At 48.9% G+C, this 71,883-nt stretch overlaps 4 protein-coding genes and 1 pseudogene across 5 annotated transcripts; all 5 read left to right on the plus strand.

Moving 5' to 3' along the window:
• The first annotated feature begins 21,793 nt into the window (after positions 1-21,793).
• On the plus strand, positions 21,794-22,456 carry LOC136356765 (prolamin PPROL 14E-like). Its single transcript, XM_066311078.1, has one exon. It carries the CDS (start codon positions 21,889-21,891, stop codon positions 22,339-22,341), a length of 453 nt encoding a protein of 150 aa, XP_066167175.1. The 5' UTR covers positions 21,794-21,888; the 3' UTR covers positions 22,342-22,456.
• Positions 22,457-24,354: 1,898 nt separating this feature from the next.
• On the plus strand, positions 24,355-25,009 carry LOC136356575 (prolamin PPROL 14E). Its single transcript, XM_066310721.1, has one exon. It carries the CDS (start codon positions 24,442-24,444, stop codon positions 24,892-24,894), a length of 453 nt encoding a protein of 150 aa, XP_066166818.1. The 5' UTR covers positions 24,355-24,441; the 3' UTR covers positions 24,895-25,009.
• Positions 25,010-26,934: 1,925 nt separating this feature from the next.
• LOC136356592 (prolamin PPROL 14E) lies at positions 26,935-27,570 on the plus strand. Its single transcript, XM_066310816.1, has one exon. It carries the CDS (start codon positions 27,003-27,005, stop codon positions 27,453-27,455), a length of 453 nt encoding a protein of 150 aa, XP_066166913.1. The 5' UTR covers positions 26,935-27,002; the 3' UTR covers positions 27,456-27,570.
• Positions 27,571-29,488: 1,918 nt separating this feature from the next.
• Positions 29,489-30,131, plus strand: LOC136356766 (prolamin PPROL 14E-like). Its single transcript, XM_066311082.1, has one exon. The coding sequence runs from the start codon at positions 29,564-29,566 to the stop codon at positions 30,014-30,016; it is 453 nt and encodes a 150-aa protein (XP_066167179.1). The 5' UTR covers positions 29,489-29,563; the 3' UTR covers positions 30,017-30,131.
• A 13,895-nt stretch (positions 30,132-44,026) lies between these two features.
• Positions 44,027-44,684, plus strand: LOC136356427 (prolamin PPROL 14E-like; annotated as a pseudogene). The gene has a single exon (XR_010741217.1). The product of XR_010741217.1 is annotated as a prolamin PPROL 14E-like (transcript).
• Positions 44,685-71,883: the final 27,199 nt, after the last annotated feature.

The following is a 71,883-nucleotide window of genomic DNA, read 5'->3' on the forward strand; positions in this document are numbered from 1 at the left end:
CCACGAATGGCACAGATATAAATGAGTGGGAAGCTCCAGAGTCGAACAAAATGGTAGCAGGGATGGAATGAATGAGGAACGTACCAACGATGACGTCTGGAGTTGTCAGCACGTCCTCGGCCGTCACGTGGTTCACACGACCCCGAATGACATCCTTACCACCGTTGTTGGAGCGGGGAGGCGCTTGGCCTTGCTGGCGCCTCGGCTTTGGGCATTTATCCGCAAAGTGCCCAGGCTCGAAGCAGTTGAAGCACAGACGTTGCGGACCTTGAACGTCCCTGCGGCCTTGACCAGGCTGCACGGCTGGCGTAGGAGGACGGGGCGCACGAGTCCCTTGCTGACTCTGCTGTTGCTGCGGCTGTGGGACGCGCACCACGAATTGAGGTCGGGGCGCGGAGCGAGGTTGCTGCTGCTGTTGCTGCTGCTGTGAGGAGGATCCCCCTGGATAGGGATTGGTGTAGCGGACCCTTTGGTTAGCCCCCTGTTGGTTGCGGAAACTCGCCAAGCGACGCTTGTGCGACTCCAGTTCCTTGTGCTTGGCTTCCAAGCGGATGCTCTTGTCCACCAGACGTTGGAAATCCGGATAGTCCCCGGAGACTAGACGGACGGACAGCTCAGGGTCCATTCCTGCCAAGAACTTCTCTTGCTTCTCCTCATCTTCACGAACATCCTCCGGGGCGTACCGGGCCAGGTTGTTAAACTCATGCAAATACTCCATCACGGAGCGGTTGCCTTGCTTCAACTCTCGGAATTCCCTTTTCTTAAGGGCCATGACTCCGGCGGGCACATGGGTTCTCCAGAAAGCGGCGGTGAAGCGGGCCCAAGTAATAGGTTGCCCCTCTGGCTGCGTAGCCTGGAAATGGTCCCACCATAGAGATGCGGGCCCCTGCAATTGGTGGGCGGCGAAGATGACTTTCTCCTCATCGCTGCACTGCACGGTGTCTAACTTTTTCCCCACGGCATGCAACCAATCCAACGCATCCACGGGGTTATTGGAGCTAGAGAAGGTAGGCGGACGGATGCGGAGGAACTCAGCGAGTTTAGAGTGTTGTGGGGGTGGTGGTGGAGCATTATGTGGTGGCGGATTTTGGATGTGGTGGAGGAAAGCAGCCATCATGTTGGCCTGCTGGGCGAGGATTTGGGTGAGAATGGCGTTGGTGTCTGGTGGTGGTGGTGGAGGCGGAGGGGGAGGTGGAGGTGGGCTGCCATGGTTGTGTGGTTGCTGCCCTCGGGGTGACTGCCTTCACCGGTAGCAGCACTTCTCCTGGTCGTCACCATCTGAAAACCCCACACAGAACCAGCAAACAGAGAGAGCTGACAATTAAAACTAACCACCCACGACTACCATAATTCTTGAATTTATTACTGCTATTAAATTGGTTCATTAAAGTTCAAGTTGCTTAAGCAAATAAAATAAAGACAGGCACCGACATAGTTATACCACACACCGACATAACCATGCCCCAAACGACTCTAGCAGAAAGCAAACGAGAAAAAACACACGCGCAAACCTACTAACTGCTCGCCTACAGCTGCGATGGGCCAGGACGGAAGGTGAGCATCAGCGCATCCTCCGTGCTGCCAACGCCGGAGGCTCCATCCTCCTGAGGAACCACAGGCGCGCGCTCGGCACGAGGGGTCTCGACGAAACAGGTCCTGGAGGTACTCTTGCGAGCGGTGATCTTCTGGCTGCGGCAGACGCGGCGACGCTTGGGGCGACAGACCTCTCCCTGGGCGATCTTGAGCTGACGCAGTTGCGCCTCCACTGCGTCTAGGTCCTTCTTCAGCTGCAGATTCTCCTGACGCAGCTCCAGGATCTTCATGTTGTTCTCGACCAACCCGCGATGCATGTCACGTCCTGATAAATTCATCCCGAAATTAAAAATCATTCTCTAAAAGGAATAATAGAATTAATTAAAATTCGAAAAGAAATTGGCAAACACTAAAATACGTACAAGAAAAATTCGAATGTGGCCCGGAGAATTTTTGTTATATTCTCCTTGGTCTAAAAGGAGCCCTCAAATTTTAGTGGAATTTTCAGAGCACAAATAATAATTAAGAAGAAATAAACAAAGTTAAAAAGGTTTTATAAAAAGAAAAGCCCTAAAAAGTCTTTTTCCCCCCCCTTCCCCTCTTGGGCCGGCTCGGCCCAGCTCCCTCCCTCTCTCTCCTCTCCCCCGCGGCCCATCCGGCCTTCCCCCGCGCGCGCGCCGCTAACGGGCGGGCCCGCCCGCCACCCTCGCTGACGGGTGGGGCCCACCTGTCATCCCTATCCTCCCGCCGCTCCCGCCGCCCCGCCCGCGCCCTAGCGCCGCCGCCGCCGCGAATCCCGCCGCCTCCCGCCGTCCCCGCGCGCAATAAGGTGGGGGGAATTATTCCCCGTGATTCCCTCTCCCTTTCCCCCCATTTTTCCCTCTCTCTCTCGCGTTCAAACGGGCGGATTTGCCCCCGCAAACCTCGCCGGCGCCATTGATGGAGCCCGAGATTGCCGCGCCGGTTTCCTTCCCCTCCGGCCGCCCTCTCTCACTCCCAACCCTATATAAACGCTCCCCGTGCCTCCCTCCACCGTTTCCGCCACTCGCCGCTCTCTCTCTCTGCCGGAATCGAGCTCGTGCCGTCGCCCTCTCTCCCCGCCGTCGCCGCCGAGCTCCGGTCCGCCGCCGTCGTCGCCCCGGACCTCCTCCCGCTTCGGCATCGCCTCCTTCGGCTTCGCCGCGACCTCGTCGACCTCGTCCACCCCTCCGTTTCGCCCGCCGACCGCCGGAACGCCGCCGTCCCCGTCGACCCGTGCCGCGCCGCCGCCTTCTTCCGCTCCGGTCGCCGTTCCCGTCGTCGTCGTCGACCCGGGGTGAGCCGTGGACCGCCCTTTTCGTTTCCCCCTTCCCTCCCCTCTCTCGGCCGCCGCTCCGCCGTGCCTATGACCGCCGCCGGCGACCATAGGGGCGCGGGCGCGTCGCCTCCCGTCGGCTGTGCCGGCGAGGCCGCCTTCGGGCGCGCCCCGCGGCTGCCATGTGGGGCCCGGCCGTCAGCCGCCCGCGCCCGCGGGTACGGCTGACGCGTGGGACCCACGGCGCCGGCCGGCGCAAGCCGCGTGCACCCGGTCCACCGTGGACCGTGAGGCTGCCGCGTGGGCCCCACTCCCGTGGACCCGGTCCGCGCGCCCCTCCCCTCGGCTGACGCAATAAATCCAATTTTAAATTAAAGTTTAAATGAAGAAATTCGTAAATATTCAATTAAAGAGCATATAAACTTCAAATGGCCATAACTTGGCCATTTGAACTCGGAATTGGACCGTTCAAGTCTCTAATTTTTCCTTAAGAAGTCAAGAACCCATTTTTGTGCTTTGTTTCTGCTTGTTATATGGAGTTTAGTAGAGTAAAAGCCTTTTCTTTTCCGTTGGTCGTGTAGACGCTGCAGCTTCGGAAGATCCGCTCTTCGTGGAAGTTGAAGCCGGCGTTTGGGAAAGCGAGCAAGGCAAGTCACATCATCCTTGAGCATATTGAATCCCAGTTTATAAAATTATTTTGATTTAAATTAATGCATTATCGCTTTATTTAAATTCCTGCGTTATCACTGTTTTATTTAGCCATGCCTATTTACCTTTGTTATGACCTTATTATCATTGTTATTGTTATTATTTCCTTGTTCACCCTAGAATAAACAAAACCCCAATTAGTGGACACTCTACTCATGGTATCACTAGTATGATTTTAGGTAGATGCTTCGCTGTTTAATTAGGTAACATTAGGTGGTTTTTATAACTCTAGACTTTGGGAATATTCATATCACTTGGACACTATGGAATGGTTGGCTTATGGTGGAATTGGACATACCCCTCTCTTCCTCTTTCAGAGCCCCTAAAACCTATTTTTCGGTGGGGTTTGGGTGCATGCCAGTTGTGGGAAGTAGCACCCCGGCCACTATAAGGATTAAGCTCGGGCCTCTGTTGCAAAGCACTACCGTACTTCCACATGTCTAGTGGGTAAGGCTTAGTTTGTGGCTCAGTCTGGTTATAAACAAAAGTACACGGATGGAGATGGATGAAGTCGGGGGTCGATGGACATCTCTAGGACAAATGAAGGCTACACGAGCTGCGGCCCGGTAGTCGAGATGTCATGGCACAGGGCTGGTGTCCTGCTGCTAGGGGCTCAATCCTGCCTACCTGTCCCGGAGGTTCCGGCCGTAGGTGGGGTTGGGTCGGTACTCTTGTCTATGGCTAGGATGGGTTGGAAACTATGTCACGTCTTCCGTCCGTATACCGTGGTGGTATGTGGCACGTGGTTACACGTGAGGAAGATGTGTCTTGTGGGTAAAGATGTACACCTCTGATCAGAGTATAATCTATTCGGATAGCCGCGCCCTCGGTTATGGGCAAGCCGAGCAATGTACCCAAGTCAGTGTTTTAAATTCTTAAAATTTGCTTAACAACTAAAATGTGGAATGGTTGGCCTGGGTTGGCTTGGGACGAGCTGGGACCCAGGGTCGGGTTGCCAGTTCGGTCTGAATCATCGTAGGCCTTGGGTTAAGGCAGGTTCGTGAGGGTTCACGGCCTTGATTAATAATTTTGTGTAGCTCTAGGGTCGTCTTTATAAAATGGCTTTGGGCAACTAAGTGACTTTTAAATGCTGTTTTCTGCAAAGCTTAACCCCTATATTATTATCCCCTTGTACTCCCTTGCATTAATTATGCATCTCCGGCGTGGCTTGCTGAGTACTGTGGTTGTACTCATTCTTGCTCAATCTTTCCCCTCTTCAGTAAGAGAAGCTTTGGAGAAGATGTCTTAGGTGGAGTCCTGGCTTATACCCCAGTTGAGCGCCTGTGGAGATGGAGCCGTAGGCCCGCTAGTCCGCTGCTGTTTATTTTTGATTGTCAGGCCTTAAGTGCCTTTGTAATAATGTAAATATTATCGATATAATAAAGATGTGTCTTTTATATCATGTTTGTATGGTGTACCCCGGCTTTTCCTGGGACGGGGATTAATACACTAGCGTTCGGGAAAATGCAATTTTCTCGGTCGCGACAATGCACCATCTGATGGAAGTCGATACGAGCCACGTCGTACGCCTCCACCATGCGCGCCTGGTGCATGATGGTAGCGTCATCCTCCGAGCTAGCATCCCGGAAGGTGGCGTAGTCGCGGGCTCCTCCGCGACGAGGGTGGTAGCGGTAGGGCGAGTGCTGCAACTCGTCCGGGTAGCGCTGGTGAAGAGTGCCGATGGCAAGGAGAGCGGCGTTCTGGCAAGCGGCGGAGAAAGAATCTCCACCCGCGGTGACCGCCAACGAAGTCCTCTCGGGTGAGCCAGTGAGGATCACTGCAGTGACCTCCCAAGCAGCGTGGGGCTCTGCATCGGCACCCTCCTGCTCCGGGAGCTGCTTGCCCTGTTAATCCACTCCATGCGGATACCCCAGGACAACGCACATGCCCCGCAGCTCCAAAACGAAGCCAGTCAGGTCCAGACCACGACGGTTGATGCTGCCGGCCATCTACAAACAAAAACAAAAAAGAAAAGCAACATTTTAAAGGTCAGATTTTGACGATAAATGAAGCAGCAGGACAGAGAGAGACTAGAGGATTTTCACAAATAAGAAAGGATTTTTATTTTGAAAATATTGCTAAGGCTTGGGATCTACGGCTCGTCCTAGGGTCAAGGGGGCTCTGATACCAACTTGTCACGACCGGAAATAACCCAACGGGCGTTCCTTATGTGCGTGCATTATTCCTTGTCCCAGGAGGCAAGGTACACCAAAAGTCGATACAGTTCAGAGTTTAACAAGCGGAAGAGTAAATAGATAATTTATTACATGGGCAGCGAAGGCCCAGTACACACAAAGACAAACGAGAAACAGCGGAAGGCTAGGGCGACGACCACAGGCGCTTGACGGCAGGCACGAGCTAGACACCGAAGCCTTCATCTTCCAGGGGCTCCTCTTCTGGATTTGGGAAAAAATTGAGCAAGACTGAGTACAACCACCGTACTCAACAAGACACACCCACAAGTGCAGAATAAATGCAAGGGAGTACAAGGGGGGGGGTTATAGTATAAAGGGTTAGGGTTTGCAGTAAACAGCATTAAAAGACACTTAGTTGCTCAAAGCTATTTTGTAAACACGATTCTAGAGCTATATAATATTATTAATCAAGGCTGTGAACCCACACGAACCTGCCTTAACCCAAGGCCTACGATGATTCAGACCGAACTGGCAACCCGACCCTGGGTCCCAGCTCGTCCCAAGCCAACCCAGGCCAACCATTCCACATTTTAGTTGTTAAACAGGTTTTAAGAATTAAAACACTAACTTGGGTACATTGCTCGGCTTGCCCATAACCGAGGGTGCGGCTATTCGAATAGATTATACTCTAATCAGAGGTGTACATCTTTACCCACAAGACACATCTTCCTCACGTGTAACCACGTGCCACATACCACCACGGTATACGGACGGAAGACGTGACATAGTTTCCAACCCATCCCAGCCATAGACAAGAGTACCGACCCAATCCCACCTACGGCCGGAACCCCCGGGACAGGTAGGCAGGACTGAGCCCCTAGCAGCAGGACACCGGCCCTGTGCCATGACATCTCGACTACCGGGCCGCAGCTCGTGTAGCCTTCATTTGCCCTAGAGATGTCCATCGACCCCCGACTTCGTCCATCTCCATCCGTGTACTTTTGTTTATAACCAGGCTGAGCCACAAACTAAGCCTTACCCACTAGACATGTGGAAGTACGGTAGTGCTTTGCAACATAGGCCCGAAGACCGGTCCTTATATGGCCGAGGTGCTACTATCAAAACCATGCACCCCGAGACCAGCCTAAAACCATTTTGGGGATTTTGAATGGGGGGAGCGGTGTGAATCCAATTCCACAATAATCAAACCATTCCATAGTGTCCAGGTGATAAGAGTATTCCCAAGGTCTAGAGTTGTAAAACCACCTAATGTTGCCTAACTAACCAGCGAAGCATCTACCTAAAATCATACTAGTGGTACCATGAGTAAAGTGTCCACTAGTTGGGGTTTTGTTTATTCTAGGGTGAACAAGGAAATAATAACAATAACAATAATAAGGTCATAACAAAGGTAAATAGGCATGGCTAGATAAAACAGTGATAACGCGGGAATTTAAATAAAGCGATAATGTAATAATTTAAATCAAAATAATTTTATAAACTGGGATTCAATATGTTCAAGGATGATGTGACTTGCCTTCCTCGCTTTCCCAAACGTCGGCTTCAACCTCCACGAAGAGCGGATCTTCCGAAGCTGCAGCGTCTACACGACCAACGGAAAAGAAAAGGCTTTTACTCTAATAAACTCCATATAACAAGCTGGAACAAAGCACAAAAATGGGTTCTTGACTTCTTAAGGAAAAATTCCGAGTTCAAATGGCCAAGTTATGGACATTTGAAGTTTATATGCTCTTTAAATGAATATTTGCGAATTTCTTCATTTAAATTTTAATTTTAAAAGGGTTTATTGCGTCAGCCGAGGGGAGGGGGCGCACGGACTGGGTCCACGGGAGTGGGGCCCAGGCGGCAGCCCCACGGTCCACGGTGGACCGGGCGCACCCGGGCTCACACCGGCCGGCGCCGTGGGTCCCACGCGTCAGCCGCACCCGAGGGCGCGGGCGGCTGACTTCCGGGCCCCACGCGGCAGCCGCTCGGTGCGCCCGGAGGCGGCCACGCCGGCGCAGCGGCGGGAGGCGGCGCGCCCGCGCCCCTATGGTCGCCGGCGGCGGCCATAGGCACGGCGGAGCGGCGGCCGAGAGAGGGGAGGGAAAGGGGGAAACGAAGCGGCGGTCCACGGCTCACCCCGGGTCGACGGCGACGACGGAAACGGCGACCGGAGCGGAGGAAGGCGGCGGCGCGGCTCGGGTGGACGGGGTCGACGGTGCTCCGGCGGTCGGCGACCGAAACGGGGAGGTGGACGAGGTCGGCGAGGATGCGGCGAAGCCGTAGGAGGCGGCGCCGAGGTGGGAGGTGGTCCGTGGCGACGACGGCGGCGGACCGGAGCTCGGCGGTGACGGCGGAGAGAGAGAGCGACGGCGTGAGCTCGATTCCGGCGGGGAGAGAGGGCGGTGAGTGGCGGAAACGGTGGTGGGAGCTCGGGGAGGGTTTATATAGGGTTGGGGGTGAGAGGGGGCAGCCGGAAGAGGGGGAACGGGCGCGGGAGACCCGGCCGCCATTAATGGCGCCGGCGAGGTTAGGGGAGGGGTTTCCAAACGAATCCGGGGGAGAGAGAGAGGGAAAAATGGGGGGAAAGAGGGAGGGGATCCCGGGGAATAATTCCCCCCACTTTATTGCGCGCGGTGACGGCGGGAGGCGGCGGGATTCGTGGCGGCGGCGGAGCTAGGGCGCGGGGGAGGCGGCGGGAGCGGCGGGAGGAAGGGGATGACGGGTGGGCATCACCCGTCAGCGAGGGTGGCGGGCGGGCCCGCCCGTCAGCGGCGCACGCGCGGGGAGGAGGCCGAATGGGCCGCGGGGAGAGGAGAGGGAGGGGGAAGGAGATGGGCCGAGCCGGCCCAAGGGGGAAGGGGGGGGAAAAGGACTTTTTAGGGTTTTTCTTTTTATAAAACCTTTTTAACTTTGTTTATTTCTTAATATTTATTATTTGTGCTCTGAAAATTCCACTAAAATTTATTTACGCATTTTAGAATTTTAGGAAATATACAAAAATCCTCCAAGCCTTATTTGACTTTTAACTTTGCACATTTTAATTGTTGGAGGTTTTCACACGGATTTTAATTATTCTAGGCACAATTTAGAGGATGTATTTTAGAGTCGTTTTGGGACGTGACACTAACCATCGTGTACACCATCCGATCCCAAAAATGACAACTTCTAGGGATGAACCTGGACAAGGTTTAGGGTTTAGGGATGAATCTGGACAAATGATTGTTCAGGTTCATCCCTAGATGTTGGTTTCTCCTTACGGGACGGAGGGAGTATATGTGATGGACACAAAAGTTACTTTCATGATGAAACCAAAGGGGATTTGTTGGGGCACCTAATAGAACATCTGTCCAAATGGCATGACTCACTTATATCCTAATTGGACATCCAAGAAAAACTAACACTCTAAAGCAACCGATGAGGAATTGAAAGAAAATACGTGCCACCGCATCTATAAATGGACAAGCGCAATGGAAACCCTCCTCATCGTTCACACAGTTCAAGCATTATACAGCAAAATAGAAAGATCTAGTGTCCCGCAGCAATGAAGATCATTTTCGTCTTTGCTCTCCTTGCTATTGCTGCATGCAGCGCCTCTGCGCAGTTTGATGTTTTATGTCAAAGTTATAGGCAATATCAGCTGCAGTCGCCTGTCCTGCTACAGCAACAGGTGCTTAGCCCATATAATGAGTTCGTAAGGCAGCAGTATGGCATAGCGGCAAGCCCCTTCTTGCAATCAGCTGCGTTTCAACTGAGAAACAACCAAGTCTGGCAACAGCTCGCGCTGGTGGCGCAACAATCTCACTATCAGGACATAAACATTGTTCAGGCCATAGCGCAGCAGCTACAACTCCAGCAGTTTGGTGATCTCTACTTTGATCGGAATCTGGCTCAAGCTCAAGCTCTGTTGGCTTTTAATGTGCCATCTAGATATGGTATCTACCCTAGGTACTTGTCGCGACCGGGAAAATTGCCTTTTCCCGAACGCTAGTGTATTAATCCCCGTCCCAGGAAAAGCCGGGGTACACCACACAAACATGATATAAAAGACACATCTTTATTATATCGATAATATTTACATTATTACAAAGGCGCTTCAGGCCTGACAATCAAAAATAAACAGCAGCGGACTAGCGGGCCTACGGCTCCATCTTCACAGGCGCTCAACTGGGGTATAAGCCAGGACTCCACCTAAGACTTCTTCTCCAAAGCTTCTCTTACTGAAGAGGGGAAAGATTGAGCAAGAATGAGTACAACCACAGTACTCAGCAAGCCACACCGGCGGATGCATGATTAATGCAAGGGAGTACAAGGAGATAATAATATAGGGGTTAAGTTTTGCAGTAAACAGCATTTAAAAGTCACTTAGTTGCCCAAAGCCATTTTAAAAAGACGATCCTAAAGCTACACAGTATTATTAATCAAGGTCGTGAACCCACACGAACCTGCCTTAACCCAAGGCCTACGATGATTCAGACCGAACTGGCAACCCGACCCTGGGTCCCAGCTCGTCCCAAGCCAACCCAGGCCAACCATTCCACATTTTATTTGTTGAGCAAATTTTAAGAATTAAAACACTGACTTGGGTACATTGCTCGGCTTGCCCATAACCGAGGGCGCGGCTATTCGAATAGATTATACTCTGATCAGAGGTGTACATCTTTACCCACAAGACACATCTTCCTCACGTGTAACCACGTGCCACATACCACCACGGTATACAGACGGAAGACGTGACATAGTTTCCAACCCATCCTAGCCATAGACAAGAGTACCGACCCAATCCCGCCTACGGCCGGAACCTCCGGGACAGGCAGGCAGGACTGAGCCCCAAGCAGCAGGGCACCAACCCTCTGCCACGACATCTCGACTACCGGGCCGCAGCTCGTGTAGCCTTCATTTGCCCTGGAGAATGTCCATCGACCCCCGACTTCATCCATCTCCAATCCGTGTACTTTTGTTTATAACCAGACTGAGCCACAAACTAAGCCTTACCCACTAGACATGTGGAAGTACGGTAATGCTTTGCAACAGAGGCCCGAGCTTAATCCTTATAGTACCCGAGGTACGACTAACAAAACCCAACCACGCACCTCGAGCCCAGCCTAAAACCATTTTGGGGGTTTTGAATAGAGGGGGAGGTGTGTGTCCAATTCCAACATAAGCCAACCATTCCATAGTGTCCAAATGATATGAGAATTCCCAAAGTCTAAAGTTATAAAACCACCTAATGTTACTTAATTAATCAGCGAAATCTACCTAAATTCATACTAGTGGAACCATAAATAGAGTACCCACTAGTTGGGGTTTTATTTTCCTAGGGTGAACAAGGTAATAATATCAATAACAATAATATTAAGGTCATAACAAAGGTAAATAGGCATGGCTAAATAAAACAGTGATAACGCGGGAATTTAAATAAAGCGATAATGCAATAATTTAAATCAACATAATTTTACAAACTGGGATCCAATATGTTCAAGGATGATGTGACTTGCCTTGCTCGCTTTCCCAAACGCCGGCTTCAACTTCCACGAAGAGCGGATCTTCCGAAGCTGCAGCGTCTACACGACCAACGGAAAAGAAAAGGCTTTTACTATAATAAACTCCATATAACAGCAGAAACAAAGCACAAAAATGGGTTCTTGACTTCTTAAGGAAAAATTAGAGACTTGAACGGTCCAATTCCGAGTTCAAATGGCCAAGTTATGGCCATTTGAAATTTATATGCTCTTTAAATGGATATTTGCGAATTTCTTCATTTAAATTTTAATTAAAAACTCATTTATTGCGTCAGCCGAGAGAGAGGGCGCGCGGACCGGGTCCACGGGAGTGGGGCCCACGCGTCAGCCTCACGGTCCACGGTGGACCGGGTGCACGCGGCTGACGCCGACCGGCGCCGTGGGTCCCACGCGTCAGCCGCACCCGCGGGCGCGGGCGGCTGACGGCCGGGCCCACCTGGCAGCCGCGGGGCGCGCCCGAAGGCGGCCTCGCCGGCACGGCTGACGGAAGGCGGCGCACCCGCGCCCCGATGGTCGCCGCCGGCGACCAACGGCGCGACGGAGCGGCGCCCGAGAGAGGGGAGGGAAGGGGGAAGTGAAACAACGGTCCTCGGCTCACCCCGGGACGACGAGGACGGCGGAAACGACGACCGGAGCGGAGGAAGGCGGCGGCGCGGTTCGGATCGACGAGGACGGCGGCGCTCCGACGGTCGGCGGGCGAAACGGAGGCGCGGACGAGGTCGACGAGGACGCGGCGAAGCCGATGGAGGTGACGCCGAGACGGGAGGAGGTCCGGGGCGACGACGGCGGCGAACCGAAGCTCGGCGGCGACGGCGGAGAGAGAGGACGACGGTGCGAGCACGAATCCGACGGGGAGAGCGAGCGGCGAGCGGCGGAAACGGAGGAGAGAGGCACGGGGAACAATTATATAGCGTCGGGAGTGAGAGAGGGCGGCCAGAGGAGATGGAAACCGGCGCGGAGGATCCGGCCGCCATTGATTGCGCCGGCGAGGATTGCGGGAGAGATTCCAAACGAATCCGAGGGAGAGAGAGAGGGAAAAACGGGGGAAAAGGGAGAGGGAATCGCGGGGAATATTTCCCCCCACTTTAATGCGCGCGGGGACGGCGGGATGCGGCGGATTCGGCGGCGGCGGTGGCGCTAGGGCACGGGCGGGCGGCGGGAGCGGCGCGAGGTGGGGGATGACAGGTGGGCCCCACCCGTCAGCGAGGGTGGCGGGCGTGCCCGCCTGTCAGCGGCGCGCGCGCGGGGAGGAGGCCGATGGGCCGCGGGGGAGAGGAGAGAGAGGGAGGGAGAGTTGGGCCGAGCCGGCCCAAGAGAGGAAGGGGGGGAAAGGGAACTTTTTAGGGCTTTTCTTTTTATAAAATCATTTTAACTTTGTTTATTTCTTCTCAATTATTATTTGTGCTCTGAAAATTCCACTAAAATTTGAGGGCTCCTTTTAGACCAAGGAGAATTTAACAAAAATTCTCCGGGCCACATTTGAATTTTTCTTGTACGTATTTTAGTGTTTGCCAATTTCTTTCCGAATTTTAATTAATTCTATTATTCCTTTTAGCGGATGATTTTTAATTCGGGATGAATTTATCAGGACGTGACAAATCCACCCCCCTTACAAGAATCTCGTCCCCGAGATTCGAGGAGGCTAGCATGAAGATAGGTTGGGCGGTCTTCTCTTCTTGTCTGACTTCTTCCGCTCCGCTTTCTATAACAAACTTGCCTAACAAAGCTTCTCCACTCTGGACTGCTTGGCTCGATCTCCTGTTGCAGGTGGAATCTTCTTTTCACCTGACTCGAACCAGGGTTGAACCTTTAGCTGACTTCGACTGGGTTGTGGCACTTGAAGATGGGACTTCAGTTCCAGAACTTCTCATAATTCATATCTTTGGCGTCAACCTCATACAAGTTACCCACTTCACGTTATGCGTCGATATCAGCTTGTCATTACTAGGATACCATGCTTGTTATCATGAGAATATCATGCTTGGCGTTTCCTTCCAGCTTACCACCATACGCTTTAGACTATGATATCCCGCTTTAGACTATGATACCATGATTGACAACTTGCCATTAACTGCCTCATATTGGCTTTCCTGGTCTCCGGTGCTAGGTACTTCTGCTATTCGATGCCAGGGTCAACCACTCTAACTATAAGTTATGCTTCCCAAGAGAACCAATTTATCCCGCTTGACATGCTTTGACGTCTTCCCGAATGACTTTGCTGCTGGACTTGTTATTGTCTGATCGTGATCCTGCCAGATCTGAAGCTTCGTTGTTAGATGTGATTTTAATCTGACCTCTGTAGACTATCTTCGAACATATCACTTGGTTCATAACTGGGAATAGCTCCCACGAACAAGCAGCTCGGATTCACTTTCTTTACATTCAGTTTACTTCCCATTATTATCTTCAGGTTGTCCTCAGTTAGCATTCAACGTATTCCTTTACACCTTTAACCTTGATGTGTTCTTTCCCATTGGATCATCTCCCAAGACATGGCATTACCTGGTAACCGGTGCTTGCACTTTTCACTCCGTGTAGCATCTGATACCGAGTTGAAGATTTCACTCTTTTCCTTCATAGAAACACTTTTACCTAGGTCATCTTGCTTACTTAATGACAAGGTGACTGTTGCGGGGCAATTACAATCAGGGGTCTTCCTTGAGCGATGCAGAGCATGTTTCTGTTTATCAATCACCTTTCGGCCTACTTCTTTCATGCTAGAGAACATCTTTGCCAATCTCTTTTATCAATCTTCTTTCGGCTTATCTCTAACAGGTGGTATTCTTTAATGTGGATTGCGGACGCTTCTGGGGACGATGAGGTCCTTTGGCTTGCTGCCTTTCAGTGAAACCTTGATGTGGTTTGTCAAAAAGCTGCACTGACTACCTTCAGGGAAATACATTGCTTGCTATCTGTATCTATGCCACTAGGGTTTAATTGCCGATGATCATCTTTAGTGCTTCCTCGAGGTGGGGAGCATCCAAATTGTTCTTCTGCCATATCACCTTTGACCCTTTTCTGATACCTGATAGACTAATTACCAACCATCGACTACTATGTTCTCAATTATTGATGTCTCCTGGATCTTCTTAACTGTTTGCAGGTATATCCGAACTTAACAATGTAGAGGCATGGCGGGTACCCTTATGGGTTTCATCCAACAATCCTTATCTTGATCTGTAAAAAGGCTTATCCAAACTCCTATCCCCAACTACTGTCTCATTGGCTTTTTAACCCAACACAGTTTAATTGGTTTTCTTTTCCATCAACAGGTTGGTTATTAACTCGAGGTTAGAACATAGTTCCTCTGAAATGAGATCCTAGGTCTCCTTTATCAGCAAGCAATTATACACATAATCACATATCCGCATCTTCCAAAAGAATCCTCATAGAACTTGTCTGTATTACACATTTCTCCCTCATTACATGAATACTAAGCACTGCCTAAAAGGAAAGGTGCTTAGCATCGGTGCATTGTTTCTGCTATGGGTTCTGATTAACACGAGGCCTCTCGGGTACGGCGTTTGCTCCAGTGACCACAATACGATTGGGATGTCTGCCTCGTGTAAATTGGCGGTAATGTGGAGGTCGACTTTGCCTTGGTTGCAGGCAGTCCCTCGAGTAATGCCCTGGTTCTTTGCAATTGTAGCAAATCAACGTCTTCTTTGCTGAGCTATCCGTCTGGGGACGGTCATTCTGACTTGGAGTTGGAATTGGTGGCTGGAAATCCTTGCTAACATTGGCATCAGTGGTACCATAGTTGCTATCACCATCGGAGTCTTTCTCAGAGTCCCAATTACTAGGGTTGTCATTTTGGGTGCCATCATTGATACTATCGTCGACATCTTGGTGAATGATGTTGACATTGCACGCTTGATTTGAGTGGTCACTAATGGGGCAAGAACCATGGTTGTTGGTGGTATCATCATCATTAGTATTGCTAGTGTTGTTGTCTGCATTGCGTTCATCTTCTTGGGGCAGGAACTCTTGATGCACAACAGAAGATCCGGTGATCTGAAGTGGCTCAGTGCGCTGTCTTTGGTTACCACATGGAAATACTGGGATGTTGACAATCCTTCTCTTGCAGTTCGTCATCCGATTATGCTCACTTTCGAGTTGCATGGCTTTGTCCACAAGTTTCTCAAAATCTTCATAATCCTCTAGGAGTAGTTGCACTGCAAGCTCATCTTTTAACCCCTGGAGAAGCTTCTCTTGTTTGTCTTCATCCGTTTCCACATCTTCTGGTGCATAGTGAGCCAGACGATAGAACTCATGCAGGTACTCTGTGACGGTCAAATCTCCTTGCTTCAGGTAGCGAAACTCTCGTTTTCTTAGTGTGATCATTCCTGCGGGAACATGTGATCTCCTGAATACAGATGAAAACTCGTTCCAGGTGATGGTATGTCCTTCTGGCCGTGATGCTTCGTAGCTATCCCACCACTCTGAAGCCGGTCCAACCAGCTGATGAGTTGCGAAGCCAACCCGCTCCTGGTCGGTGCACTGAATCAACCCTAGCTTCTTCTCGATTCTGCGCAACCAATCACTGGCTCCCATAGGATCGACGGCAATGGCAAAGGTTGGAGGCTCAGTTTTGAGAAATTCTGATAACTTGCACTGTTGCTGGCCTGTAGGTACTTGAACGTTGGTTGCCCCTGCTGGGTTGTTCCAATTCTGTAATAGTTGAAAGGCTGTTGCCAACATGTTGGTTTGGTTAACCACAATTTGGATTAGCTCTGGTGAGGTTTCGTTGATGCTTTTCTCATTCCCATTGGCTTGGGTTCTTGAGTCATCGGATCCATCATTCCCATAGCCTTTGTTACTAGTATTATCCATCTGTCACAAGGTAGAGGTTGAGAGGGGAAGCATACAAGGAAAGAATAGACCAGAACTAGGGACAAGACCTTAACGGAACTAACTCTTTTTGTTGATGTGTTGTTTGTTTCACTTATTCTGCAAGTTGATTAAGCAAACAACCTAGCATGGTTACATCACAACCCACTGATGCAAACCACGCGCTACACACACAAGCAAGGAAACACACGACAAACGAAACACTAGAGGGTGGCTTAGGTTCTGCGACGGGTTCTCCAAGATCTTCACTCATTCACAGCTGGCTTCACTGCTTCCTCCACTTCGCTAGCGGATCCTGCAGCCTTCCGGAGCTTCGGCAAACAACTGACGAGGTCTTCTTCTTCACTGACCTGACCATCTAGTACTAGTTGAAATCCGAAGAAGAAGGGAGTAAACCTTTTGCAAATAGCATTAGGGGAAGGAAAAAAAAGGAACTTTCGCAAATAGTTTCATTTATAAAATATGTCCTTAGGTTTTATCCACTTGGCTTATCCTACAGTCGAGATGGCTCTGATACCAGCTTGTCGCGACCGGGAAAATTGCCTTTTCCCGAACGCTAGTGTATTAATCCCCGTCCCAGGAAAAGCCGGGGTACACCACACAAACATGATATAAAAGACACATCTTTATTATATCGATAATATTTACATTATTACAAAGGCGCTTCAGGCCTGACAATCAAAAATAAACAGCAGCGGACTAGCGGGCCTACGGCTCCATCTTCACAGGCGCTCAACTGGGGTATAAGCTAGGACTCCACCTAAGACTTCTTCTCCAAAGCTTCTCTTACTGAAGAGGGGAAAGATTGAGCAAGAATGAGTACAACCACAGTACTCAGCAAGCCACACCGGCGGATGCATGATTAATGCAAGGGAGTACAAGGAGATAATAATATAGGGGTTAAGTTTTGCAGTAAACAGCATTTAAAAGTCACTTAGTTGCCCAAAGCCATTTTAAAAAGACGATCCTAAAGCTACACAGTATTATTAATCAAGGTCGTGAACCCACACGAACCTGCCTTAACCCAAGGCCTACGATGATTCAGACCGAACTGGCAACCCGACCCTGGGTCCCAGCTCGTCCCAAGCCAACCCAGGCCAACCATTCCACATTTTATTTGTTGAGCAAATTTTAAGAATTAAAACACTGACTTGGGTACATTGCTCGGCTTGCCCATAACCGAGGGCGCGGCTATTCGAATAGATTATACTCTGATCAGAGGTGTACATCTTTACCCACAAGACACATCTTCCTCACGTGTAACCACGTGCCACATACCACCACGGTATACAGACGGAAGACGTGACATAGTTTCCAACCCATCCTAGCCATAGACAAGAGTACCGACCCAATCCCGCCTACGGCCGGAACCTCCGGGACAGGCAGGCAGGACTGAGCCCCAAGCAGCAGGGCACCAACCCTCTGCCACGACATCTCGACTACCGGGCCGCAGCTCGTGTAGCCTTCATTTGCCCTGGAGAATGTCCATCGACCCCCGACTTCATCCATCTCCAATCCGTGTACTTTTGTTTATAACCAGACTGAGCCACAAACTAAGCCTTACCCACTAGACATGTGGAAGTACGGTAGTGCTTTGCAACAGAGGCCCGAGCTTAATCCTTATAGTACCCGAGGTACGACTAACAAAACCCAACCACGCACCTCGAGCCCAGCCTAAAACTATTTTGGGGGTTTTGAATAGAGGGGGAGGTGTGTGTCCAATTCCAACATAAGCCAACCATTCCATAGTGTCCAAATGATATGAGAATTCCCAAAGTCTAAAGTTATAAAACCACCTAATGTTACTTAATTAATCAGCGAAATCTACCTAAATTCATACTAGTGGAACCATAAATAGAGTACCCACTAGTTGGGGTTTTATTTTCCTAGGGTGAACAAGGTAATAATATCAATAACAATAATATTAAGGTCATAACAAAGGTAAATAGGCATGGCTAAATAAAACAGTGATAACGCGGGAATTTAAATAAAGCGATAATGCAATAATTTAAATCAACATAATTTTACAAACTGGGATCCAATATGTTCAAGGATGATGTGACTTGCCTTGCTCGCTTTCCCAAACGCCGGCTTCAACTTCCACGAAGAGCGGATCTTCCGAAGCTGCAGCGTCTACACGACCAACGGAAAAGAAAAGGCTTTTACTATAATAAACTCCATATAACAGCAGAAACAAAGCACAAAAATGGGTTCTTGACTTCTTAAGGAAAAATTAGAGACTTGAACGGTCCAATTCCGAGTTCAAATGGCCAAGTTATGGCCATTTGAAATTTATATGCTCTTTAAATGGATATTTGCGAATTTCTTCATTTAAATTTTAATTAAAAACTCATTTATTGCATCAGCCGAGAGAGAGGGCGCGCGGACCGGGTCCACGGGAGTGGGGCCCACGCGTCAGCCTCACGGTCCACGGTGGACCGGGTGCACGCGGCTGACGCCGACCGGCGCCGTGGGTCCCACGCGTCAGCCGCACCCGCGGGCGCGGGCGGCTGACGGCCGGGCCCACCTGGCAGCCGCGGGGCGCGCCCGAAGGCGGCCTCGCCGGCACGGCCGACGGAAGGCGGCGCACCCGCGCCCCGATGGTCGCCGCCGGCGACCAACGGCGCGACGGAGCGGCGCCCGAGAGAGGGGAGGGAAGGGGGAAGTGAAACAACGGTCCTCGGCTCACCCCGGGACGACGAGGACGGCGGAAACGACGACCGGAGCGGAGGAAGGCGGCGGCGCGGTTCGGATCGACGAGGACGGCGGCGCTCCGACGGTCGGCGGGCGAAACGGAGGCGCGGACGAGGTCGACGAGGACGCGGCGAAGCCGATGGAGGTGACGCCGAGACGGGAGGAGGTCCGGGGCGACGACGGCGGCGAACTGAAGCTCGGCGGCGACGGCGGAGAGAGAGGACGACGGCGCGAGCACGAATCCGACGGGGAGAGCGAGCGGCGAGCGGCGGAAACGGAGGAGAGAGGCACAGGGAACAATTATATAGCGTCGGGAGTGAGAGAGGGCGGCCGGAGGAGATGGAAACCGGCGCGGAGGATCCGGCCGCCATTGATTGCGCCGGCGAGGATTGCGGGAGAGATTCCAAACGAATCCGAGGGAGAGAGAGAGGGAAAAACAGGGGAAAAGGGAGAGGGAATCGCGGGGAATATTTCCCCCCCACTTTAATGCGCGCGGGGACGGCGGGATGCGGCGGATTCGGCGGCGGCGGCGGCGCTAGGGCACGGGCGGGCGGCGGGAGCGGCGCGAGGTGGGGGATGACAGGTGGGCCCCACCCGTCAGCGAGGGTGGCAGGCGGGCCCGCCTGTCAGCGGCGCGCGCGCGGGGAGGAGGCCGATGGGCCGCGGGGGAGAGGAGAGAGAGGGAGGGAGAGTTGGGCCGAGCCGGCCCAAGAGAGGAAGGGGGGAAAGGGAACTTTTTAGGGCTTTTCTTTTTATAAAATCATTTTAACTTTGTTTATTTCTTCTCAATATTTATTTGTGCTCTGAAAATTCCACTAAAATTTGAGGGCTCCTTTTAGACCAAGGAGAATTTAACAAAAATTCTCCGGGCCACATTTGAATTTTTCTTGTACGTATTTTAGTGTTTGCCAATTTCTTTCCGAATTTTAATTAATTCTATTATTCCTTTTAGCGGATGATTTTTAATTCGGGATGAATTTATCAGGACGTGACAGTACTATGGTGCACCCAGTACCATTACCACCCTTGGCGGTGTCTTGTAATGAGTTTTAACAGTATAGTGGTTCGGAAGTTAAAAATAAGCTCAGATATCATCAGATGTGACATGTGAAACTTTGGGTGATAAAAATAGAAAAAAAGTTGTCTTTCATATTTAAATACCATGCCTCTATAAGGATATATCCTAGTATGTTGTCGTGACTAATTACCATCATCGGTACTCTACAATTTTACTGGGTGCTTACATTCGATCCGAAGCTACTTTGTTTTTAAGATAGAAATGGAGCGTATAAAGGATGTCCGTCCTTTTATTCCAATAAGAACAAACACAAAGCACATATGGAAAATACTAAATCCACTACAACAAAATCATAGACCATACAAAGCAGGTAAAGATGTAGCAATCCACATTGATTCTTCATCCACTACTACAACAAGCGCATATGAAAGGCCGCATATGCATGATCATTGTGAATATGACATGCCCTTGTCGAGCAAACGTCACTTCATGCAAATATGTTATTTCAAGCGACATCAATATATGGTTACAAAATTTTAAACATTGGTATATTAATGACTTTCATATATGCATATTAATTTCAATTGAAAGACATCTTGTTGTCCATGATTCCAAACAAGAGGTAGTGTACAAGGCATTATTTAGTTGAGCTCTCGCTCACTTTGCATCACAGAAGCATAACCTAGACATAGGTAATTCATTACAGAATCAAAAACTGCAGCAGCTACAATGAGGGTAAAAACTAGAAAGAAGGATTTATTATGTTCCTTAGTTTATTCAGCCACGAAAGAGTGACTTAAAAAAATGTACACTTCTTCCAAAGTGAAAATTATGGGATGTCTTACTTATGGAATGCTCCTACACACTGAGGTTGTTCTTGCTGACCCCTCGTTTCTATGAGAAGTTTATTATAACATACCAAGTCGATAGTTTACTGCAAACAAAATGGATAATAAACCTGATGTTTCAACAAAACTACAGGAACTCACGCATGATGTACCCAAAGGTAACTGGTTCTTGACACACTACAAATCTGTGGTAGTCCTTTTCCATCTTGAAGACGAATCAACGCTGTGTTTAGAATCAGCTGTTCCCAACATGCGAATTGCGCACAGAAAACGGAGCGCTCCATTAGAGCGTGCTTAATTAAGTATTAGCTTTTTTTTTCAAAAATGGGTCCATATGATTTTTTGAAGCAACTTTTGTATAGAAACCTTTTGCAAAAAACACACCGTATAGCAGTTTGAGAAGCTTGCGCGCGGAATACGATGGAGATGGGTTGGGAACCCTGGATTCCAAACACAGACCAAGTCTATCCAAAATGTTTAGACAAGAAAATACGTAACAAGTTGGTTTACAGAAATACGAATTAGATCAATCCTGCACTACAAGCAGAGTAAAATGGTGATTTCTCTTAAATCTCTCGAATGGTGATTTAAGAATTCAGTGCAAACCTAATCCTTGCTATAATCAAATGTTCGGTACCGCATCAGAGGAACAAAAAAAAGCGCCTGGCGTACCATAATTTTGTCATTCTTGTTGAAATTTGTAATTTATGATGCATGAGGCCACACGACCTTAATGTTCAACGTGTCATGCATTAGTGAAATAATAGCTCAGAAAACGCAGCAAATATAGCTAGATAACGGTTGCAATCCTGACCAAACTAACGTATAAAGTGAGCGATGAGTCATATCATTATCTCCCGCCTGCTAACCATCGTGTACACCATCCGATCCCAAAAATGACAACTTCTAGGGATGAACCTGGACAAGGTTTAGGGTTTAGGGATGAATCTGGACAAATGATTGTTCAGGTTCATCCCTAGATGTTGGTTTCTCCTTACGGGACGGAGGGAGTATATGTGATGGACACAAAAGTTACTTTCATGATGAAACCAAAGGGGATTTGTTGGGGCACCTAATAGAACATCTGTCCAAATGGCATGACTCACTTATATCCTAATAGGACATCCAAGAAAAACTAACACTCTAAAGCAACCGATGAGGAATTGAAAGAAAATACGTGCCACCGCATCTATAAATGGACAAGCGCAATGGAAACCCTCCTCATCGTTCACACAGTTCAAGCATTATACAGCAAAATAGAAAGATCTAGTGTCCCGCAGCAATGAAGATCATTTTCGTCTTTGCTCTCCTTGCTATTGCTGCATGCAGCGCCTCTGCACAGTTTGATGTTTTAGGTCAAAGTTATAGGCAATATCAGCTGCAGTCGCCTGTCCTGCTACAGCAACCGGTGCTTAGCCCATATAATGAGTTCGTAAGGCAGCAGTATGGCATAGCGGCAAGCCCCTTCTTGCAATCAGCTGCGTTTCAACTGAGAAACAACCAAGTCTGGCAACAGCTCGCGCTGGTGGCGCAACAATCTCACTATCAGGACATTAACATTGTTCAGGCCATAGCGCAGCAGCTACAACTCCAGCAGTTTGGTGATCTTTACTTTGATCGGAATCTGGCTCAAGCTCAAGCTCTGTTGGCTTTTAACGTGCCATCTAGATATGGTATCTACCCTAGGTACAATGGTGCACCCAGTACCATTACCACCCTTGGCGGTGTCTTGTAATGAGTTTTAACAGTATAGTGGTTCGGAAGTTAAAAATAAGCTCAGATATCATCATATGTGACATGTGAAACTTTGGGTGATATAAATAGAAAAAAAGTTGTCTTTCATATTTAAATACCATGCCTCTATAAGGATATATCCTATTACGTTGTCGTGACTAATTACCATCATCGGTACTCTACAATTTTACTGTGTGCTTACATTCGATCCGAAGCTACTTTGTTTTTAAGATAGAAATGGAGCGTATAAAGGATGTCCGTCCTTTTATTCCAATAAGAACAAACACAAAGCACATATGTAAAATACTAAATCCACTACAACAAAATCATAGACCATACAAAGCAGGTAAAGATGTAGCAATCCACATTGATTCTTCATCCACTACTACAACAAGCGCATATGAAAGGCCGCATATGCATGATCATTGTGAATATGACATGCCCTTGTCGAGCAAACGTGTCACTTCATGCAAATATGTTGTTTCAAGCGACATCAATATATGGTTACAAAATTTTAAACATTGGTATATTAATGACTTTCATATATGCATATTAATTTCAATTCAAAGACATCTTGTTGTCCGTCATTCCTAACAAGAGGTAGTGTACAAGGCATTATTTAGTTGAGCTCTCGCTCACTTTGCATCACAGAAGCATAACCTAGACATAGGTATAGAATCAAAAACTGCAGCAGCAACAATGATGGTAAAAACTAGAAAGAAGGATTTATTATGTTCCTTAGTTTATTCAGCCACGAAAGAGTGACTGAAAAAAAATGTACACTTCTTCCAAAGTGAAAATTATGGGATGTCTTACTTATGGAATGCTCCTACACACTGAGGTTGTTCTTGCTGACCCCTCGTTTCTATGAGAAGTTTATTATAACATACCAAGTCGATAGTTTACTGCAAACAAAATGGATAATAAACCTGATGTTTCAACAAAACTACAGGAACTCACGCATGATGTACCCAAAGGTAACTGGTTCTTGACACACTACAAATCTGTGGTAGTCCTTTTCCATCTCGAAGACGAATCAACGCTGTGTTTAGAATCAGCTGTTCCCAACATGCGAATTGCGCACAGAAAACGGAGCGCTCCATTAGAGCGTGATTAATTAAGTATTAGCTTTTTTTTTCAAAAATGGGTCCATATGAATTTTTGAAGCAACTTTTGTATAGAAACCTTTTGCAAAAAACACACCGTATAGCAGTTTGAGAAGCTTGCGCGCGGAATACGATGGAGGTGGGTTGGGAACCCTGGATTCCAAACACAGCCCAAGTCTATCCAAAATGTTTAGACCAGAAAATACGTAACAAGTTGGTTTACAGAAATACGAATTAGATCAATCCTGCACTACAAGTAGAGTAAAGTGGTGATTTCTCTTAAATCTCTCGAATGGTGATTTAAGAATTCAATGCAAACCTAATCCTTGCTATAATCAAATGTTCGGTACCGCATCAAGGGAACAATAAAAAGCGCCTGGCGTACCATAATTTTGTCATTCTTGTTGAAATTTGTAATTTATGATGCATGAGGCCACACGACCTTAATGTTCAACGTGTCATGCATTAGTGAAATAATAGCTCACAAAACGCAGCAAATATAGCTAGATAACGGTTGCAATCCTTACCAAACTAACGTATAAAGTGAGCGATGAGTCATATCATTATCTCCCGCCTGCTAACCATCGTGTACACCATCCGATCCCAAAAATGACAACTTCTAGGGATGAACCTGGACAAGGTTTAGGGTTTAGGGATGAATCTGGACAAATGATTGTTCAGGTTCATCCCTAGATGTTGGTTTCTCCTTACGGGACGGAGGGAGTATATGTGATGGACACAAAAGTTACTTTCATGATGAAACCAAAGGGGATTTGTTGGGGCACCTAATAGAACATCTGTCCAAATGGCATGACTCACTTATATCCTAATAGGACATCCAAGAAAAACTAACACTCTAAAGCAACCGATGAGGAATTGAAAGAAAATACGTGCCACCGCATCTATAAATGGACAAGCGCAATGGAAACCCTCCTCATCGTTCACACAGTTCAAGCATTATACAGCAAAATAGAAAGATCTAGTGTCCCGCAGCAATGAAGATCATTTTCGTCTTTGCTCTCCTTGCTATTGCTGCATGCAGCGCCTCTGCGCAGTTTGATGTTTTAGGTCAAAGTTATAGGCAATATCAGCTGCAGTCGCCTGTCCTGCTACAGCAACAGGTGCTTAGCCCATATAATGAGTTCGTAAGGCAGCAGTATGGCATAGCGGCAAGCCCCTTCTTGCAATCAGCTGCGTTTCAACTGAGAAACAACCAAGTCTGGCAACAGCTCGCGCTGGTGGCGCAACAATCTCACTATCAGGACATTAACATTGTTCAGGCCATAGCGCAGCAGCTACAACTCCAGCAGTTTGGTGATCTCTACTTTGATCGGAATCTGGCTCAAGCTCAAGCTCTGTTGGCTTTTAACGTGCCATCTAGATATGGTATCTACCCTAGGTACTATGGTGCACCCAGTACCATTACCACCCTTGGCGGTGTCTTGTAATGAGTTTTAACAGTATAGTGGTTCGGAAGTTAAAAATAAGCTCAGATATCATCATATGTGACATGTGAAACTTTGGGTGATATAAATAGAAAAAAAGTTGTCTTTCATATTTAAATACCATGCCTCTATAAGGATATATCCTAGTACGTTGTCGTGACTAATTACCATCATCGGTACTCTACAATTTTACTGGGTGCTTACATTCGATCCGAAGCTACTTTGTTTTTAAGATAGAAATGGAGCGTATAAAGGATGTCCGTCCTTTTATTCCAATAAGAACAAACACAAAGCACATATGGAAAATACTAAATCCACTACAACAAAATCATAGACCATACAAAGCAGGTAAAGATGTAGCAATCCACATTGATTCTTCATCCACTACTACAACAAGCGCATATGAAAGGCCGCATATGCATGATCATTGTGAATATGACATGCCCTTGTCGAGCAAAGGTGTCACTTCATGCAAATATGTTGTTTCAAGCGACATCAATATATGGTTACAAAATTTTAAACATTGGTATATTAATGACTTTCATATATGCATATTAATTTCAATTCAAAGACATCTTGTTGTCCGTCATTCCTAACAAGAGGTAGTGTACAAGGCATTATTTAGTTGAGCTCTCGCTCACTTTGCATCACAGAAGCATAACCTAGACATAGGTAATTCATTATAGAATCAAAAACTGCAGCAGCAACAATGAGGGTAAAAACTAGAAAGAAGGATTTATTATGTTCCTTAGTTTATTCAGCCACGAAAGAGTGACTGAAAAAAAATGTACACTTCTTCCAAAGTGAAAATTATGGGATGTCTTACTTATGGAATGCTCCTACACACTGAGGTTGTTCTTGCTGACCCCTCGTTTCTATGAGAAGTTTATTATAACATACCAAGTCGATAGTTTACTGCAAACAAAATGGATAATAAACCTGATGTTTCAACAAAACTACAGGAACTCACGCATGATGTACCCAAAGGTAACTGGTTCTTGACACACTACAAATCTGTGGTAGTCCTTTTCCATCTCGAAGACGAATCAACGCTGTGTTTAGAATCAGCTGTTCCCAACATGCGAATTGCGCACAGAAAACGGAGCGCTCCATTAGAGCGTGATTAATTAAGTATTAGCTTTTTTTTTCAAAAATGGGTCCATATGAATTGTTGAAGCAACTTTTGTATAGAAACCTTTTGCAAAAAACACACCGTATAGCAGTTTGAGAAGCTTGCGCGCGGAATACGATGGAGGTGGGTTGGGAACCCTGGATTCCAAACACAGCCCAAGTCTATCCAAAATGTTTAGACCAGAAAATACGTAACAAGTTGGTTTACAGAAATACGAATTAGATCAATCCTGCACTACAAGTAGAGTAAAGTGGTGATTTCTCTTAAATCTCTCGAATGGTGATTTAAGAATTCAATGCAAACCTAATCCTTGCTATAATCAAATGTTCGGTACCGCATCAAGGGAACAATAAAAAGCGCCTAGCGTACCATAATTTTGTCATTCTTGTTGAAATTTGTAATTTATGATGCATGAGGCCACACGACCTTAATGTTCAACGTGTCATGCATTAGTGAAATAATAGCTCACAAAACGCAGCAAATATAGCTAGATAACGGTTGCAATCCTTACCAAACTAACGTATAAAGTGAGCGATGAGTCATATCATTATCTCCCGCCTGCTAACCATCGTGTACACCATCCGATCCCAAAAATGACAACTTCTAGGGATGAACCTGGACAAGGTTTAGGGTTTAGGGATGAATCTGGACAAATGATTGTTCAGGTTCATCCCTAGATGTTGGTTTCTCCTTACGGGACGGAGGGAGTATATGTGATGGACACAAAAGTTACTTTCATGATGAAACCAAAGGGGATTTGTTGGGGCACCTAATAGAACATCTGTCCAAATGGCATGACTCACTTATATCCTAATAGGACATCCAAGAAAAACTAACACTCTAAAGCAACCGATGAGGAATTGAAAGAAAATACGTGCCACCGCATCTATAAATGGACAAGCGCAATGGAAACCCTCCTCATCATTCACACAGTTCAAGCATTATACAGCAAAATAGAAAGATCTAGTGTCCCGCAGCAATGAAGATCATTTTCGTCTTTGCTCTCCTTGCTATTGCTGCATGCAGCGCCTCTGCGCAGTTTGATGTTTTAGGTCAAAGTTATAGGCAATATCAGCTGCAGTCGCCTGTCCTGCTACAGCAACAGGTGCTTAGCCCATATAATGAGTTCGTAAGGCAGCAGTATGGCATAGCGGCAAGCCCCTTCTTGCAATCAGCTGCGTTTCAACTGAGAAACAACCAAGTCTGGCAACAGCTCGCGCTGGTGGCGCAACAATCTCACTATCAGGACATTAACATTGTTCAGGCCATAGCGCAGCAGCTACAACTCCAGCAGTTTGGTGATCTCTACTTTGATCGGAATCTGGCTCAAGCTCAAGCTCTGTTGGCTTTTAACGTGCCATCTAGATATGGTATCTACCCTAGGTACTATGGTGCACCCAGTACCATTACCACCCTTGGCGGTGTCTTGTAATGAGTTTTAACAGTATAGTGGTTCGGAAGTTAAAAATAAGCTCAGATATCATCATATGTGACATGTGAAACTTTGGGTGATATAAATAGAAAAAAAGTTGTCTTTCATATTTAAATACCATGCCTCTATAAGGATATATCCTAGTACGTTGTCGTGACTAATTACCATCATCGGTACTCTACAATTTTACTGGGTGCTTACATTCGATCCGAAGCTACTTTGTTTTTAAGATAGAAATGGAGCGTATCAAGGATGTCCGTCCTTTTATTCCAATAAGAACAAACACAAAGCACATATGGAAAATACTAAATCCACTACAACAAAATCATAGACCATACAAAGCAGGTAAAGATGTAGCAATCCACATTGATTCTTCATCCACTACTACAACAAGCGCATATGAAAGGCCGCATATGCATGATCATTGTGAATATGACATGCCCTTGTCGAGCAAACGTGTCACTTCATGCAAATATGTTGTTTCAAGCGACATCAATATATGGTTACAAAATTTTAAACATTGGTATATTAATGACTTTCATATATGCATATTAATTTCAATTCAAAGACATCTTGTTGTCCGTCATTCCTAACAAGAGGTAGTGTACAAGGCATTATTTAGTTGAGCTCTCGCTCACTTTGCATCACAGAAGCATAACCTAGACATAGGTAATTCATTATAGAATCAAAAACTGCAGCAGCAACAATGAGGGTAAAAACTAGAAAGAAGGATTTATTATGTTCCTTAGTTTATTCAGCCACGAAAGAGTGACTGAAAAAAAATGTACACGTCTTCCAAAGTGAAAATTATGGGATGTCTTACTTATGGAATGCTCCTACACACTGAGGTTGTTCTTGCTGACCCCTCGTTTCTATGAGAAGTATATTATAACATACCAAGTCGATAGTTTACTGCAAACAAAATGGATAATAAACCTGATGTTTCAACAAAACTACAGGAACTCACGCATGATGTACCCAAAGGTAACTGGTTCTTGACACACTACAAATCTGTGGTAGTCCTTTTCCATCTCGAAGACGAATCAACGCTGTGTTTAGAATCAGCTGTTCCCAACATGCGAATTGCGCACAGAAAACGGAGCGCTCCATTAGAGCGTGATTAATTAAGTATTAGCTTTTTTTTTCAAAAATGGGTCCATATGAATTTTTGAAGCAACTTTTGTATAGAAACCTTTTGCAAAAAACACACTGTATAGCAGTTTGAGAAGCTTGCGCGCGGAATACGATGGAGGTGGGTTGGGAACCCTGGATTCCAAACACAGCCCAAGTCTATCCAAAATGTTTAGACCAGAAAATACGTAACAAGTTGGTTTACAGAAATACGAATTAGATCAATCCTGCACTACAAGTAGAGTAAAGTGGTGATTTCTCTTAAATCTCTCGAATGGTGATTTAAGAATTCAATGCAAACCTAATCCTTGCTATAATCAAATGTTCGGTACCGCATCAAGGGAACAATAAAAAGCGCCTGGCGTACCATAATTTTGTCATTCTTGTTGAAATTTGTAATTTATGATGCATGAGGCCACACGACCTTAATGTTCAACGTGTCATGCATTAGTGAAATAATAGCTCACAAAACGCAGCAAATATAGCTAGATAACGGTTGCAATCCTTACCAAACTAACGTATAAAGTGAGCGATGAGTCATATCATTATCTCCCGCCTGCTAACCATCGTGTACACCATCCGATCCCAAAAATGACAACTTCTAGGGATGAACCTGGACAAGGTTTAGGGTTTAGGGATGAATCTGGACAAATGATTGTTCAGGTTCATCCCTAGATGTTGGTTTCTCCTTACGGGACGGAGGGAGTATATGTGATGGACACAAAAGTTACTTTCATGATGAAACCAAAGGGGATTTGTTGGGGCACCTAATAGAACATCTGTCCAAATGGCATGACTCACTTATATCCTAATAGGACATCCAAGAAAAACTAACACTCTAAAGCAACCGATGAGGAATTGAAAGAAAATACGTGCCACCGCATCTATAAATGGACAAGCGCAATGGAAACCCTCTTCATCGTTCACACAGTTCAAGCATTATACAGCAAAATAGAAAGATCTAGTGTCCCGCAGCAATGAAGATCATTTTCGTCTTTGCTCTCCTTGCTATTGCTGCATGCAGCGCCTCTGCACAGTTTGATGTTTTAGGTCAAAGTTATAGGCAATATCAGCTGCAGTCGCCTGTCCTGCTACAGCAACAGGTGCTTAGCCCATATAATGAGTTCGTAAGGCAGCAGTATGGCATAGCGGCAAGCCCCTTCTTGCAATCAGCTGTGTTTCAACTGAGAAACAACCAAGTCTGGCAACAGCTCGCGCTGGTGGCGCAACAATCTCACTATCAGGACATTAACATTGTTCAGGCCATAGCGCAGCAGCTACAACTCCAGCAGTTTGGTGATCTCTACTTTGATCGGAATCTGGCTCAAGCTCAAGCTCTGTTGGCTTTTAACGTGCCATCTAGATATGGTATCTACCCTAGGTACTATGGTGCACCCAGTACCATTACCACCCTTGGCGGTGTCTTGTAATGAGTTTTAACAGTATAGTGGTTCGGAAGTTAAAAATAAGCTCAGATATCATCATATGTGACATGTGAAACTTTGGGTGATATAAATAGAAAAAAAGTTGTCTTTCATATTTAAATACCATGCCTCTATAAGGATATATCCTATTACGTTGTCGTGACTAATTACCATCATCGGTACTCTACAATTTTACTGTGTGCTTACATTCGATCCGAAGCTACTTTGTTTTTAAGATAGAAATGGAGCGTATAAAGGATGTCCGTCCTTTTATTCCAATAAGAACAAACACAAAGCACATATGGAAAATACTAAATCCACTACAACAAAATCATAGACCATACAAAGCAGGTAAAGATGTAGCAATCCACATTGATTCTTCATCCACTACTACAACAAGCGCATATGAAAGGCCGCATATGCATGATCATTGTGAATATGACATGCCCTTGTCGAGCAAACGTGTCACTTCATGCAAATATGTTGTTTCAAGCGACATCAATATATGGTTACAAAATTTTAAACATTGGTATATTAATGACTTTCATATATGCATATTAATTTCAATTCAAAGACATCTTGTTGTCCGTCATTCCTAACAAGAGGTAGTGTACAAGGCATTATTTAGTTGAGCTCTCGCTCACTTTGCATCACAGAAGCATAACCTAGACATAGGTAATTCATTATAGAATCAAAAACTGCAGCAGCAACAATGAGGGTAAAAACTAGAAAGAAGGATTTATTATGTTCCTTAGTTTATTCAGCCACGAAAGAGTGACTGAAAAAAAATGTACACGTCTTCCAAAGTGAAAATTATGGGATGTCTTACTTATGGAATGCTCCTACACACTGAGGTTGTTCTTGCTGACCCCTCGTTTCTATGAGAAGTATATTATAACATACCAAGTCGATAGTTTACTGCAAACAAAATGGATAATAAACCTGATGTTTCAACAAAACTACAGGAACTCACGCATGATGTACCCAAAGGTAATTGGTTCTTGACACACTACAAATCTGTGGTAGTCCTTTTCCATCTCGAAGACGAATCAACGCTGTGTTTAGAATCAGCTGTTCCCAACATGCGAATTGCGCACAGAAAACGGAGCGCTCCATTAGAGCGTGATTAATTAAGTATTAGCTTTTTTTTTCAAAAATGGGTCCATATGAATTTTTGAAGCAACTTTTGTATAGAAACCTTTTGCAAAAAACACACCGTATAGCAGTTTGAGAAGCTTGCGCGCGGAATACGATGGAGGTGGGTTGGGAACCCTGGATTCCAAACACAGCCCAAGTCTATCCAAAATGTTTAGACCAGAAAATACGTAACAAGTTGGTTTACAGAAATACGAATTAGATCAATCCTGCACTACAAGTAGAGTAAAGTGGTGATTTCTCTTAAATCTCTCGAATGGTGATTTAAGAATTCAATGCAAACCTAATCCTTGCTATAATCAAATGTTCGGTACCGCATCAAGGGAACAATAAAAAGCGCCTGGCGTACCATAATTTTGTCATTCTTGTTGAAATTTGTAATTTATGATGCATGAGGCCACACGACCTTAATGTTCAACGTGTCATGCAGTAGTGAAATAATAGCTCACAAAACGCAGCAAATATAGCTAGATAACGGTTGCAATCCTTACCAAACTAACGTATAAAGTGAGCGATGAGTCATATCATTATCTCCCGCCTGCTAACCATCGTGTACACCATCCGATCCCAAAAATGACAACTTCTAGGGATGAACCTGGACAAGGTTTATGTCACGCCCGGAATTTCTATCCAAAATTCCAAACGCTTACATGTGTGTGAACCCTCGTCCAGGAATCAGCCGAGGCACACAATAACAAATTGATAATAGAGTACAAATATTACTCTAATTAATAAGCGAATAAAATGTCATTACAGAGGTAGATAGTTCCTCTCAATCAATAAAGTTCTAGCAGCGGAAATTAAATAAACGGCGCAGACGGCTCCACTCCACAGGCAGCTTGACCAAGGCTACACCTAATCCTCCACAGCATCAGCCTCATTGTAGAACTCTTCCTCTGATGAATGATTGCAAGGTGAGTATATGACATACTCAGCAAGCCACGCAGCAAATATGCAAGTGCACAGGATAACAAAGGATGGCATAATAGGGTTCCATTTGCAAAAGCAGCATTTAGCAAACATTTGAGAATTTGATAAAACAGTTAAGTAATTAAACAATATTAAGCCAACGCTATACAACATACCCTGTTGTATAGGCCCAACCATTCTGAACAACCACCCCAGCTGCACAGTTCTATCTCCAAACCAGGAATGTACCATTCCAAACCAGGAGCTAATCAAATTATTACCAGTTATAGCATCTTTTATAATGATGAGAGGTGTGAGACTAATCACGAAAGACATTGTTAGACCCGCCCATAACCGCGGGCACGGCTATTCGAATAGTTTTACTCTGGCCAGAGGTGTACCACTGTACCCACAAGACACAACCCCACATCATGTCACCATGTGCCTCAATACCACCACGGTATCTCGGAAAGGAGTTGTGACAATACCCCTCGCATAACACAATCCACTGCAGCGCACCTTCCTGGATCATAATCACCCCCTTATAAACAAGGCATGGACTCCCCAGCGACCCCCGTGGGCTTATCTCCGCCACTTCTCAGTCTGGTGCCCCGCAATGAACCATGCTATACAAAAGATAAAGCCGTTGCCCATGCTGGCTTGTGGTTGGCACGATAAATGTTTCACAACCGAAACTCGTGAACCGGTCCTTAATTGTCATGAGCACGACCATCAAAACCATGTGCTCACAACCCACCATTACCAGGTTTTAGTTGGCACATTAATTAATTAACTAATCACGATTGACCATCGTGAACTATCAATAAGCCATCATGAAATAATAGTGAGTCATTAGTTATCCCATAAGTGTACTAATGTTTCTAAGCAGGGCTAAGCAATTATATCTAATATCTAGTTGAACCAATATAAATAAAGCTCAACTAATCAAATTAATATAACCCAAGGTATCAATGAATAAGGTAATCAAGTACGAAAGGGCCATAACAAAGAATAGGTCAATTCCACCCAATGACATTCGAAAATAGATGCAATAGTTGAATAGAAACAATAGCTTTAAATAGGATCAACATGCTCAAAGGGTTGTTTGGGATCTGTGTGACTTGCCTTGCTGGCCTTGGAACTCTTCAAACTCTTCTTCCGCGAAAACGGACTCTCCGGAAACGACGGAATCTAAGCAAAAAGAAGCAAAATCACCAAAACAGCACATAAACAAGCATGAACAGTACATGTGGATATTTTTAATGTGTAGATCTCAATTTTAGAAAAATTTAGAGACTTGAACCAACTAAATCGGAGCTAAGATGAATTAGTTATGAATTTTTAAAGATTAAATCGGATTAAAACACTTAAATCGGTTTAAAATTGAATTATGACGCAATAATGAATTATTTTTGAAAAGGAAAAGGGGATTTATTGCGTCAGCGGCTAGGGTTTGGGTGGACCGGGCGCACGGGCGGCGGTTCACGCGAACGGACGGCCGAGATTGATCCGATCCAAATCGAACGGCCGAGATTGATCGGGTCCACGGCGGTTCACGGCGGACGGCCTTGATGACGCCAGCAATGACGTCACCGACGGCGGCGGCGGCTCGGCGAGGCAGACGACTCGAGCGGCGCACGCTCACCGGCGAACGGCGGCGCTACGGCACGAACGGAGGACACCAACGGGTAGCGGACGGCACGGCGAACTCACCGACGACCAAAGCGACGGCGGACGACCAACGGACGGCGACGGCGACGAGGTTGAAACGGCGGCGGTCTTCGGCTTGACGACGGCGACGGTGCTCCGGCGGTCTCCGACGGCAGCGAAAGAGCGGACGAGGACGGCGACGACTTGGCGACGACGACGGCGACCTTCCCGAGCGACGGCGACGGCTGGAACGACGGCGGCGCACGGCTGGAGCGGCGGCGGCGAAGGCAAAGCTAGGGCACACGGCGCTAGGGCTACTCCGGCGACGAGAGGCGAAGGCGAGGGTGGCGGCGAGAAGAGAAGAGCACGGGGATCCTTTTAAAGGGGCTCGGAGGCGGCGGCGAAGGCCCACGGCGACGGCAACGGCGAAGGAAACTTGCGGCTTGGAGAGAGGAAAGCCGATCCGATTCGAACTCGAATCCATCGATTTCCAAACCGATTTAGCCGAAATTTCCAAAGGAGAAAAGGTAGAGGAGATCCCGAAGATCATTTCCCCTCTATCAATTCAGCCGGAAACGGAAAGGAGCGGCCGGATTTGGAAAGGAACGGCGGCGGCGCGAAACTAGGGTTTCGGGCGGCGGCGGCCGAAGGTAGACGACGACTGACAGGTGGGCCCCACCTGTCAGCGGGCGGACGCGCGCTCGCGCGCGGCGGACTGGGCCGGCTGGGCCGAGGAGAGAGAAGAGAGGTTTTGGGCCGACTTTCGGCCCAAAGCCAAAAGAAGACTTTTTAAAACTTTTTCAATTTAAATTATTTCTTAAATGCAATTCCATTTATTAAAAATACTTCCTTAGCTCAAATAAATCCCAGAAAAATCTAGGAATTATAGAATTAAGCAAAGTATTTAATGAAATTTTATCTGGCCCAATTTTATATTGGAATTTATTAATTAAACTTAGATTTTCTTTTCAAGACTTTTAAAATTATTTATAAAAATTCCATTTAAACAACAATTTATATATTTTGAATTTTCAGGGTGTGACAAACCTACCCCCCTCAAACAGAATCTCGTCCTCGAGATTCGGAAGAACTGACAAACAGATACGGATGAGCTGACTTCAATTCATCTTCTCGTTCCCAAGTTGATTCTTCTTCCGAGTGATTACTCCACTGGACTTTGCAAAATCGGATAACTCGATTCCTGGTCCTTCTCTCACTTGTTTCCAAGATACGGATCGGTTTCTCCACATAGGTCAAATCCTCTTGGACTTCTATCTGTTCAAGATTAGCTTCTTCGGTAGGTACCCTTAAACACTTCTTCAATTGCGACACATGGAACACATTATGGACTCCTGCCAAAGATTGAGGTAACTCTAACTGATAACCAACCTCTCCTCTTCTACTGACAATCTTATAAGGTCCCACAAAACGCGGTGCCAATTTTCCTTTGGTCTGAAAACGATGAACTCCTCGTAGAGGCGTGACACGAAGATACACATAATCTCCTTCTTCAAAACTCAAATCTCTGCGGCGATTGTCGGCATAACTCTTATGACGAGACTGAGCCACACGCAATCTTTCTTGAATGATCTTTACCTTTTCTTCTGCTTCCCTTAGGATATCCGTTCCGAAAACCTGACGTTCTCCCGTTTGATCCCACAAAAGCGGAGTGCGGCACTTCCGACCATACAGTGCTTCGTACGGAGCCATCTGAAGACTAGCTTGATAACTGTTGTTGTACGAAAATTCTGCATAGGGTAGATTCTTATCCCAACTTCCACCGAAATCTAAAGCACAAGCTCTCAACATGTCTTCCAAAATTTGATTCACCCTTTCAGTTTGTCCGTCTGTCTGCGGATGATAAGCAGTACTAAAGTTCAGCTTAGAACCCATCTCTTCTTGAAGTTTCTTCCAAAAATTTGAAGTAAACTGACTGCCTCGATCAGACACTATCTTCTTAGGGACACCATGCAAACACACAATCCTTGCCATATACAATTCCGCCAAGCGACTACCGGAATAGGTTGTCTTTATCGGAATAAAATGAGCCACTTTGGTAAGTCTGTCGACTATCACCCAAATAGAGTCATGGCCCGATGACGTTCTGGGCAAACCAGTGATAAAATCCATACCTATTTCTTCCCATTTCCATTCAGGAATCTTCAAAGGTTGCAACAAACCGGCGGGTTTCTGATGTTCTGCCTTGACTCGCTGACAAACATCACATACTGCTACGTATTCTGCGATTTCACGCTTCATACTTGCCCACCAAAATCTTTCCTTAAGATCCTGGTACATCTTAGTACTACCAGGGTGAATGGAGTATAAAGTATCATGAGCTTCTTTCAGAATTGCATCCTTTAAATCTTTGTTGTCGGGGACACAGATTCTCTCACCCAACCATACAGTTCCGTGCTCATCCTCCAAGAAACCAATAGCTTTTCCTCTTCTCATATTCTTCTTGATCTCTTGAATATCAGGATCATTAATTTGGGCTTCTCTAACTTGATCAATTAGAGTGGGCTTCGCTTCTAAGGCTGCAATGAAACCTCTATCGACAATTCCCAAATTTAATCTTTCAAATTCCTTGCATAATTCCAATGGCAACTGTCGTCCTTCCGTAGCATTGCAATAGCCTTTCCTGCTAAGAGCGTCTGCTACAACATTAGCCTTTCCCGGATGATAATGAATTCCCATGTCATAATCCTTAATTAATTCCAACCATCTCCGTTGTCTCATGTTCAGATCCGGCTGAGTAAAGATATACTTTAAACTCTTGTGATCGGTGTACACTTCTGTACGAGTACCGAAAAGATAATGACGCCAAATCTTCAATGCATGAACGACTGCAGCTAACTCAATATCATGAGTAGGGTAGTTCTTCTCATGCGGACGTAACTGTCGAGATGCATAGGCAACCACCTTCCCATCTTGCATTAGAACACAACCTAACCCAAGTTTGGATGCATCACAATACACTTGAAAACCCTTCTTTGGATCAGGCAAAATCAAAATAGGAGCTGATATTAAGCGACTTTTCAATTCTTGAAAACTCTGTTCACATTCTTCCGACCACTTGTACTTCACATCTTTCTGAAGCAGTCGTGTCATGGGCTTAGCAATCTTAGAAAAATTCTCTATAAACCTCCGATAATATCCTGCAAGGCCTAGGAAACTGCGAATCTCTGAAACTGTCTTTGGTTGCTTCCAATTGGTTACGGATTCCACGTTACTAGGATCGACGGCAACTCCTCCGGCTGAGATGACGTGACCAAGGAATTTCACTTCGGACAACCAAAATTCACACTTGCTAAACTTAGCATACAGTTGATGTTCTCGTAGCTTCTCCAATGCAAGGCGAAGATGTTCCTCATGCTCTTCTTTGGTTCGAGAGTAGATAAGAATATCATCAATAAAGACCACCACGAACTTGTCTAAGTATTCCATAAACACCTTATTCATCAAGTTCATGAAGAAAGCAGGGGCATTGGTAAGTCCAAAAGACATAACAGTACATTCGAACAACCCATACCTAGTGGTAAAAGCTGTCTTAGGTATATCTTCCTCTTTGATTCTCAACTGATGATACCCTGATCGAAGATCTATCTTGGAGAAAACAGTGGCTCCTTTAAGCTGATCAAACAAATCATCAATTCTGGGCAGCGGATACTTATTCTTGATTGTCACATCGTTTAGTGCACGATAATCCACACACATTCTCTGGGTATGGTCTTTCTTTTCCACAAAAATAACCGGAGCTCCCCATGGTGATGAACTCGGTCTGATGTATCCTTTCTGTAGCAAATCATCTACTTGCCTCTTAACTTCTGCCAACTCATTGGCTGCCATTCGATAAGGTCTCTTATGGATCGGAGTTGTTCCAGGTACCAAATCTATTCTGAACTATATATCCCTTTTAGGCGGCATACCAGGTAAATCATCTGGGAACACATCAGGATACTCCCGGACTATAGGAATCTCTTCCAAAGTTATCTGGTTCAGTCTTGACCTTAAAGACTCAGATGACAATGCATGAACAGTTACAACTCGACCATCATAGCTGTTGAGAGTTACTTTTCTGTTGGCACAGTCTATCACACCTTTATGTCTGGCTAACCAGTCCATCCCTAGGATGACATCAAGGTCTTTGGATTCTAACAAGATAAGATTGGCCAGAAATTGTACTCCTTGAATTTCTATTCTGACAGAGGGGCTACGTTGCAAAGAGAGTGCTTGATTACTTGGGGTACTAACCATCAAAGGACGTCTAAGATCTTCTACTTCCATCCCATGATTTCCCGCAAAACTCATAGATAAGAATGAATGTGTAGCACCAGAATCGAAAAGTACTGTTGCAGGAACTGAGTTAACAAGGAACGTACCCAAAATCACATCTGGAGCATCTTGAGCTTCTGCAGCCGCGACATGATTTACACGAGCCTTGGATGCTGGTACAGCAGAGTTATTCTGGGCAGGGACAACGTTCACGCGTCGGGGCTTCGGACACTTGTCAGCATAATGTCCTGGATCTCCACAGTTGAAACACACCACGGGCTTGTTGCCTTGCTCCCTCTTGGCAGGTTGTTGCTGTGCTGGAGCTGCAACAGGACGTGGAGCTTGATTGCGGATGTTGTTGCCAGCATTGTTGTTGAAGAACTGACGTTGCGGACGAACAACAGACGAAGAACCTCCCTGTGGCATGGGCTGGGGTCCTAAAGTAAGACGCGGCTTCTGATTATTTCCCTGTTGTGTCTTGAATTGAGCAATCTGACGTTTCTTCTGCTCCATGCGATTGTACTTGTCCTCCTGACGAATAGCCTTATCCACTAATTTCTGGAAATCAGGATAATCTCCAACCATAAGTGGGTAAGAAAGCTCATCATTAAGTCCTCCCAAAAACTTCTCCTGGCGTTCTTCATCATTGCGCACATCTTCCGGAGCATAACGAGCAAGACGATTGAACTCGTGCAGATACTCCGTAACAGAGCGAGATCCCTGGGAAAGCGACCTGAACTCCTTCTTCTTGAGAGACACTACTCCCGATGGTATATGCGTCTTCCGGAAAGCAGCGGTGAATTCAAGCCAAGTGATAGGTTCAGCAGTAGTCCTGTTAAGGCGGAAGTGATCCCACCATTCAGAGGCAGGGCCATGCAACTGATGTGATGCAAATGAGACCTTCTCCTGATCAGTGCACTGAAGTAAATCCAACTTCTTCTCTATGGCATGCAGCCAATCACTAGCTTCAACAGGATTAGTGGTACTAGAGAAAACAGGCGGCCTCACACGAAGAAATTCTGCTAACTTGTTCTGTGGAGGTGCATGATTATTCCCTTGGTTTTGCTGATTCTGAAATTGCTGCATCATCATGTGCATTAACTGAGTCTGTTGAGCAAGAACTTGAGCAAGGGTTGGATTCTCCCCATTGTTGTTGTTATTGGGGTTGTTGAGGTTAGGACCATTCCCATTGCTGCGAGTGTTCACCATCTGGCATGGACCGGATAAGAAGAGAAAACGGGGGAAACTACTTAGGACAGAGAATCACTTTAACTTTTATTGATCTTAACTGAGTTTCATTATTACAAACTGAAGACTCTCACACCACTAAACTCACCAACTTCCTAACACTCAAAAGCAAACAAACACATGCAATTACATCCCACCACTGATGTAAATCACATGCAAGACCCACACACACACAAGCAAACTTAAAACAAACAAACTAACACAACGATCTAAGACAACGGCTTAACAAGTCACTCTAGTTCTTCCGAGCATAGGAGGTCGATTGAAGGCTCGTTCGGCTCATCTTCCTCATCTTTGATAGCTACCCACTCAAACTTGGAATTGTTGCGCTTGGGTTCTTCTTCTTCATCACTACTTATGATGATGACGGGAGGATTTGCTGGGGCAACTTCTTTCTCCACCACGCGGATCTTTGGCGCCAATTGATAACGAGGGACAAACAAAGCTCTCTTCCTTGCGGTGAGACGAATCCTGGCCTTCTGCGGCGGTGCTTCTCCCTTCAATGCGGCTAATTCCTTCTCCAAACGATCCACCTTGTCTTCTAACTTGCAAATCTTACCACGATTCCGATCTTCACGATCTTGAGCTGCTAACACAGTCTCGGCACGACTTTCATCCATAGCCCACAACATCTCAACCAAATGCCTTGTAGTAGCATCATTCTCAATTCCTTCAGTCTCAAGGTAACTGCCACGGTCACTTCCCTGAGGTTGGCGAGGATGGTAGCGATACTCAGTGTCGGCCAATTGATCACTGTAGCGATCACGGAGCTCTCCTATGGCAATCCTTGCCACTTCCTGACATGCATGGATATAATTTCTTCCTCCAGCTTCGAACATCACTGATGGAATATCTTCACTATTGCTGTTTAAGGTGACTTTGACACGGCACCTCTCTTCATGACGATCATGACGAATCTGGGCATAAAAAGGGGCAGTCCCAAATCCAATGACAAAGGACATCGTACGCAACTCCTGGACAAAACCCTCAACACCAAACAGGTACTCAGGCTTGTAACGCGGCATCTAAAGACAAGTGAAAGGAGGGAGTTAAGACCTTTATCCAATTAATAGCACAAGTTTTTGGATTAATTGGAATAAAGTTAGAAAATCAGAGTAAAAAGGTAAGTAAATAAAGTAAACCAAGCTTTGCGAAATAAATTAAAACATTTGGAAACGAGGTCACAAATTTTGTAATTTTGAATAACTGGTTTCAAAAGAAAGTTATAAAATCAACATACTAAATTTATTTTATTGCAGCAAGATTAAATAAAACAGTATTGTAAAACTTTTGCTGGTAAATGAGCCATTAGTACAGTAATAGATGTACAGTACTAATAACACTGGAATAAATTTTGAATGAGAACCATTAAAGGAGATTATGAAGTGCATGTGCCATTAGTTTGGTTTAATTAAAAGAGAAAGGGAGGAGAACAGTTCTACTTTTCCAATATTTTTCAGAGGGCTTCTATGGGTAACCATTTGGCATAACCTAGGGTCAAAGAGGCTCTGATACCAACTTGTCACGCCCGGAATTTCTATCCAAAATTCCAAACGCTTACATGTGTGTGAACCCTCGTCCAGGAATCAGCCGAGGCACACAATAACAAATTGATAATAGAGTACAAATATTACTCTAATTAATAAGCGAATAAAATGTCATTACAGAGGTAGATAGTTCCTCTCAATCAATAAAGTTCTAGCAGCGGAAATTAAATAAACGGCGCAGACGGCTCCACTCCACAGGCAGCTTGACCAAGGCTACACCTAATCCTCCACACCATCAGCCTCATTGTAGAACTCTTCCTCTGATGAATGATTGCAAGGTGAGTATATGACATACTCAGCAAGCCACGCAGCAAATATGCAAGTGCACAGGATAACAAAGGATGGCATAATAGGGTTCCATTTGCAAAAGCAGCATTTAGCAAACATTTGAGAATTTGATAAAACAGTTAAGTAATTAAACAATATTAAGCCAACGCTATACAACATACCCTGTTGTATAGGCCCAACCATTCTGAACAACCACCCCGGCTGCACAGTTCTATCTCCAAACCAGGAATGTACCATTCCAAACCAGGAGCTAATCAAATTATTACCAGTTATAGCATCTTTTATAATGATGAGAGGTGTGAGACTAATCACGAAAGACATTGTTAGACCCGCCCATAACCGCGGGCACGGCTATTCGAATAGTTTTACTCTGGCCAGAGGTGTACCACTGTACCCACAAGACACAACCCCACATCATGTCACCATGTGCCTCAATACCACCACAGTATCTCGGAAAGGAGTTGTGACAATACCCCTCGCATAACACAATCCACTGCAGCGCACCTTCCTGGATCATAATCACCCCCTTATAAACAAGGCATGGACTCCCTAGCGACCCCCGTGGGCTTATCTCCGCCACTTCTCAGTCTGGTGCCCCGCAATGAACCATGCTATACAAAAGATAAAGCCGTTGCCCATGCTGGCTTGTGGTTGGCACGATAAATGTTTCACAACCGAAACTCGTGAACCGGTCCTTAATTGTCATGAGCACGACCATCAAAACCATGTGCTCACAACCCACCATTACCAGGTTTTAGTTGGCACATTAATTAATTAACTAATCACGATTGACCATCGTGAACTATCAATAAGCCATCATGAAATAATAGTGAGTCATTAGTTATCCCATAAGTGTACTAATGTTTCTAAGCAGGGCTAAGCAATTATATCTAATATCTAGTTGAACCAATATAAATAAAGCTCAACTAATCAAATTAATATAACCCAAGGTATCAATGAATAAGGTAATCAAGTACGAAAGGGCCATAACAAAGAATAGGTCAATTCCACCCAATGACATTCGAAAATAGATGCAATAGTTGAATAGAAACAATAGCTTTAAATAGGATCAACATGCTCAAAGGGTTGTTTGGGATCTGTGTGACTTGCCTTGCTGGCCTTGGAACTCTTCAAACTCTTCTTCCGCGAAAACGGACTCTCCGGAAACGACGGAATCTAAGCAAAAAGAAGCAAAATCACCAAAACAGCACATAAACAAGCATGAACAGTACATGTGGATATTTTTAATGTGTAGATCTCAATTTTAGAAAAATTTAGAGACTTGAACCAACTAAATCGGAGCTAAGATGAATTAGTTATGAATTTTTAAAGATTAAATCGGATTAAAACACTTAAATCGGTTTAAAATTGAATTATGACGCAATAATGAATTATTTTTGAAAAGGAAAAGGGGATTTATTGCGTCAGCGGCTAGGGTTTGGGTGGACCGGGCGCACGGGCGGCGGTTCACGCGAACGGACGGCCGAGATTGATCCGATCCAAATCGGACGGCCGAGATTGATCGGGTCCACGGCGGTTCACGGCGGACGGCCTTGATGACGCCAGCAATGACGTCACCGACGGCGGCGGCGGCTCGGCGAGGCAGACGACTCGAGCGGCGCACGCTCACCGGCGAACGGCGGCGCTACGGCACGAACGGAGGACACCAACGGGTAGCGGACGGCACGGCGAACTCACCGACGACCAAAGCGAAGGCGGACGACCAACGGACGGCGACGGCGACGAGGTTGAAACGGCGGCGGTCTTCGGCTTGACGACGGCGACGATGCTCCGGCGGTCTCCGACGGCAGCGAAAGAGCGGACGAGGACGGCGACGACTTGGCGACGACGGCGGCGACCTTCCCGAGCGACGGCGACGGCTGGAACGACGGCGGCGCACGGCTGGAGCGGCGGCGGCGAAGGCAAAGCTAGGGCACACGGCGCTAGGGCTACTCCGGCGACGAGAGGCGAAGGCGAGGGTGGCGGCGAGAAGAGAAGAGCACGGGGATCCTTTTAAAGGGGCTCGGAGGCGGCGGCGAAGGCCCACGGCGACGGCAACGGCGAAGGAAACTCGCGGCTTGGAGAGAGGAAAGCCGATCCGATTCGAACTCGAATCCATCGATTTCCAAACCGATTTAGCCGAAATTTCCAAAGGAGAAAAGGTAGAGGAGATCCCGAAGATCATTTCCCCTCTATCAATTCAGCCGGAAACGGAAAGGAGCGGCCGGATTTGGAAAGGAACGGCGGCGGCGCGAAACTAGGGTTTCGGGCGGCGGCGGCCGAAGGTAGACGATGACTGACAGGTGGGCCCCACCTGTCAGCGGGCGGACGCGCGCTCGCGCGCGGCGGACTGGGCCGGCTGGGCCGAGGAGAGAGAAGAGAGGTTTTGGGCCGACTTTCGGCCCAAAGCCAAAAGAAGACTTTTTAAAACTTTTTCAATTTAAATTATTTCTTAAATGCAATTCCATTTATTAAAAATACTTCCTTAGCTCAAATAAATCCCAGAAAAATCTAGGAATTATAGAATTAAGCAAAGTATTTAATGAAATTTTATCTGGCCCAATTTTATATTGGAATTTATTAATTAAACTTAGATTTTCTTTTCAAGACTTTTAAAATTATTTCTAAAAATTCCATTTAAACAACAATTTATATATTTTGAATTTTCAGGGTGTGACAGTTTAGGGTTTAGGGATGAATCTGGACAAATGATTGTTCAGGTTCATCCCTAGATGTTGGTTTCTCCTTACGGGACGGAGGGAGTATATGTGATGGACACAAAAGTTACTTTCATGATGAAACCAAAGGGGATTTGTTGGGGCACCTAATAGAACATCTGTCCAAATGGCATGACTCACTTATATCCTAATAGGACATCCAAGAAAAACTAACACTCTAAAGCAACCGATGAGGAATTGAAAGAAAATACGTGCCACCGCATCTATAAATGGACAAGCGCAATGGAAACCCTCCTCATCGTTCACACAGTTCAAGCATTATACAGCAAAATAGAAAGATCTAGTGTCCCGCAGCAATGAAGATCATTTTCGTCTTTGCTCTCCTTGCTATTGCTGCATGCAGCGCCTCTGCACAGTTTCATGTTTTAGGTCAAAGTTATAGGCAATATCAGCTGCAGTCGCCTGTCCTGCTATAGCAACAGGTGCTTAGCCCATATAATGAGTTCGTAAGGCAGCAGTATGGCATAGCGGCAAGCCCCTTCTTGCAATCAGCTGTGTTTCAACTGAGAAACAACCAAGTCTGGCAACAGCTCGCGCTGGTGGCGCAACAATCTCACTATCAGGACATTAACATTGTTCAGGCCATAGCGCAGCAGCTACAACTCCAGCAGTTTGGTGATCTCTACTTTGATCGGAATCTGGCTCAAGCTCAAGCTCTGTTGGCTTTTAACGTGCCATCTAGATATGGTATCTACCCTAGGTACTATGGTGCACCCAGTACCATTACCACCCTTGGCGGTGTCTTGTAATGAGTTTTAACAGTATAGTGGTTCGGAAGTTAAAAATAAGCTCAGATATCATCATATGTGACATGTGAAACTTTGGGTGATATAAATAGAAAAAAAGTTGTCTTTCATATTTAAATACCATGCCTCTATAAGGATATATCCTATTACGTTGTCGTGACTAATTACCATCACCGGTACTCTACAATTTTACTGTGTGCTTACATTCGATCCGAAGCTACTTTGTTTTTAAGATAGAAATGGAGCGTATAAAGGATGTCCGTCCTTTTATTCCAATAAGAACAAACACAAAGCACATATGGAAAATACTAAATCCACTACAACAAAATCATAGACCATACAAAGCAGGTAAAGATGTAGCAATCCACATTGATTCTTCATCCACTACTACAACAAGCGCATATGAAAGGCCGCATATGCATGATCATTGTGAATATGACATGCCCTTGTCGAGCAAACGTGTCACTTCATGCAAATATGTTGTTTCAAGCGACATCAATATATGGTTACAAAATTTTAAACATTGGTATATTAATGACTTTCATATATGCATATTAATTTCAATTCAAAGACATCTTGTTGTCCGTCATTCCTAACAAGAGGTAGTGTACAAGGCATTATTTAGTTGAGCTCTCGCTCACTTTGCATCACAGAAGCATAACCTAGACATAGGTAATTCATTATAGAATCAAAAACTGCAGCAGCAACAATGAGGGTAAAAACTAGAAAGAAGGATTTATTATGTTCCTTAGTTTATTCAGCCACGAAAGAGTGACTTAAAAAAAAGTACACTTCTTCCAAAGTGAAAATTATGGGATGTCTTACTTATGGAATGCTCCTACACACTGAGGTTGTTCTTGCTGACCCCTCGTTTCTATGAGAAGTTTATTATAACATACCAAGTCGATAGTTTACTGCAAACAAAATGGATAATAAACCTGATGTTTCAACAAAACTACAGGAACTCACGCATGATGTACCCAAAGGTAATTGGTTCTTGACACACTACAAATCTGTGGTAGTCCTTTTCCATCTCGAAGACGAATCAACGCTGTGTTTAGAATCAGCTGTTCCCAACACGCGAATTGCGCACAGAAAACGGAGCGCTCCATTAGAGCGTGATTAATTAAGTATTAGCTTTTTTTTTCAAAAATGGGTCCATATGATTTTTTGAAGCAACTTTTGTATAGAAACCTTTTGCAAAAAACACACCGTATAGCAGTTTGAGAAACTTGCGCGCGGAATACGATGGAGATGGGTTGGGAACCCTGGATTCCAAACACAGCCCAAGTCTATCCAAAATGTTTAGACAAGAAAATACGTAACAAGTTGGTTTACAGAAATACGAATTAGATCAATCCTGCACTACAAGTAGAGTAAAATGGTGATTTCTCTTAAATCTCTCGAACGGTGATTTAAGAATTCAGTGCAAACCTAATCCTTGCTATAATCAAATGTTCGGTACCGCATCAACGGAACAATAAAAAGCGCCTGGCGTACCATAATTTTGTCATTCTTGTTGAAATTTGTAATTTAAGATGTATGAGGCCACACGACCTTAATGTTCAACGTGTCATGCATTAGTGAAATAATAGCTCACAAAACGCAACAAATATAGCTAGATAACGGTTGCAATCCTTACCAAACTAACGTATAAAGTGAGCGATGAGTCATATCATTATCTCCCGCCTGCTAACCATCGTGTACACCATCCGATCCCAAAAATGACAACTTCTAGGGATGAACCTGGACAAGGTTTAGGGTTTAGGGATGAATCTGGACAAATGATTGTTCAGGTTCATCCCTAGATGTTGGTTTCTCCTTACGGGACGGAGGGAGTATATGTGATGGACACAAAAGTTACTTTCATGATGAAACCAAAGGGGATTTGTTGGGGCACCTAATAGAACATCTGTCCAAATGGCATGACTCACTTATATCCTAATAGGACATCCAAGAAAAACTAACACTGTAAAGCAACCGATGAGGAATTGAAAGAAAATACGTGCCACCGCATCTATAAATGGACAAGCGGAATGGAAACCCTCCTCATCGTTCACACAGTTCAAGCATTATACAGCAAAATAGAAAGATCTAGTGTCCCGCAGCAATGAAGATCATTTTCGTCTTTGCTCTCCTTGCTATTGCTGCATGCAGCGCCTCTGCGCAGTTTGATGTTTTAGGTCTAAGTTATAGGCAATATCAGCTGCAGTCGCCTGTCCTGCTACAGCAACAGGTGCTTAGCCCATATAATGAGTTCGTAAGGCAGCAGTATGGCATAGCGGCAAGCCCCTTCTTGCAATCAGCTGCGTTTCAACTGAGAAACAACCAAGTCTGGCAACAGCTCGCGCTGGTGGCGCAACAATCTCACTATCAGGACATTAACATTGTTCAGGCCATAGCGCAGCAGCTACAACTCCAGCAGTTTGGTGATCTCTACTTTGATCGGAATCTGGCTCAAGCTCAAGCTCCGTTGGCTTTTAACGTGCCATCTAGATATGTGTCACGTCCCAAAACGACCCTAAAATATATATCCTTTAAATTATGCCTAGAATAATTAAAATCCGTGTGAAAGCCTCCAAAAATTAAAATGTGCAAAATAAAAGTCAAATAAGGCTTAGAGGATTTTTGTATATTTCCTAAAAGCCTAAAATATGTAAATAAATTTTAGTGGAATTTTCAGAGCACAAATAATAATTATTAAGAAACAAACAAAGTTGAAAAGGTTTTATAAAAAGTCCCCTCCGCTCTAATGGGCCGACTCGGCCTCTCCCCGCGCACGCGCCGCTGACGGGCGGGCTGTCGCGTCCCAAAACGACTCTAAAATACATCCTCAAAATTATGCATAGAATAAGTAAAATCCATGTGAAAGCCTCCAACAATTAAAATGTGCAAAGTTAAAAGTCAAATAAGGCTTGGAGGATTTTTGTATATTTCCTAAAAGCCTAAAATGCGTAAATAAATTTTAGTGGAATTTTCAGAGCACAAATAATAATTATTAAGAAATAAACAAAGTTAAAAAGGTTTTATAAAAAGAAAAACCCTAAAAAGTCCTTTTTTCCCCCCTTCCCTCTTGGGCCGGCTCGGCCCACTTCCCTCCCTCTCTCTCCTCTCCCCCGCGGCCCAATCGGCCTCCTCCCCGCCGCGTGCCGCTGACGGGCGGGCCCGCCCGCCACCCTCGCTGACGGGTGGGGCCCACCCGTCATCCCCTACCTCCCGCCGCTCCCGCCGCCTCGCCCGTGCCCTAGCGCCGCCGCCGCCGCGAATCCCGCCGCCTCCCGCCGTCCCTGCGCGCAATAAAGAGGGGGAAATCATTCCTCGTGATTCCCTCTCCCTTTCCCCCCATTTTTCCCTCTCTCTCTCGCGTTCAAACGGGCGGATTTGCCCCCGCAAATCTCGCCGGCGTCATTGATGGAGCCCGAGAGCGCCGCGCCGGTTTCCTTCTTCCCCGGCCGCCCTCTCTCACTCCCAACACTATATAAACGCTCCCCGTGCCTCCCTCCACCGTTTCCGCCACTCGCCGCTCTCTCTCTCCGCCGGAATCGAGCTCGCGCCGTCGCTCTCTCTCTCCGCCGTCACCGCCGAGCTCCGGTCCGCCGCCGTCGTCGCCTCGGACCTTCTCCCGCCTCGGCATCGCCTCCTTCGGCTCCGCCGCGTCCTCGCCGACCTCGTCCACCCCTCCGTTTCGCCCGCCGACCGCCGGAACGCCGCCGTCCCCGTCGACCCGAGCCACACCGCCGCCTTCCTCCGCTCCGGTCGCCGTTCCCGTCGTCGCCGTCGACCCGGGGTGAGCCGTGGACCGCCCTTTTCGTTTCCCCCTTCCCTCCCCTTTCTCGGCCGCCGCTCCGCCGTGCCTATGGCCGCCGCCGGCGACCATAGGGGCGCGGGCGCGTCGCCTCCCGTCGGCTGTGCCGGCGAGGCCGCCTTCGGGCGCGCCCCGCGGCTGCCATGTGGGGCCCGGCCGTCAGCCGCCCGCGCCCTCGGGTGCGGCTGACGCGTGGGACCCACGGCGCCGGCCGGCGTAAGTCGCGTGCACCCGGTCCACCGTGGACCGAGAGGCTGCTGCGTGGGCCCCACTCCAGTGGACCTGGTCCGCGCGCTCCTCTCTCCCGGCTGACGCAATAAATATGTTTTTAAATTAAAATTTAAATGAAGAAATTCGTAAATATCCATTTAAAGAGCATATAAACTTCAAATGGCCATAACTTGGCCATTTGAACTCGGAATTGGACCGTTCAAGTCTCTAATTTTTCCTTAAGAAGCCAAGAACCCATTTTTGTGCTTTGTTTCTGCTTGTTATATGGAGTTTAGTAGAGTAAAAGCCGTTTCTTTTCCGTTGGTCGTGTAGACGCTGCAGCTTCGGAAGATCCGCTCTTCGTGGAAGTTGAAGCCGGCGTTTGGGAAAGCGAGCAAGGCAAGTCACATCATCTTTGAACATATTGAATCCCAGTTTGTAAAATTATGTTGATTTAACTTATTGCATTATCGCTTTATTTAAATTCCCGCGTTATCACTGTTTTATTTAGCCATGCCTATTTACCTTTGTTATGACCTTATTATTGTTGTTATTGTTATTATTTCCTTGTTCACCCTAGAATAAACAAAACCCCAACTAGTGGACACTCTACTCATGGTATCACTAGTATGATTTTAGGTAGATGCTTCGCTTTTAATTAGGTAACATTAGGCGGTTTTACAACTCTAGACTTTGGGAATGTTCATATCACCGGTACTCTTGTCTATGGCTAGGATGGGTTGGAAACTATGTCACGTCTTCCGTCTGTATACCGTGGTGGTATGTGGCACGTGGCTACACGTGAGGAAGATGTGTCTTGTGGGTAAAGATGTACACCTCTGATCAGAGTATAATATATTCGAATAGCCGCGCCCTCGGTTATGGGCAAGCCGAGCAATGTACCCAAGTTAGTGTTTTAATTCTTAAAACCTGCTTAACAACTAAAATGTGGAATGGTTGGCCTGGGTTGGCTTGGGACGAGCTGGGACCCAGGGTCGGGTTGCCAGTTCGGTCTGAATCATCGTAGGCCTTGGGTTAAGGCAGGTTCGTGTGGGTTCACGGCCTTGATAAATAATATTGTATAGTACTAGAATCGTGTTTGCAAAATAGCCCTGAGCAACTAATGTCTTTAAATGCTGTTTACTGCAACCATAACCCTTTATAGTATAACTCCTTTGTACTCCCTTGCATTTATTCTGCACTTGTGGGTGTGTCTTGTTGAGTACGGTGGTTGTACTCAGTCTTGCTCAATTTTTCCCAAACTCAGAAGAGGAGTTCCTGGAGGATGAAGGCTTTGGTGTCTAGCTCGTGCCTGCCGTCAAGTGCCTGTGGTCGTCGCCCTAGTCTTCCGCTGTTTCTCGTTTGTCTTTGTGTGTGCTGGGCCTTCGCTGCCCATGTAATAAATTAACTATTTACGCTTCCGCTTGTTAAACTCTGAATTGTATCAACTTTTGGTGTACCTTGCCTCCTGGGACAAGGATTAATGCACGCACGTAAGGAACGCCCGTTGGTGATCCTCGCTGGCTCTCCCGAGCGGACTTCGCTGACAGTCACCGCGGGTGGAGATTCTTTCCCCGCCGCTTGCCAGAGCGCCGCTCTCCTCGCCATCGGCACTCTTCACCAGCGCTACCCGGACGAGTTGCAGCACTCGCCCTACCGCTACCACCCTCGCCGCGGAGGAGCCCGCGACTACGCCACCTTCCGGGATGCTAGCTCGGAGGATGACGCTACCATCATGCACCTGGCGCGCATGGTGGAGGCGTACGACGCGGCTCGTATCGACTTCCATCAGATGGTGCGCCATGGGATGGTCGAGAACAACATGAAAATCCTGGAGCTGCGTCAAGAGAACCTGCAGCTCAAGAAGGACCTAGACGCGGTGGAGGCGCAGCTGCATCAGCTCAAGATCGCCCAGGGAGAGGTCTGCCGCCCCAAGCGTCGCCGCGTCTGCCGCAGCCAGAAGATCACCGCCCGCAAGAGCACCTCCAGGCCCGAGCTTGTTCGTCAGTCCCTGGCGTGGACTTGCTTCGTCGAGACCCCTCGTGCCGAGCCCGCGCCCGTGGTTCCCCAGGAGGGGGAAGCCTCCGGCGTTGGTAGCACGGAGGATGCGCTGTTGCTCACCTTCCGTCCTGGCCCGTCGCAGCAGTACACGAGCAGTTAGTAGGCTTGCGCGTGTGTTCTTTCTCGTTTGTCTTCTTGTTGGAGTTGTGTGGGGCATAGTTATGCCGGTGTGTGGTATAACTGTGTCGGAGCCTGTCTTTATTTTATTTGCCTAAGCAACTTGAACTTTAATGAACCAATTTAATAGCAGTAATAAATTCAAGAATTATGGTAGTCGTGGGTGGTTAGCTTTAATTGTCAGCTCTCTCTGTTTGCTGGTTCTGTGTGGGGTTTTCAGATGGTGACGACCAGGAGAAATGCTGCCACCGGTGATGGCAACCAACCCGAAGGCAGCAACCACAACCACCAGGGCAGCCCACCTCCACCTCCACCTCCTCCTCCGCCTCCACCACCGCCAGATACCAACGCCATTCTCACCCAAATCCTCGCCCAGCAGGCCAACATGATGACTGCTTTCCTCCACCACCTCCAAAATCCGCCACAACATAATGCTCCACCACCACCTCCCCAACACTCTAAACTCGCCGAGTTCCTCCGCATCCGCCCACCTACCTTCTCTAGCTCCAACAACCCCGTGGATGCGTTGGATTGGTTGCATGCCGTGGGGAAAAAGCTAGACACTGTGCAGTGCAGCGATGAGGAGAAAGTCATCTTCGCCGCCAACCAGCTGCAGGGGCCCGCATCTCTATGGTAGGACCATTTCCAGGCTACGCAGCCAGAGGGGCAACCTATTACTTGGGCTCGCTTCACCGCCGCTTTCCGGAGGACCCATGTGCCCGCCGGAGTCGTGGCCCTTAAGAAAAGAGAATTCCGAGAGTTGAAGCAAGGCAACCGCTCCGTGACGGAGTATTTGCATGAGTTCAACAACCTGGCCCGTTACGCCCCGGAGGATGTGCGGGAAGATGAGGAGAAGCAAGAGAAGTTCTTGGTAGGAATGGACCCTGAGCTGTCCGTCCGTCTAGTCTCCGGGGACTATCCGGATTTCCAACGTCTGGTGGACAAGAGCATCCGCTTGGAAGCCAAGCACAAGGAACTGGAGTCGCACAAGCGCCGCTTGGCGAATTTCCGCAATCAACAGGGTGCTAACCAAAGGGTCCGCTACACCAATCCCTATCCAGGGGGATCCTCCTCGCAGCAGCAACAACAGCAGCAGCAACCTCGCTCCGCGCCTCGACCTCAATTCGTGGTGCGCGTCCCACAGCCGCAGCAGCAGCAGAATCAACAAGGGACTCGTGCGCCCCATCCTCCTACGCCAACTGTGCAGCCTGGTCAAGGCAGCAGGGACGCTCAAGGTCCGCAGCGTCTGTGCTTCAACTGCTTCGAGCCCGGGCACTTCGCGGATAAATGCCCGAATCCGAGGCGTCAGCAAGGCCAAGCGCCTCCCCGCTCCAACAACGGTGGGAAGGATGTCATTCGGGGTCGGGTGAACCACGTGACGGCCGAGGACATGCTGACAACTCCAGACGTCATCGTTGGTACGTTCCTCATTCATTCTATCCCTGCTACCATTCTGTTCGACTCTGGAGCTTCCCACTCGTTTATATCTGTGCCATTCGTGGGGAGGAATCAGTTGGGGGTAGAAAGGCTTAGGAACCCTCTGCTCATCACCACCCCTGGAGGGGTTATGACAGCAAAGTATTATAGCCCTGCCGTCCCCATAGAAATTCAGGGGATTCCTTTTCCCTCGGATCTGATTCTGCTAGACACCAAGAACTTGGATGTGATCCTTGGGATGAATTGGTTGGCTCAATTCCAAGGAGTAGTGGATTGTGCGAGACGCACTGTCACTCTGTACCGAGGGCCGGAACAACCGGTTGTTTTCTTTGCACCCCCAACCTCTGTCAGTAGTTCCGAACTTCATCAGATAGGACTGTCAGAAATCCCCATCGTCAGAGAGTTCGGAGACGTGTTTCCGGAAGAACTACCCGGTATGCCGCCCAAACGAGAGATTGAGTTCCGGATAGATCTTGCTCCAGGAACCACTCCTCTGTACAAGCGACCCTATCGTATGGCAGCAAATGAACTGGCCGAAGTTAAGAAACAGTTGGAAGAGTTGAAAGAAAAGGGGTATATACGTCCGAGTACTTCCCCCTGGGGTGCTCCTGTGATTTTTGTGGAGAAGAAAGACAAGACGAAGAGGATGTGCGTTGACTACAGAGCTCTCAATGAAGTCACCATCAAAAACAAGTACCCTCTTCCCCGGATCGATGATCTGTTCGATCAGCTTAAAGGTGCCACTTTATTCTCCAAGATCGATCTTCGTTCTGGATATCACCAATTACGTATTCGGGAAGAAGATATCCCTAAGACCGCATTCACCACGCGATACGGACTGTATGAATTCACGGTGATGTCATTCGGTTTAACCAATGCTCCTGCCTTCTTCATGAACTTAATGAACAAAGTGTTCATGGAATACTTGGATAAGTTTGTTGTGGTTTTCATTGATGACATTCTGGTATACTCACAATCAGAGGAAGACCATCAGCACCATCTCCGTCTGGTGTTGGGAAAGTTGCGGGAACATCAATTGTATGCCAAACTTAGCAAGTGTGAGTTCTGGTTGTCCGAAGTCAAATTCTTAGGGCACGTGATATCTGCTAAAGGAGTTGCTGTGGACCCCGAAACGGTGACCGCCGTCACTGATTGGAAGCAACCCAAGACAGTCACTCAAGTCCGCAGTTTCTTAGGTTTGGCAGGATACTACCGGAGGTTCATCGAGAACTTCTCCAAAATCGCTCGACCCATGACACAGTTGTTGAAGAAAGAAGAGAAATTTGTGTGGAGCCCGCAATGCGAGAAGGCGTTCAAAACTCTCAAAGAAAAGCTGGTTGCCTCGCCAGTGTTAATCTTGCCGGATACTCGCAAGGATTTCATGGTGTATTGTGACGCTTCGCGCCAAGGATTGGGGTGCGTGCTCATGCAGGATGGTCATGTGGTGGCCTATGACTCACGCCAGCTACGGCCTCAAGAAGGCAACTACCCTACCCATGATTTGGAGTTAGCCGCGGTGGTTCATGCTCTAAAAATCTGGCGGCACTATCTCATTGGGAATCGCTGTGAAATATATACTGATCATAAGAGTTTGAAATACATCTTCACTCAGTCGGACCTGAATCTTCGGCAAAGGAGATGGTTAGAACTCATCAAGGATTATGATGTGGGAATTCACTATCATCCTGGTAAGGCCAACGTGGTCGCCGACGCTCTAAGTCGAAAAAGCCATTGCAACACTCTTAACGTCCGTGGCATTCCACCCGAACTTAGTCAACAGATGGAAGCCCTGAACCTAAGCATAGTTGGTCGCGGATTCTTGGCTGCGTTGGAAGCCAAGCCTACCTTGCTCGATCAAATCCGCGAGGCTCAGAAGAACGATCCGGACATGCATGGACTCCTCAAGAATATGAAACAGGGTAAAGCCGCTGGTTTCACAGAGGATGAACACGGAATCCTATGGAATGGAAATCGAGTATGCGTTCCAGATAACAGAGAACTTAAACAGCTGATACTTCAGGAAGCCCACGAAAGTCCTTATTCCATCCACCCTGGCAGTACGAAGATGTACTTAGACTTGAAGGAGAAATACTGGTGGGTTAGTATGAAGCGGGAAATTGCAGAGTTCGTGGCCCTTTGTGATGTGTGCCAGCGTGTCAAGGCAGAGCACCAACGACCGGCCGGACTTCTCCAACCTCTCCAAGTACCTGAATGGAAATGGGATGAAATTGGGATGGATTTCATCACCGGACTTCCAAAGACCCAAGGTGGATATGATTCTATATGGGTAGTGGTGGATCGATTAACCAAGGTAGCTCGATTCATTCCTGTGAAGACCACCTATGGAGGGAACAAACTAGCCGAGCTCTACTTCGCTAGGATCGTGAGTCTCCATGGCGTTCCCAAGAAAATCGTATCTGATAGGGGAAGCCAATTCACCTCTCACTTTTGGAAGAAGCTCCAAGAAGAGCTGGGTACCCGATTAAACTTCAGCACCGCATACCACCCGCAGACAGATGAGCAGACCGAGCGTCTAAATCAGATCCTAGAAGATATGCTTCGCGCATGTGTCCTGGATTTCGGGAAGACCTAGGATAAGAGTCTCCCCTATGCCGAGTTCTCCTACAATAACAGCTATCAAGCCAGCATACAAATGGCACCTTATGAAGCGTTGTATGGGCGCAAATGCCGGACACCGCTCTTGTGGGATCAAGTTGGGGAAAGCCAAGTGTTCGGGACTGATATCCTGAGAGAAGCTGAAGCTAAAGTCAGAACCATTCGGGATAATCTAAAGGTGGCACAGTCCCGGCAGAAAAGTTATGCAGATAACCGTCGCCGTAACCTGGAATTCGCAGTGGACGATTTTGTGTATCTTCGGGTCACGCCATTGCGGGGTGTACACAGGTTTCAGACAAAAGGGAAGCTCGCACCTCGGTATGTGGGTCCTTTCCGTATCGTTGCCCGACGCGGAGAAGTCGCTTACCAATTGGAGCTGCCCGCCTCCTTGGGCAACGTGCATGATGTGTTCCATGTGTCGCAACTCAAGAAATGCCTTCGAGTGCCATCCGAGCAGGCCGACTCAGAGCAAATTGAAGTTCGCGAAGACTTGACCTACATGGAGAGGCCAGTGAAAATCCTGGACACCATGGAGCGCAGGACCAGGAACCGGGTAATCCGTTTTTGCAAGGTCCAGTGGAGCAACCACGCCGAAGAAGAAGCTATCTGGGAGCGTGAAGACGAGCTGAAGGCAGCCCATCCTGATCTCTTCGCCAGTTCTTCCGAATCTCGGGGTCGAGATTCCGTTTAAGGGGGGTAGGTTTGTCGCGTCCCAAAACGACTCTAAAATACATCCTCAAAATTATGCATAGAATAAGTAAAATCCATGTGAAAGCCTCCAACAATTAAAATGTGCAAAGTTAAAAGTCAAATAAGGCTTGGAGGATTTTTGTATATTTCCTAAAAGCCTAAAATGCGTAAATAAATTTTAGTGGAATTTTCAGAGCACAAATAATAATTATTAAGAAATAAACAAAGTTAAAAAGGTTTTATAAAAAGAAAAACCCTAAAAAGTCCTTTTTTCCCCTTCCCCTCTTGGGCCGGCTCGGCCCAGTTCCCTCCCTCTCTCTCCTCTCCCCCGCGGCCCAATCGGCCTCCTCCCTGCGCGCGTGCCGCTGACGGGCGGGCCCGCCTGCCACCCTCGCTGACGGGTGGGGCCCACCCGTCATCCCCTACCTCCCGCCGCTCCCGCCGCCTCGCCCGTGCCCTAGCGCCGCCGCTGCCGCGAATCCCGCCGCCTCCCGCCGTCCCCGCGCGCAATAAAGAGGGGGAAATCATTCCCCGTGATTCCCTCTCCCTTTCCCCCCATTTTTCCCTCTCTCTCTCGCGTTCAAACGGGCGGATTTGCCCCCGCAAATCTCGCCGGCGCCATTGATGGAGCCCGAGAGCGCCGCGCCGGTTTCCTTCTTCCCCGGCCGCCCTCTCTCACTCCCAACACTATATAAACGCTCCCCATGCCTCCCTCTACCGTTTCCGCCACTCGCCGCTCTCTCTCTCCGCCGGAATCGAGCTCGCGCCGTCGCTCTCTCTCTCCGCCGTCAACGCCGAGCTCCGGTCCGCCGCCGTCGTCGCCTCGGACCTTCTCCCGCCTCGGCGTCGCCTCCTTCGGCTCCGCCGCGTCCTCGCCGACCTCGTCCACCCCTCCGTTTTGCCCGCCGACCGCCGGAACGCCGCCGTCCCCGTCGACCCGAGCCACACCGCCGCCTTCCTCCGCTCCGGTCGCCGTTCCCGTCGTCGCCGTCGACCCGGGGTGAGCCGTGGACCGCCCTTTTCGTTTCCCCCTTCCCTCCCCTCTCTCGGCCGCCGCTCCGCCGTGCCTATGGCCGCCGCCGGCGACCATAGGGGCGCGGGCGCGTCGCCTCCCGTCGGCTGTGCCGGCGAGGCTGCCTTCGGGCGCGCCCCGCGGCTGCCATGTGGGGCCCGGCCGTCAGCCGCCCGCGCCCTCGGGTGCGGCTGACGCGTGGGACCCACGGCGCCGGCCGGCGTAAGTCGCGTGCACCCGGTCCACCGTGGACCGAGAGGCTGCCGCGTGGGCCCCACTCCCGTGGACCCGGTCCGCGCGCTCCTCTCTCCCGGCTGACGAAATAAATATGTTTTTAAATTAAAATTTAAATGAAGAAATTCGTAAATATCCATTTAAAGAGCATATAAACTTCAAATGGCCATAACTTGGCCATTTGAACTCGGAATTGGACCGTTCAAGTCTCTAATTTTTCCTTAAGAAGCCAAGAACCTATTTTTGTGCTTTGTTTCTGCTTGTTATATGGAGTTTAGTAGAGTAAAAGCCGTTTCTTTTCCGTTGGTCGTGTAGACGCTGCAGCTTCGGAAGATCCGCTCTTCGTGGAAGTTGAAGCCGGCGTTTGGGAAAGCGAGCAAGGCAAGTCACATCATCTTTGAACATATTGAATCCCAGTTTGTAAAATTATGTTGATTTAACTTATTGCATTATCGCTTTATTTAAATTCCCGCGTTATCACTGTTTTATTTAGCCATGCCTATTTACCTTTGTTATGACCTTATTATTGTTGTTATTGTTATTATTTCCTTGTTCACCCTAGAATAAACAAAACCCCAACTAGTGGACACTCTACTCATGGTATCACTAGTATGATTTTAGGTAGATGCTTCGCTTTTAATTAGGTAACATTAGGCGGTTTTACAACTCTAGACTTTGGGAATGTTCATATCACCTGGACACTATGGAATGGTTTGGTTATTGTGGAATTGGCTTCACACCGCTCCTACTATTCAAAATCCCCAAAAATGGTTTTAGGCTGGGCTCGGGGTGCATGGTTGTGATAGTAGCACCTCGGCCATATAAGGACCGGTCTTCGGGCCACTGTTGCAAAGCACTACCGTACTTCCACATGTCTAGTGGGTAAGGCTTAGTTTGTGGCTCAGTCTAGTTATAAACAAAAGTACACGGATGGAGATGGAAGAAGTCGGGGGTCGATGGACATCTCTAGGACAAATGAAGGCTACACGAGCTGCGGCCCGGTAGTCGAGATGTCATGGCACAGGGCCGGTGTCCTGCTGGTAGGGGCTCAGTCCTGCCTGCCTGTCCCGGGGGTTCCGGCCGTAGGTGGGATTGGGTCGGTACTCTTGTCTATGGCTAGGATGGGTTGGAAACTATGTCACGTCTTCCGTCTGTATACCGTGGTGGTATGTGGCACGTGGCTACACGTGAGGAAGATGTGTCTTGTGGGTAAAGATGTACACCTCTGATCAGAGTATAATCTATTCGAATAGCCGCGCCCTCGGTTATGGGCAAGCCGAGCAATGTACCCAAGTTAGTGTTTTAATTCTTAAAACCTGCTTAACAACTAAAATGTGGAATGGTTGGCCTGGGTTGGCTTGGGACGAGTTGGGACCCAGGGTCGGGTTGCCAGTTCGGTCTGAATCATCGTAGGCCTTGGGTTAAGGCAGGTTCGTGTGGGTTCACGGCCTTGATAAATAATATTGTATAGTACTAGAATCGTGTTTGCAAAATAGCCCTGAGCAACTAATGTCTTTAAATGCTGTTTACTGCAACCCTAACCCTTTATAGTATAACTCCTTTGTACTCCCTTGCATTTATTCTGCACTTGTGGGTGTGTCTTGTTGAGTACGGTGGTTGTACTCAGTCTTGCTCAATTTTTCCCAAACTTAGAAGAGGAGTTCCTGGAGGATGAAGGCTTTGGTGTCTAGCTCGTGCCTGCCGTCAAGTGCCTGTGGTCGTCGCCCTAGTCTTCCGCTGTTTCTCGTTTGTCTTTGTGTGTGCTGGGCCTTCGCTGCCCATGTAATAAATTAACTATTTACGCTTCCGCTTGTTAAACTCTGAATTGTATCAACTTTTGGTGTACCTTGCCTCCTGGGACAAGGATTAATGCACGCACGTAAGGAACGCCCGTTAGGTTATTTCCGGTCGTGACACGGGCCCACCCGCCACCCTCGCTGACGGGTGGGGCCCACCTGTCATCCCCGTCCTCCCGCCGCTCCCGCCGCCCCGCCCGCGCCAAGCGCCGCCGCCGCCGCCGAATCCGCCGCATCCCGACGTCCCCGCATGCAATAAAGTGGGGGGAAATATTCCCCGTGATCCCCTCCCCCTTTGCCCCCATTCTTCCCTCTCTCTCTCGCCTTCAAACGGCCGGATTTGCTCCCGCAAATTTCGCCGGCGCCATTGATAGCGGCCGGACCACCCGGCCTGTTTCCTTCCTCTCCCGGCCGCCCTCTCCCCCTTCCAACCCTATTTAAACCCTCCCCGCGCCTCCCTCGCCCGTTTCCGCCCCTTGCCGCACCGTCTCCCCGCCGGAATCGAGCTCGCGCCGTCGCCCTCTCTCTCCACCGTCGCCGACGACCTCCGGCCGGCCTTCTCCGCTCGCCGGGACCGTCTCCCGCCCCGGCGTCGCCTCCTCCGGCTTCGCCGCACCGCCGTCGACCCCGTCCACCCCCTCGACGAGCTCGCCGACCGCCGGAACGCCGCCGACCCCGTCGACCAGAGCCGCGCCGCCGCCTTCCTCCGCTCCGGCCGCCTTTTTTGTCGTCGCCGTCGACCTAGGGTGAGCCGTGGACCGCCGCCTCTTTTCCCCCTTCCCTTCCCCTCTCTCGGCCGCTGCTCCGCCGTGCCTATGGCCACCGCCGGCGACCATAGGGGCGCGGGTGCCGCCTCCCGCTGGCTGCGCCATCGTGGCCGCCTCCGGGCGCGCCGTGCGGCTGCCGCGTGGGGCCTGGCCGTCAGCCGCCAGTGCCCTCGGGTGCGGCTGACGCGTGGGGCCCACGGCGCTGGCCGGAGTGAGCCTGGGTGCGCCCGGTCCACCATGGACCGTGAGGCTGCCGCGTGGGCCCCACTCCCGTCGACCCAGTCTGCGCGCCCTCTCCCCTCGGCTGGCACAATAAACCCCTTTTTAAATTAAAATTTAAATGAAGAAATTCGCAAATATTCACTTAAATTCGCAAATATAAACTTCAAATGGCCATAACTTGGCCATTTGAACTCGGAATTGGACCGTTCAAGTCTCTAATTTTCCCTTAAGAAGTCAAGAACCCATTTTTGTGCTTTGTTCCTGCTTGTTATATGGAGTTTATTAGAGTAAAAGCCTTTTTCCTTTCCATTAGTCGTATAGACGCTGCAGCTTCGGAAGATCCGCTCTACGTGGAGGTTGAAGCCGACGTTTGGGAAAGCGAGCAAGGCAAGTCACATCATCCTTGAACATATTGAATCCCAGTTTATAAAATTATTTTGATTTAAATTATTGCATTATCGCTTTATTTAAATTCCCGCGTTATCACTATTTTATTTAGCCATGCCTATTCACCTTCGTTATGACCTTATTATTATTGTTATTGTTCTTATTACCTTGTTCACCTTAGAATAAACAAAACCCCAACTAGTGGATACTCTATTCATGGTACCACTAGTATGAACTTAGGTAGATGCTTCGCTGGTTAATTAGGCAACATTAGGTGGTTTTACAACTCTACACTTTGGGAATATTCATATCACTTGGACATTATGGAATGGTTGGATTATTGTGGAATTGGATTCACACCTTCCCCCTCTATTCAAAATCCTCAAAATGGTTTTAGGCTGGGCTCGGGGTGCATGGTTTTGATAGTAGCACCTCGGCCATCTAAGGACCGTTCTTCGGGCCTCTGTTGCAAAGCACTACCGTACTTCCACATGTCTAGTGGGTAAGGCTTAGTTTGTGGCTCAGTCTGGTTATAAACAAAAGTACACGGATGGAGATGGACGAAGTCGGGGGTCGATGGACATCTCTAGGGCAAATGAAGGCTACACGAGCTGCGGCCCGGTAGTCGAGATGTCATAGCACAGGGCTGGTGTCCTGCTGCTAGGGGCTCAGTCCTGCCTACCTGTCCCGGAGGTTCTGGCCGTAGGTGGGGTTGGGTCGGTACTCTTGTCTATGGCTAGGATGGGTTGGAAACTATGTCATGTCTTCCGTCCGTATGCCGTGGTGGTATGTGGCACGTGGTTACACGTGAGGAAGACATGTTTTGTGGGTAAAGATGTACACCTCTGATCAGAGTATAATCTATTCGAATAGCCGCGCCCTCGGTTATGGGCAAGCCGAGCAATGTACCCAAGTTAGTGTTTTAATTCTTAAAACCTGCTTAACAACTAAAATGTGGAATGGTTGGCCTGGGTTGGCTTGGGATGAGCTGGGACCCAGGGTCGGGTTGCCAGTTCGGTCTGAATCATCGTAGGCCTTGGGTTAAGGCAGGTTCGTGTGGGTTCACGGCCTTGATTAATAATATTGTATAGCACTAGGATCATGTTTACCAAATAGCTTGAGCAACTAAGTGACTTTAAATGCTGTTTACTGCAAACCCTAAACCCCTATGTTATCATCCCCTTGTACTCCCTTGCATTTATTCTGCACTTGTGGGTGTGTCTTGTTGAGTACGGTGGTTGTACTCAGTCTTGCTCAATTTTTCCCAAACCCAGAAGAGGAGTTCCTGGAAGATGACGGCTTTGGTGTCTAGCTCGTGCCTGCCGTCAAGCGCCTGTGGTCGTCGCCCTAGTCTTCTGCTGTTTTTCGTTTGTCTTCATGTGTGCTGGGCCTTCGCCGCCCATGTAATAAATTAACTATTTACGCTTCCGCTTGTAAAACTCTGAATTGTATCAACTTTTGGTGTACCTTTCCTCCTGGGACAAGGAATAATGCACGCACGTAAGGAATGCCCGTTGGGTTAATTCCGGTCCTGACAAGTTGGTATCAGAGCCTCCTTGACCCTAGGACGAGCCTTAGATCCCAAGCCTTAGCAATATTTTCGAAATAAAAATCCTTACTTACTTGTGAAAATCCTCTAGTCTCTCTCTGTCCTGCTGCTTCATTTATTGTCAAAAGCTGATCTTTAAAATGTTGCTTTTCTCTTTTGCTTTTGTTTGTAGTTGGCCGACAACCTCAACCGTCGTGGCCTGGACTTGACTGGCTTTGTTTTGGAGCTACGGGGCATGTGCGTTGTCCTAGGGTATCCGCATGGAGTGGACTACCAGGGCAACAAGCTTCCGGAGCAGGATGGTGACGATGCAGAGCCCCACGCTGCTTGGGAGGTCACTGCGGTGATCCTCACCGGCTCTCCCGAGAGGACTTCGTTGGCAGTCACTGCGGGTGGAGATTTTTTCCACGCCACTTGCCAGAATGCCACGCTCCTCGCCATCGGCACTCTTCACCAGCGCTATCCGGACGAGTTGCAGCACTCGCCCTACCGCTACCACCCTCGTCGAGGAGGAGCCCGCGACTACGCCACCTTCAGGGATGCTAGCTCGGAGGATGACACTACCATCATGCACCTGGCGCACATGGTGGAGGCGTACGACGCAGCCCGTATCGACTTCCATCATATGGTGCGCCGTGGGTTGGTCGAGAACAACATGAAGATCCTGGAGCTGCATTAGGAGAATTTGCAGCTGAAGAAGGACTTGGACGCAGTGGAGGCGCAGCTGTGTCAACACAAGATCACCCAGGGAGAGGTCTGTCGCCCCAAGTGCCGCTGCGTCTGCCGCAGCCTGAAGATCACCGCCCGCAAGAGTACCTCCAGGCCTGAGCTTGTTCGTCAATACTTGGCGTGGACCTGCTTCACGGAGACCCCTCGCGCCGAGCCCGCGCCCTCGGTTTCTCAGGAGGAGGGAGCCTCTGGCGTTGGTAGCACGAAGGATGTGCTGTTGCTTACCTTTCGCCCTGGCCCGTCGCAGAAGTAGACGAGCAGTTAGTAGGCTCGCGCGTGTGTTCTTCTCGTTTGTTTTTCTGCTTGAGTCGTGTGGGGCATGGTTATACCGGTGTGTGGTATAATTGTGTCGGAGCCTGTCTTTATTTTATTTGCATAAGCAACTTGAACCTTAATTAACCAATTTAATAGAAGAAATAAATTCAAGAATTATGGTAGCCGTGGTTGGTAAGTTTTAATTGTCACGTCCTGATAAATTCATCCCGAAATAAAAATCATTCCCTAAAAGGAATAATAGAATTAATTAAAATTCGAAAAGAAATTGACAAACACTAAAATACGTGCCAGAAAAATTCGAATGTGGCCCGGAGAATTTTTGTTAAATTCTCCTTGGTCTAAAAGGAGCCCTCAAATTTTACTTGAATTTTCAGAGCACCAGAAATAATTATTAAGCAACAAAAACAATTATCAGAGTTTATTAAAAAGAAAAAGCTAAAAATAATCCCCCTCCTCCCTTTGGGCCAAGTCTGGCCCAAAGACCTTCCTCTCTCTCTCTCGGCCCGCGGCCAAAGTCCTCTCTCCCTCCCTCTCTTTTTCCTTCCCTCTCTCTCTCTGGCCGGCCCGGCCCATCTCCCCCCCCCTCTCCCTCCTCTCCCCGCGGCCCACTCGACCTCTCCCCACGCGCGCGCCGCTGACGGGCGGGCCCGCCCGCCACCCTCGCTGACGGGTGGGGCCCACCTGTCATCCCTATCCTCCCGCCGCTCCCGCCGCCCCGCCCGCGCCCTAGCGCCGCCGCCGCGGCGAATCCCGCCGCCTCCCGCCGTCCCCGCGCGCAATAAAGTGGGGGGAATTATTCCCCGGGATTCCCTCCCCTTTTCCCCCCATTTTTCCCTCTCTCTCTCCCTCAGATTCGTTTGGAAACCCCTCCCCTAACCTCGCCGGCGCCATTAATGGCGGCCGGGTCTCCCGCGCCCGTTTCCCCCTCCTCCAACCGCCCTCTCTCACTCCCAACCCTATATAAACCCTCCCCGAGCTCCCCACCACCGTTTCCGCCACTCACCGCCCTCTCTTCCCGCCGGAATCGAGCTCGCGCCGTCGCTCTCTCTCTCCGCCGTCGCCGTCGAGCTCCGGTCCGCCGCCGTCGTCGCCCCGGACCACCTCCCACCTCGGCGCCGCCTCCTTCGGCTTCGCCGCATCCTCGCCGACCTCGTCCACCCCTCCGTTTCGGTCGCCAACCGCCGGAGCGCCGCCGTCCCCGTCCACCCGAGCCGCGCCGCCGCCTGCCTCCGCTCCGGTCGCCGTTTCCGTCGTCGCCATCGACCCGGGGTGAGCCGTGGACCGCCGCTTCGTTTTCCCCTTCCCTCCCCTCTCTCGGCCGCCGCTCCGCCGTGCCTATGGCCGCCGCCGGCGACCGTAGGGGCGCGGGCGCGCCGCCTCCCGCCGGCCGCACCGACGTGGCCGCCTCCGGGCGCGCCTAGCGGCTGCCGCGTGGGGCCCGGCCGTCAGCCGCCCGCGCCCTCGGGTGCGGCTGTCGCGTGGGGCCCACGGCGCCGGCCGGTGTGAGCCCGGCTGCGCCCGGTCCACCGTGGACCGTGAGGCTGCCGCGTGGGCCCATCCCTCCCCCTCTCTCTCCTCTTCCCCGTGGCCCATTCGGCCTCCTCCCCGCGCGCGCGCCGCTGACGGGCGGGCCCGCCCGCCACCCTCGCTGACGAGTGGGGCCCACCTGTCATCCCCTACCTCCCGCCGCTCCCACCGCCTCGCCCGTGCCCTAGCGCCACTGCCGCCGCCGAATCCGCCGCATCCCGTCGTCCCCGCGTGCAATCAATAGGGGGAATTATTCCCCGTGATTCCCTCTCTCTTTCCCCCCATTTTTCCCTCCCTCTCTCCCTCGGATTCGTTTGGAAACCTCTCCCCTAACCTCGCCGGCGCGATCAATGGCGGCCGGATCTTCCGCGCCGGTTTCCTTCTCCCCCGGCTGCCCTCTCTCACTCCCAACACTATATAAACGCTCCCCGTGCCTCCCCCCACCGTTTCCGCCACTCGCCGCTCTCTCTCTCCGCCGGAATCGAGCTCGCGCCGTCGCTCTCTCTCTCCGCCGTCACCGCCGAGCTCCGGTCCGCCGCCGTCGTCGCCTCGGACCTTCTCCCGCCTCGGCGTCGCCTCCTTCGGCTCCGCCGCGTCCTCGCCGACCTCGTCCACCCCTCCGTTTCGCCCGCCGACCGCCGGAACGCCGCCGTCCCCGTCGACCCGTGCCGCGCCGCCGCCTTCTTCCGCTCCGGTCGCCGTTCCCGTCGTCGTCGTCGACCCGGGGTGAGCCGTGGATCGCCCATTTCGTTTCCCCCTTCCCTCCCCTCTCTCGGCCGCCGCTCCGCCGTGCCTATGGCCGCCGCCGGCGACCATAGGGGCGCGGGCGCGTCGCCTCCCGTCGGCTGTGCCGGCGAGGCCGCCTTCGGGCGCGCCCCGCGGCTGCCATGTGGGGCCCGGCCGTCAGCCGCCCGCGCCAACGGGTGCGGCTGACGCGTGGGACCCACGGCGCCGGCCGGCGTAAGCCGCGTGCACCCGGTCCACCGTGGACCGAGAGGCTGCCGCGTGGGCCCCACTCCCGTGGACCCGGTCCACGCGCTCCTCTCTCCCGGCTGACGCAATAAATATGTTTTTAAATTAAAATTTAAATGAAGAAATTCGTAAATATCCATTTAAAGAGCATATAAACTTCAAATGGCCATAACTTGGCCATTTGAACTCGGAATTGGACCGTTCAAGTCTCTAATTTTTCCTTAAGAAGTCAAGAACCCATTTTTGTGCTTTGTTTCTGCTTGTTATATGGAGTTTATTAGAGTAAAAGCCTTTTCTTTTCCGTTGGTCGTGTAGACGCTGCAGCTTCGGAAGATCCGCTCTTCGTGGAAGTTGAAGCCGACGTTTGGGAAAGCGAGCAAGGCAAGTCACATCATCCTTGAGCATATTGAATCCCAGTTTATAAAATTATTTTGATTTAAATTAATGCATTATCGCTTTATTTAAATTCCCGCGTTATCACTGTTTTATTTAGCCATGCCTATTTACCTTTGTTAAGACATTTTTTATTGCTATTGTTATTATTACCTTGTTCACCCTAGGAAAATAAAACCCCAACTAGTGGGTACTCTATTTATGGTTCCACTAGTATGAACTTAGGTAGATGCTTCGCTGGTTAATTAGGCAACATTAGGTGGTGTGGAGATTATGGGTACCCTATACCCACACGGCATGGTTATCCGACTAGTTATAGGGGATAACTTATATCTATGTAATATGTAACAGATCATGATTTGGGTGTTACGTTTCCTTGTATATTACGGAACGGCCTAAAGTACTGATTTAGGAAACCGATACCGTATTGGTTAAGGTTTCTATCTTGTAACCCTGCCCCCCAACCTATATAAGGAGGGTAGGGAGCCCCTCTAGGGGCATGATGAGACAACTAGATCGTCAGATCTATAATACACCCGGCGGATTCAATTCCCCAAACAGGAGTAGGGTATTACCTCTCATTGAGAGGGCCTGAACCTGTCTAAATCCTTTGTCTCCACATCCATCCACTTTTAGGTCTCGTGCGCTACCCCCTTTTATTATTGCCGAATTCATGTTTCGACAGTTGGCGCGCCAGGTAGGGGTTGCGTCGAGTTTCCTATCAACGAGCGCGATGGAATCAATTTCATGAGTCGCCGACTTCGCTTTCGCTTTGGGAGTTTTCACTTCCTTTCCGTCGACCACTTCTTCAAGCTCCTCTTCTCTGACTTGATCCAAATCAGTCAGGGGGAAACTCAATCTGATTTTTATCATTATTTATCATATTGATTTTTAATCTCAGATTAATTTCTTGCTATTTTTTGTTGTTGTTCGCATATAACTACGCGGCACTATTGAGGCGATTGATGCTGGTCATGGACTCGAGGCGTCTCAGCTTTCCGGTCGATCGGCCGCGAGTCCACTCCGCCGGCTTGTCCTCGCCACCGCCATTACTGATAGCAACAACGACTTCACCGCCGGCCTGCCTCCGTCGCCGCCGACTGGTGTCATCGCCTATACGGTTGGTCGGTCACACCACCGTTCATGGGCGTCCATGTCTTCACCGACCGGCTGGCCTTCGCCGCCGCCGACTGGTGTTTCCGCCTGCACGGCTGGCCTATTATGCCGCCGCTGTTGGGCGTCTACGACTCCACCGCCGGCCTGCCTCCGTCGCCGCCGAGTGGTGCCTCCGCCTACACGGCTGGCCTATTATGCCGCCGCTGTTGGGCGTCTACGACTTCACCGCCGGCCTGCCTCCGTCGCCGCCGAGTGGTGCCTCCGCCTACACGGCTGGCCTATTATGCCGCCGCTGTTGGGCGTCTACGACTTCACCGCCGCCTTGCCTCCGTCGCCGCCGACTGGTGTCCTCGCCTACACGGCTGGCCTATTATGCCGCCGCTGTTGGGCGTCTACGACTTCACCGCCGGCTTGCCTCCGTCGCCGCCGATTGGTGCCTCCGCCTACACGGCTGGCCTATTATGCCGCCGCTGTTGGGCGTCTACGACTTCACCGCCGGCCTGCCTCCGTCGCCGCCGAGTGGTGCCTCCGCCTACACGGCTGGCCTATTATGCCGCCGCTGTTGGGCGTCTACGACTTCACCGCCGGCCTGCCTCCGTCGCCGCCGATTGGTGCCTCCGCCTACACGGCTGGCCTATTATGCCGCCGCTGTTGGGCGTCTACGACTTCACCGCCGGCCTGCCTCCGTCGCCGCCGATTGGTGCCTCCGCCTACACGGCTGGCCTATTATGCCGCCGCTGTTGGGCGTCTACGACTTCACCGCCGGCCTGCCTCCGTCGCCGCCGAGTGGTGCCTCCGCCTACACGGCTGGCCTATTATGCCGCCGCTGTTGGGCGTCTACGACTTCACCGCCGGCCTGCCTCCGTCGCCGCCGACTGGTGTCCTCGCCTACACGGCTGGCCTATTATGCCGCCGCTGTTGGGCGTCTACGACTTCACCGCCGGCCTGCCTCCGTCGCCGCCGATTGGTGCCTCCGCCTACACGGCTGGCCTATTATGCCGCCGCTGTTGGGCGTCTACGACTTCACCGCCGGCCTGCCTCCGTCGCCGCCGAGTGCTGCCTCCGCCTACACGGCTGGCCTATTATGCCGCCGCTGTTGGGCGTCTACGACTTCACCGCCGGCCTGCCTCCGTCGCCGCCGAGTGGTGCCTCCGCCTACACGGCTGGCCTATTATGCCGCCGCTGTTGGGCGTCTACGACTTCACCCCCGGCCTGCCTCCGTCGCCGCCGAGTGGTGCCTCCGCCTACACGGCTGGCCTATTATGCCGCCGCTGTTGGGCATCTACGACTTCACCGCCGGCTTGCCTCCGTCGCCGCCGACTGGTGTCCTCGCCTGCACGGCTGGCCTTTATGCCGTCGTAGTTGGGCGTCTACGTCTTCACCGACCGGCTTGCCTTCGTCGCCGCCGACTGGTGTCCTCGCCTGCACGGCTGGCCTATTATGCCGCCGTTGTTGGGCGCCTACGTCTTCACCGACCGGCTTGCCTCCGTCGCCGCCGTTGTTGGATGTCTACATCCTCACCGTTGGCTCACCTTCGCTGCCGTCGACTGGTGTTTCCGCTTACACGGCTGACCTATTATGCCGCCATTAGTGGGCATCTTCGCTTTCACCGTCGACCGCCTTCGTCGCCGCCGACTTGTGTCTTCATTGTTATTGATGGACGACTTTGTTCCCACATTGGCCACTTCTGCCATCACCAAGGGGAATATTACAAAGCTAAGTCATCATTTATTTTATTCTTTATATGATATTTTTCCTTTTCCTCTGCCTCACTACACCAATTGGTCTTCCATTGAGTAGTGAGTCGGGGGCTACAGATGTTATATCATATTTTTTATAATATTTATCTTGATTGCTTGCGACATAATCTGAGTACAAAAGTACCTATCGAGTTATGGAGTTCTATCTTCCTATGCTTTCCGTTTGGTTTGCCAATGGATGGTTGCCTTTGGGCCGATTCCTAGCACCCGGGGGCTCGTTGGATGAACCGAGTAACGCAAGGTGCTAAGTATTATTCGGAATAAATCAAAAGCATAGAGATAAGATAATTTATTTTCTGCTCTTAATAATTGCAAAAGTACCCGAGTAGTAAACTCCGATCCGTGAAACTTTGTTCCATTAATGACGAACTCATGTCACTCATATGCATGTTTGGGAAGTGCTTAGGCCGACTCCCAGTGCTTGGTGGCTATGACTAGTCGGGCAGAGTGTTTAAACGCAATGAGTCATCTGCTCGGGGAAATCAAAATTGACAAGAGGAGAAATACATATTTATAAATATTTTAAAATACTTGATTTTTTCTCGAGTATTATATTTATATCAGATACTACTCATCCTATATGTTTGTTCTGCAGGATCCAGATCCAGATATGCATAAAAGGGATTCATGGCTTTAAGCTTATCTCTTACGCTCCAGGAATGGATCAGTCAGAACATCACCGACCGGCTTGCCTTCGCCGCCGCCGACTGGTGTTTCCGCCTGCACGGCTGGCCTTTATGCCGCCATTGTTGGGCGTCTACGTCTTCACCGACTGGCTTGCCTTCGCCGCCGCCGACTGGTGTTTCCGCCTGCACGGCTGGCCTTTATGCCGCCGTTGTTGGGCGTCTACGTCTTCACCGACCGGCTTGCCTTCGTCGCCGCTGACTGGTGTCCTCGCCTGCACGGCTGGCCTTTATGCCGCCGTTGTTGGGCGTCTACGTCTTCACCGACCGGCTTGCCTTCGCCGCCGCCGACTGGTGTTTCCGCCTGCACGGCTGGCCTTTATGCCGCCGTTGTTGGGCGTCTACGTCTTCACCGACCGGCCACCGCATCCGCCGCCGACTGGTGTTTCCGCCTGCACGGCTGGCCTATTATGCCGCCGTTGTTGGTAGCCTACGTCTTCACCGACCGGCTTGCCTTCGTCGCCGCCGACCGGTGTCCTCGCCTGCACGGCTGGCCTTTATGCCGCCGTTGTTGGGCGTCTACGTCTTCACCGACCGGCTTGCCTTCGTCGCCGCCGACCGGTGTCCTCGCCTGCACGGCTGGCCTTTATGCCGCCGTTGTTGGGCGTCTACGTCTTCACCGACCGGCTTGCCTTCGCCGCCGCCGACTGGTGTTTCCGCCTGCACGGCTGGCCTTTATGCCGCCGTTGTTGGGCGTCTACGTCTTCACCGACCGGCCGCCGCATCCGCCGCCGACTGGTGTTTCCGCCTGCACGGCTGGCCTATTATGCCGCCGTTGTTGGGCGCCTACGTCTTCACCGACCGGCTTGCCTTCACCACCGCCGACTGGTGTTTCCGCCTGCACGGCTGGCCTTTATGCCGCCGTTGTTGGGCGTCTACGTCTTCACCGACCGGCCGCCGCATCCGCCGCCGACTGGTGTTTCCGCCAGCACGGCTGGCCTATTATGCCGCCGTTGTTGGGCGCCTACGTCTTCACCGACCGGCTTGCTTTCGTCGCCGCCGACCGGTGTCCTCGCCTGCACGGCTGGCCTTTATGCCGCCGTTGTTGGGCGTCTACGTCTTCACCGACCGGCTTGCCTTCGCCGCCGCCGACTGGTGTTTCCGCCTGCACGGCTGGCCTTTATGCCGCCGTTGTTGGGCGTCTACGTCTTCACCGACCGGCCGCCGCATCCGCCGCCGACTGGTGTTTCCGCCTGCACGGCTGGCCTATTATGCTGCCGTTGTTGGGCGTCTACGTCTTCACCGACCGGCTTGCCTTCGCCGCCGCCGACTGGTGTTTCCGCCTGCACGGCTGGCCTTTATGCCGCCGTTGTTGGGCGTCTACGTCTTCACCGACCGGCCGCCGCATCCGCCGCTGACTGATGTCGCCGCTAGCACGGCTGGCCTGTTATAACGCCAACTGATGCTATCTTCTTCACGGCTGGCTACATCGCTGTCACTACTAATAGGCATCAGTATCTTCAACACAAGCTGCCTACGTTTGCCATGGCTGCCGACTGGTTTCTTCACTTCCATGGCTGCATGATTCTGCCAGTGTTGATTGGCCTATTATGCCGCTGTTGTTGGGCATCTACATCTTCATCGCCGGTCGTCTCGTCTGCTGCTGACTAGTGCCCTTACCTCTACGTCTGGTTTATACAGCTACCACTACTGATGGACATCATCATCTTCCGTCGCCGACTGATTATGCTGCCGCCGATTGGTGCTTTTATCTTCACAACTACGCGTCTTCACTACCGGTTTGCTTCTGTTGCCGCCGACTTGTGTTCACTTCATTACGGCAATACCACTTTGTCATCATGATGGAGCGACTTCATCTTTATTATCTTCGGCACTGGCAAACTCTATTGCTGCTACTTCGCAAGTTTTACTACTTCACCAACCACGACGTCTTTGTGAACCTCGACATCTCGGCATGCAATGCCATGATATTTTACTACAACAAGTGACTCTCCAATATTCAGGATTTCTACTTGGACACCTTCAACACATATCTTCAATCAAGCAATGACTACTCGACGACAAGAAGCTATAATTCTCGACTCTATGTTCAGTTGTTTCTCAACTAACCAAAGAGTTGGGGGCTACATAAATATAAGGCTCAAAATTTGACAAATTTTATGTCAAGCTGAAGAAATCAATTAATCAGCCAATGAGTCAACTCCAGGAGTCATTATCTTCATCTTTGCTTCGGAACAGACATTCTACTTCAACAACTTCAAATATTTCGGTTTAGACGAGTTGGGCAACAACATCAACTCTCCTCCAATTATTTGTCTTCACGGTTGGCCTACTACGCAACTGCCGATAGAGGATCTCATCGTTATCATCGGCTGCTACATCGCTATTGACTGGATCACCGACATCGTCATCTTCATCAACATCTTGTCAAGCCTCATCAACATAGCCAACTCTGCTGCCGTTGATGGGAAACTTCGTCATCATAGTCGGCTATCTCTGTTGCCGCTAATCATCATTACCGTCGGATGCGTTTGTCACCGCCGATTATTTTCTTCATCTTCATGATTGGTGGATTTCGCCATCACCGTTGATGCGCGTCTACATCTTCATCGTCGGTTTGCTTTTGTCACCACCGACTGTTCTTTCGTTGTTGTTGGGCGCCTACATCTTCACTGATAGCTGACCTGACTGTTGCCGACTGGTTTCTTCGCCTCCATGGTTATGCAACTTCATTACATTTGATTGGTGGCATCTTTACTACCACTGACATCTTCCGTTACTTCTGATGAGCAATTTCGTCTTCATGTTGGTCATTTCATCTCCATGCCGACTGCGTCAGCTATTGCCAATAGACAATTTTGACTATGACAGAAGGACAAGCTATATGCTCAGGGGCTCATCAATTCAAGCGTGAGGATTATATCTCCAATTTGGACTTGTTCCGGATACATTCCACATGGATTCATAGTCATGAGTCTATCTTCTATGCTCAAAGAC

The sequence above is a fragment of the Oryza sativa genome, chromosome 5 (assembly GCF_034140825.1).
Source record: "Oryza sativa Japonica Group chromosome 5, ASM3414082v1".
NCBI lineage: Eukaryota > Viridiplantae > Streptophyta > Magnoliopsida > Poales > Poaceae > Oryza > Oryza sativa.

What these genes read in the sequence shown, in the direction of transcription:
- LOC136356765 (XM_066311078.1), top strand. Translation starts at nt 21,889, where the DNA reads ATGAAGATCATTTTCGTCTTTGCTCTCCTTGCTATTGCTGCATGCAGC.
- LOC136356575 (XM_066310721.1), top strand. Translation starts at nt 24,442, where the DNA reads ATGAAGATCATTTTCGTCTTTGCTCTCCTTGCTATTGCTGCATGCAGC.
- LOC136356592 (XM_066310816.1), top strand. Translation starts at nt 27,003, where the DNA reads ATGAAGATCATTTTCGTCTTTGCTCTCCTTGCTATTGCTGCATGCAGC.
- LOC136356766 (XM_066311082.1), top strand. Translation starts at nt 29,564, where the DNA reads ATGAAGATCATTTTCGTCTTTGCTCTCCTTGCTATTGCTGCATGCAGC.